The following is a 72,089-nucleotide window of genomic DNA, read 5'->3' as shown; positions in this document are numbered from 1 at the left end:
AGGGGTGTTTTAATTTTGTGGGGGCTTTTTTATTTTCATAGGGATTAGGTTTAATTTCTTTATTTTTGATGATTTGGTTTATTATTTTATATAATGTTAGATTTTTTTATTTTTTGTAATTTTAGATTAATTTCAATTTAGTTTTTATTTTTAAAGTAGGTTTTTTATTTTAATTGCAATTTAGTATTTTTTAATTTAGGTAATTGGGGTTAATTTAGGAGGTAGTTTAATAGTAATAGGTAATTTAAATAGGTTAATTGCATTGTGGGGGTTTGGCGGTTTAGGGTTTAATAGATTAATTAGGTTAATTGCGATGTGGGTTAATGGCGGTTTGGGGCTTAATAGATTTATTAGGTTAATTGCGATGTGGGTTAATGGTGGTTTAGGGGTTAATAGATTTATTAGGTTAATTGCGATGTGGGCTAATGGCGGATTAGGGGTTAATAGTTTAATTAGGTTAATTGCGATTTGGGTAAATGGCATGTTAGGGGTTAATACATATATTAGTGAGATTGCGATGTGGGTGAATGGCTGATTAGGGGTTAATAGTTTAATTCGGCATATTGCGTTTTGGGGGGTTGTCAGTTTAGGGGTTAATACTTTTATTATTATTTACGATGTGAGTAGATTGCGGAAATAGAGTTTTTTAAGTGCCGGGTTTATTTTTGAGAGGCGGGTTCGACTTTTAAGGGAGATTTAACATTTTTTATTATTTTCTTAGGCGCAGGCAGTTTCTAACGTGCCGTAAGTCACTGTCGACTCCAGAAATTTGTATTTACGCACATTTCTGGACATCGCTAGTTTATCCGACTTACGGCACTTTAAGAACTGCCGGCGCCATATATGTGATTCCCCGATGTGCGGGGGGAAATTACGGGCGACGCGGGTTTCAGCAGTTACGCTGAAGCCTGCATTGTATATGTAATCTTGCCCCATATATAAATTAGCAGGAGAATGGAGCTCTCTGTGTTTCCAGAATGAAAACAGTTACATTTCAGGTTCAGAACAGCCTTTTGCTAGCTAGTTAATTGCACTAGCTGAGAGCACCTGAAATTTAATGGTTTCATTCTCCATTCTCCTGCTAACATATATATGATCTCTGATCCTATCGCAATATATATATACATATATATAATCATTGCCCACTTTTGTTTTGCAAAAGTGGGCAATGATTATACAATAAATATAACAATAAAAAGAGCTGTATCTCTTTCTTTTGTCTCTTTAAGCTTTTAAGTCTTTGGTTAAAGGAGTATAATTTGGTAGAGAAGGTGAAGTGGGATCAGAAGTGAACAGACAAGTAGTGATGTCGCGAACATAAAAATTTGGGTTCGCGAACGGCGAACGCAAACTTCCGCAAAAGTTTGTGAACGGGCGAACCAGGCGAACCGCCATAGACTTCAATAGACAGGCAAATTTTAAAACCCACAGGGACTGTTTCTGGCCACAATAGTGATGGAAAAGTTGTTTCAAGGGGACTAACACCTGGACTGTGGCATGCCGGAGGGGGATCCATGGCAAAACTCCCATGAAAAATTACATAGTTGATGCAGAGTCTGGTTTTTAACCAAAAAGGGCATAAATCACCTAACATTCCTAAATTGTTTGGAATAACGTGCTTTAAAACATCAGGTATGATGTTGTATCGATCAGGTAGTGTAAGGGTTACGCCCGCTTCACAGTGACAGACCAAACTCCCAGTTTAACGCACCGCAAACAACTGCAAACAGTCCATTTGCACAACCGCAAACTCCCCATTTGCACAAGGTTGGATACCAAGCTAGCCATGTCCCGTTCCTTGTCCTCACTGATGTCATTGAAGGTCTCTTCCTCCACCCAATCACGTACAACACCAAGGGTCCCTGAAAGGTGACAACAAGCCCCCTGGGACGCCTGCTGTGTTTGGTTTTCCACCTCCTCAAAGCCACCTTCCTCTGACTCCTCTTCTTCAGACTCCTCTCTCTGCATTGCCTCTCTCTGCGTTATTATAAGGTGTGTTAAGTAGTACTATTCCTATCAGTTTAATCCCTGTTACGTCCCCTATCAGGGGATGTGTATAAGGCATCAATTTTAGGAACCGGGAGATGGAAAAAGATGCTTGGTCGGTCCTCCTACTTCAAATTTGGCGCACTGTGCGTGCAATCTAATGTGCCACCAGATAGAAGTGGTGTGTTAAATAGTACTGTTCTTATCAGTTTAATCCCTGTTACGTCCCCTATCAGGGCACGTGTATATGGCATCGATTTTAGGAACCGGGAGATGGAAAAAGATGCTTGGTCGGTCCTCCTACTTCAAATTTGGGGCACTGCGCGTGCAATCTAATGTGCCACCAGATAGGAGTGGTGTGTTAAGTAGTACTATTCTTATCAGTTCAATCCCTGTTACGTCCCCTATCAGGGGACGTGTATAATGCATCGATTTTAGGAACCGGGAGATAGAAAAAGATGCTTGGTCGGTCCTCCTACTTCAAATTTGGGGCACTGCGCATGCAATCTAATGTGCCACCAGATAGGAGTGGTGTGTTAAGTAGTACTATTCTTATCAGTTTAATCCTTGTTACGTCCCACATCAGGGGACGTGTATATGGCATCGATTTTAGGAACCGGGAGATGGAAAAAGATGCTTGGTCGGACCTCCTACTTCAAATTTGGGGCACTGCGCGTGCAATCTAATGTGCCACCAGATAGGAGTGGTGTGTTAAGTAGTACTATTCCTATCAATTTAATCCCTGTTCTGTGCATTTTTTTTGGTTTGGTTTTTGAAGCCACAGTGCAGCACCAGAGGCCAGAAAAATTAGGCATGTACACATGCCTGAAAAATTAGGTATTGTTGCAGCCACTGCTGTATCAGCGGCCAGAAAAATTGATGTTTGTTTCACAGGCAGAAAGTGCCCTAAAACATTGCGGCTTGAACTCTAGTTGGTGGCGGATAAGTCACGCAAGTCATCCGGCATTCAGAGATAAAATACAGCAGCGTGTGGACCATTTTTAGCCCAAGGCAGCTCATCTCATCAGGCCTTTTTTAGAATGTATCGCCCACTGTCAGTCCCTTCGGGATCCATCCCTCATTCATCTTAATAAAGGTGAGGTAATCTAGACTTTTTTGACCTGGCGACTTCTCTTCTCAGTGACAAAACCTCCTGCTGCACTGAAGGTGCTTTCTGACAGGACACTTGAAGCGGGGCAGGCCAGAAGTTCTACCGCAAATTGGGATAGCTCAGGCCACAGATCAAGCCTGCACACCCAGTAGTCAAGGGGTTCATCGCTCCTCAGAGTGTCAAAATCTGCAGTTAAGGTGAGGTAGTCTGCTACCTGTCGGTCGAGTCGTTCTCTGAGGGTGGACCCCGAAGGGTTGTGGCAATGCGTAGGACTTAAAAAGCTCTGCATGTCCTCCATCAACAACACGTCTGTAAAGCGTCCTGTCCTTGCCGGCGTGGTCGTGGGAGGATGAGGATTACTTTCACCTCTTCCCCTGTTAGATTCCCATTGTGCTGTGACATCACCCTTATACGCTGTGTAAAGCATACTTTTTAATAAAAAGCCTTTTTATATGAGGGTCCCTCAAAAGGCACGACAGCATGAAAGACCCCATTTGCACAAGGTTGGATGTCGAGCTACTCATGTACTGTTCCTCATCCTCAGTGATCTCACTGAAGGTATGTTCTTCCCCCCAGCCACGTACAACACCACGGGTACCAGATAGGTGACAACGAGCACCCTGGGATGCCTGTTGTGGTTGGTCTTCCTCCTCCTCAAAGCTACATTCCTCCTCTGACTCCTCTTCCTCACAATCCTCTTCCAGCATTGCCCCAGGTCCAGCAAGCGATGCTGATAAGGCTGTTTCTGGTGGTGATGGTGACCACAACTCTTCCTCTTCACGCTCATCTATGGCCTGATCCAGCACTCTTCGCAGGGAACGCTCCAGGAAGAAAACAAATGGTATGATGTCGCTGATGGTGCCTTTGATGCGACTGACTAGGTTTGTCACCTCCTCAAAAGGACGCATGAGCCTACAGGCATTGCGCATGAGCGTCCAGTAACGTGGCAAAAAAATTCCCAGCTCCGCAGAGGCTGCCCTAGCACCCCGGTCATACAAATAGTCGTTAACGACTTTTTCTTGTTGGAGCAGGCGGTCGAAGATTAGGAGTGTTGAATTCCAATGTTTCGGGCTGTCGCAAATCAAGCACCTCACTGGCATGTTGTTTCGCCGCTGGATATCTGAAAAGTGCACCATGACCGTGTAGGAACGCTTGAAATGGCCACACACCTTCCTGGGTACTTATGCACAAAGCGTTGTACGATCAGATTACACACATGTGCCATGCACGGCACATGTGTCAACTTGCCCAAATTCAATGCCGCCAACAAATTTCTTCCGTTGTCACAAACCACGTTGCCAATCTACAGTTGGTGCGGAGTCAGCCACTAATCCACCTGTGCATTCAGGGTGGACAGGAGTGCTGGTCCGGTGTGACTCTCTGCTTTCAGGCAAGTCAACCCCAAGACAGCGTGACACTGCCGTATCCGGGATGTGGAATAGTACCTGGGGAGCTGGGGGGGGTGCCGTTGATGTGGAGCAAGACGCAGCAGCAGAAGAGGACTCAGCCGAGGAGGTTATGGAAGAGGATGGAGTAGGAGGAGTAGAGGAGGTGGCAGCAGGCCTACCTGCAAGTCGTGGCGGTGTCACCAACTCCTCTGCAGAGCCACGCATTCCATGCTTGGCAGCCATCAGCAGGTTTACCCAATGCGCAGTGTAGGTGATATACCTGCCCTGACCATGCTTTGCAGACCAGGTATCAGTGGTCAGATGGACACTTGCCCCAACACTGTGTGCCAGACATGCCATTACTTCCTTTTGCACAATCGAGTACAGGTTGGGGATTGCCTTTTGTGCAAAGAAATTTCGGCCGGGTACCTTTCACTGCGGTGTCCCAATAGCTACAAATTTTTTGAACGCCTCAGACTCCACCAGCGTGTATGGTAAAAGCTGGAGGGCTAAGAGTTCAGACAAGCCAGCTGTCAGATGCCGGGCAAGGGGGTGACTTTGTGACATTGGCTTCTTACGCTCAAACATGTCCTTGACAGACACCTGACTATGGGCAGATGAGCAGGAACTGCTCAAAGCGAGAGACGGAGTGGCGGATGGTTGAGAGGGGGCAAGAAGGACAGCAGTGGTTGACGTGGCTGAATATGCTGGACCAGGAGGATGGCGGACTTAAGTTTGTGTGCTGCTTGTACTCATGTGTTGATCCCATAGGCATTTGTGATGTGCGATCATGTGCCTTCGCAAAGCAGTTGTACCGAGGTGGGTGTTGGACTTCCCACGACTCAGTTTCTTTTGGCACAGGTTGCAAATGGCATCGCTGTTGTCAGAGGCAGACACACACAAAAAATTCCACACTGCTGAGCTCTGCAATGACGGCATTCTGGTGGTGGCAACAGCATGCGTTGATTGGCGTGCTGTCTGGCTGACCCCGGGTGCCGATGCATGCTGTCTGACTGAGCCACTAGCTCCTTGCGACGACCTCCCCCTGCTTAAAACTCGTTTCCTCCTCCTGTCTCCCCATCTGAACTTTCCACCTCTCCTTCTTCTCTTCTAGCGGGCACCCACGTGACATCCACGGACGCATCGTCATCATCAACCGCTTCACTTGTATCTGACAACTCAGCAAAGGAAGCAGCAGCGGGTACAACATCATCATCATCACACCGTACGTCCATGTGTGTAATGCTACCTGACTGAGACATATCCCTGTTATCTACATCCTCTGGCAATAATGGTTGCGCATCACTATCACTAATTTCTTCCAACTGATTTGTAAATAACTCCTCTGACAGATCAAGTGAAGCGGCTGTGGTGCTAGTGTTGGTGGTGGCGGCAGGCGGGCGAGTGGTAACTTGAGAGGTGCCCGAAGCTAAGCTGAAGGAGGATGGTGCATCAAGGTTACGAGCGGAAGCTGTAGAAGATTGGGTGTCCTGTGTTAGCCAGTCAACTATGTCCTCAGAACTGTTCGAGTTCGGGGTACGTGGCCTCTGAACACTGGGCATTATTCTAGGGTCAAAGGGAATGACAGCACCACGACCACGACGGCCCCTTTTGATTAGTGGTACTATGTGTGCAAGCTACTGTGACAACAGATATGAGTGGCACTGTGCACTGGCAGAAGTTGGCAGAGTAGACGCTGTAGGCCTGACACACACGCTTGCAGACAACTAACTGCTATTCAATCTATTACAGTGAAAATTGTATTTTTTTTTTAAATGTACACTACTGTTACACCAGATATGAGTTGCACTGGGGTGACACTGTGCCCTGGCAGGCACTGAAACGCACACGTGTGAAGGAAACTGACTGCTATTATTTCACAGTCAAAAAAGTTTTTTTTTTATATATTTTATTTATTTCCAACAATGCGTACAGGCATATCAAATTACATGTCATTACGCCACGCAGGGCCGAGCATCATCCAATGTGTAAAGAGATAAGAAAAAAAAAAAGTTACATTTAGGCAGATGATAGTATTAGGCAACTTTTGCTGGTATCTCACATCTATAATATAGCTGCACGCATCGCTGGGGTTTTTATATTTTAAACACAAAACACAACAAAAACTAAACAATATTAATCTAACACAAGTTAAAACTAGTACTCTCTCCTGTTAGATTAGTTATCCTCCTGTATAGCAGTTATGGATACATATACCTATTCAAGTTTTTAAGTTTTACATTGAATTTCAGTGCCTCTGGAACCCTAGACTGGGGGAGATACTATATGGTGTACAAAATGTCTGGGATTCAGGGCCAGATTTACATCTCAGGTGCCTGTAGGCACAAAAACCTGAAGTGCCCCCCCCCACCCCCCCCCCCCCCCCCAGAAAAAAAGTGGAAAAAATGAGGACTTTTTTTTATTATTATTTAGGACAACTAAACATAAATATTAGATGTAAAATGACATTTTCCCTTTTATGGAGATACACAAATACACACACCAATTGCAATATTTGTTGTAATGGAAGCTACACCAAAAATCAATATTCACTTGACTCAAATGGCCATACAATTTCTATTATGTATAACAAAAACAAATCATGTTAAACTTTTAATGAAAAATATTCTAAAGAAAACCCTATTTAAAGGGACATAAAATGTGACAGTTTGCTGGGCATTTTATTATTGCACTAGTGCTTGCACAGAAGTGTGTTAGCCTCTTGCAAAAGAGTTAAACACATAGGGGGGTAGTTATCAACGTGTCAACTTTCCTGCCTTCGCCGGCCCAATACGCCCGCCTAAGCTCGCCTACCTTCGCCGCAGCGGACCTGAAAAAATACGCCTAAGTTATCAAATAAAGCTGTCAAAAAGCCGCGGGGCGATGAGCAGCGGACTGTGAAAGTTATCACTCATCCGATCTCGCTGCTCTTCGGCTGTTTGACAGCTTTCTTGCTAGCCTGTCACTAAGCACTCACACTAAACTACACTGTTCTACCCCCTATACCGGCGCCCCCGGAGCCCCCCGCAACTAAATAAAGTTACTAACCCCTAAACCGCCGCTCCTAGACCCTGCCGCAAGTCTTATACATGTATTAACCCCTAAACCGCGGCTCCTAGACCCCGCCGCAAGTCTTATAAATGTATTAACCCCTAAACCGCCGCTCCCGGACACCGCTGCCACCTACATTATACCTAGTAACCCCTATCCTGCCCCCCCTATACCGTCGCCCTCTATAATAAAGTTATTAACCCCTATCCTGCTGATCCCGCACCTCGCCGCAAATAAATAGTTTAACCCCAAAACCGCCGCTCCCTGAACCCGCCGCAACCTATATTACATTTATTAACCCCTATCCTGCCCCCCCTACACCGTCGCCACCTATAATAAATTTATTAACCCCTATCCTGCCCCCCACTACACCGCCGCCACTGTAATAAATTTATTAACCCCTAAACCTAAGTCTAACACTAACCCTAACACCCCCTAACTTAAATATTAATTAAATAAATCTAAATAATATTTCTATTATTAACTAAGTTAATCCTATTTAAAACTAAATACTTAATTATAAAATAAACCCTAACATAGCTACAATATAAATAATAATTATATTGTAGCTATCTTAGGATTTATTTTTATTTTACAGGTACCTTTCAATTTATTTTAACTAGGTACAATAGCTATTAAATAGTTATTAACTATTTAATAGCTTACCTAGCTAAAATAAAGAGAAATGTACCTGTAAACTAAAAACTAACCTAAGTTACAATTACACCTAACACTACACTACACTTAAATAAATTATTCCTATTTAAAACTAAATACTTACCTGTAAAATAAACCCTAACGGCTAGATTTGGAGTTTTGTCGGTAACGACCCGAAAAACTAACGCCGGCTTTTTTCTGGCCGCACCATAAAAATAACTCTGGTATTGAGAGACCACATAAAGGCTGCGTTAGGCTCTAAAAAAGGAGCGTAGAGCATTTTTAACGCAGCTTCAACTCTCGATACCAGAGTTGCTTACGGACGCGGCCAGCCTCAAAAACGTGCTCGTGCACGATTCCCCCATAGGAAACAGTGGGGCTGTTTGAGCTGAAAAAAAACCAAACACCTGCAAAAAAGCCGCGTTCAGCTCCTAACGCAGCCCCATTGTTTGCTATGCGGTAACCCTTCCTACGTCTGCACTTAACACTCTAACATGTACCCCGAGTCTAAACACCCCTAACCTTACACTTATTAACCCCTAATCTGCCGCCCCCGCTATCGCTGACCCCTGCATATTATTATTAACCCCTAATCTGCCTCTCCGTAAACCGCTGCTACTTACATTATCCTTATGTACCCCTAATCTGCTGCCCTAACATCGCCGACCCCTATATTATATTTATTAACCCCTAATCTGCCCCCCACAACGTCGCCTCCACCTGCCTACACTTATTAACCCCTAATCTGCTGACCGGACCTGAGCGCTACTATAATAAAGTTATTAACCCCTAATCCGCCTCACTAACCCTATCATAAATAGTATTAACCCCTAATCTGCCCTCCCTAACATCGCCGACACCTAACTTCAAACATTAACCCCTAATCTGCCGACTGGAGCTCACCGCTATTCTAATAAATGTATTAACCCCTAAAGCTAAGTCTAACCCTAACACTAACACCCCCCTAAGTTAAATATAATTTAAATCTAACGAAATTAATTAACTCTTATTAAATAAATTATTCCTATTTAAAGCTAAATACTTACCTGTAAAATAAATCATAATATAGCTACAATATAAATTATAATTATATTATAGCTATTTTAGGATTTATATTTATTTTACAGGTAACTTTGTATTTATTTTAACCAGGTACAATAGCTATTAAATAGTTAAGAACTATTTAATAGCTAAAATAGTTAAAATAATTACAAATTTACCTGTAAAAGAAATCCTAACCTAAGTTACAATTAAACCTAACACTAGACTATCAATAAATTAATTAAATAAACTACCTACAATTACCTACAATTAACCTAACACTACACTATCAATAAATTAATTAAATACAATTGCTACAAATAAATACAATTAAATAAACTAGCTAAAGTACAAAAAATAAAAAAGAACTAAGTTACAAAAAATAAAAAAATATTTACAAAAATAAGAAAAATATTACAACAATTTTAAACTAATTACACCTACTCTAAGCCCCCTAATAAAATAACAAAGCCCCCCCAAAATAAAAAAATGCCCTACCCTATTCTAAATTACTAAAGTTTAAAGCTCTTTTACCTTACCAGCCCTGAACAGGGCCCTTTGCGGGGCATGCCCCAAGAAATACAGCTCTTTTGCCTGTAAAAAAAAAACATACAATACCCAAGCCCCCCAACATTACAACCCACCACCCACATACCCCTAATCTAACCCAAACCCCCCTTAAATAAACCTAACACTAAGCCCCTGAAGATCATCCTACCTTGTCTTCACCTCACCGGGTATCACACCGATATGTCCAGAAGAGCTCCTCCGATGTCCTGATCCAAGCCCAAGCGGGGGGCTGAAGAGGTCCATGATCCGGCTGAAGTCTTCATCCAAGCGGGGCAGAAGAGATCTTCCATCCGATTGAAGTCCCTTAAATAAACCTAACACTAAGCCCCTGAAGATCATCCTACCTTGTCTTCACCTCACCGGGTATCACACCGATCCGTCCAGAAGAGCTCCTCCGATGTCCTGATCCAAGCCCAAGCGGGGGGCTGAAGAGGTCCATGATCCGGCTGAAGTCTTCATCCAAGCGGGGCAGAAGAGGTCTTCCATCCGATTGAAGTCTTCATCCAAGCGGCATCCATCCGGAGCGAAGCGGCAGCATCCTGAAGACCTCCACCGCGGAACATCCATCCTGGCCGACGACTGAACGACGAATGACGGTTCCTTTAAATGACGTCATCCAAGATGGCGTCCCTCGAATTCCGATTGGCTGATAGGATTCTATCAGCCAATCGGAATTAAGGTAGGAATATTCTGATTGGCTGATGGAATCAGCCAATCAGAATCAAGTTCAATCCGATTGGCTGATCCGATCAGCCAATCAGATTGAGCTCGCATTCTATTGGCTGTTCCGATCAGCCAATAGAATGCAAGCTCAATCTGATTGGCTGATTGGATCAGCCAATCAGATTGAGCTCGCATTCTATTGGCTGTTCCGATCAGCCAATAGAATGCTAGCTCAATCTGATTGGCTGATTGGATCAGCCAATCGGATTGAACTTGAATCTGATTGGCTGATTCCATCAGCCAATCAGATTTTACCTACCTTAATTCCGATTGGCTGATATAATCCTATCAGCCAATCGGAATTGAAGGGACGCCATCTTGGATGACGTCCCTTAAAGGAGCCTTCATTCGTCGGTAGTCCGTCGGGAAAGAAGGATGTTCTGCGTCGGCGGGATGAAGATTCAGGACCCGGCTTCGAAGATGACCTCGCCCGGATAGAAGACTTCTTCAGCACCTCTTGGAAGATGACCTCGCCCGGATGGAAGATTTCTTCAGCGCCGCTTGGAGGATCACTTCATCGGATGGAAGATTTCTTCAGCGCCCCTTGGATGATCACTTCTGCCGGTCCGGATGTCCTCTTCAGTTCCATCGCTGCTCGGCTGAGTGAAGACAACTAAAGGTAGGATGATCTTCAGGGGATTAGTGTTAGGTTATTTTAAGGGGGGTTTGGGTTAGATTAGGGGTATGTGGGAGGTGGGTTTTAATGTTGGGGGGGTTGTATTTTTCTTTTACAGGCAAAAGAGCTGAACTCTTTGGGGCATGCCCCCACAAAAGGCCCTTTTAAGGGCTGGTAAGGTAAAAGAGCTTTGAACTTTTTTTTTTTTTTTTTTATTATAACGATTTTTATTGAAGTCATAAACAGATACAACAAATAGGGAGACATTTACAGATAAGTATATGCACAATATAATTAGAAAAGTATGGCAGAAAAACAACCATGCAGAAAAAGCATTACGTTTCCATATATTTCAAGCAATATTATAGACTTTGGGCTGTCTACAGGGAGACTTCAGTTTTTTAATAGAATATCATAAATACAGAATAAACAAAAATGGTCCTCTCTGTGCCATATTAAAAGTAGATTAGGGTATTTATTCAGATAAGATTAGGGCCAGGGAGGAACTAGCTCTATAGTTTTGTGAGGGGAAGCAGCGGGCAAGAGCCGCTCAAAATAGAGTGTGGGGGGGGGAATGGGGGGGCGGAGCCAGTTAGCATGTCGGGTTTGTAAATGCACTGGGATCGCAGAGCTTTCAAGTGTAATACTAATGAAGTTATCCTCTAATTACGCCATGAATGGGTCTAAGCTAGGGTATGTGGAAGTAAGGGTAGCTGCCAATAAAGGATATAAACAGGGGGAGATATTTACGTATATGAAGAGTAGAGGACTGCTACATGAACCCCTCTCCTAGGGAGATGCCAGTCATAGGCCATGTGGGTAAAGGAGTAGGGATATGACCCGCAGGTAATATATGCCGGCGGGAAAGGGAGGAGAGGGGTCAGATAAAGAAGATAGATGAGTTGGTATACAAAAATAAAAATAAATAAAATAATACCACTAGAGGGGGATTTCCCTACATGTACTGGGAAGGAAATGTCCAGAGCTTTGAACTTTTTTAATGTAGAATAGGGTAGGGCATTTTTTTATTTTGGGGGGTTTGTTATTTTATTAGGGGGCTTAGATTAGGTGTAAGTAGCTTAAAATTGTTGTAATATTTTTTTAAATGTTTGTAACTTATTTTTTTTATTTTTTGTAACTTAGCTTTTTTTATTTTTTGTACTTTAGTTAGTTTATGTAATTGTATTTAATTGTAGTTATTTGTATTTAATTTATTTAATGATAGTGTAGTGTTAGGTTTAATTGTAAATTAGGTTAGGATTTATTTTACAGGTAATTTTGTATTTCTTTTAGCTAGGTAGCTATTAAATAGTTAATAACTATTTAATAACTATTCTAACTAGCTAAAATAAATACAAAGTTACCTGTAAAATAAATATAAATCCTAAGATAGCTACAATGTAATTATTAATTATATTGTAGCTATCTTAGGGTTTATTTTACAGGTAAGTATTTAGTTTTAAATAGGAATAATTTATTTAATGATAGTGTAGTGTTAGGTGTAATTGTAACTTAGGTTACTTTTTAGTTTACAGGTACATATCTCTTTGTTTTAGCTAGGTAAGCTATTAAATAGTTAATAACTATTTAATAGCTATTGTACCTAGTTAAAATAAATTGAAAGGTACCTGTAAAATAAAAATAAATCCTAAGATAGCTACAATATAATTATTATTTATATTGTAGCTATATTAGGGTTTATTTTATAGGTAAGTATTTAGTTTTAAATAGGATTAACTTAGTTAATAATAGAAATATTATTTAGATTTATTTAATTAATATTTAAGTTAGGGGGGTGTTAGGGTTAGTGTTAGACTTAGGTTTAGGGGTTAATAAATTTATTACAGTGGCGGCGGTGTAGTGGGGGGCAGGATAGGGGTTAATAAATTTAATATAGGTTGCGGCAGGGTCAGGGAGCGGCGGTTTAGGGGTTAATACACTTATTATAGTTGCGGCAGGGTCAGGGAGCGGTGGTTTAGGGGTTAATAGGTATAGAGTAGCTTGCGGTGAGCTCCGGGAGCGGCGGTTTAGGGGTTAATCATTTTATTTAGTTGCGGCGGTGTAGGGGGGGACAGATTAGAGGTGTTTAGACTCGGGGTACATGTTAGGGTGTTAGGTGTAGACAGCTCCCATAGAAATCAATGGGATGTCTGTCAGCAGCGAACTTGTACTTTCGCTATGGTCAGACTCCCATTGATTCCTATGGGATCCGCCGCCTCCAGGGGTGGCGGTTTGAAAACCAGGTACGCTGGGCCGTAAAAGTGCCGAGCGTACCTGCTAGTTTTTTGATAACTAGCGAAAGTAGTGAGATTGTGCCGTACTTGTGTGCGGAACATCTGGAGTGACGTAAGAATGCGGATCGAAGTTTACGTCACAAAATTCTACTTTTGCCGGTCTGTAGCCTTCAATAACTAAGGCGAATCAGCCTTGCCACAAATACGCTGCGGAATTCCAGCGTATTTGAGGTTGACGGCTTGATAACTACCCCCCATAGTCAATGTCAGTTCTGAGACAGCAATACACATCTGTGCAGACCCAGATGGGCTCATAGGACATGTTTATTGACAAACCATTAGTGTATTGCTTTTCTGGAGATGACTTTGACTATGTGGAGTTAAACACAGTTTTGTGTAAACAATAGCAATATTAAAACTAGCAGCATGCAAGCTCATCACCATCAACAACCTGTGCAGCCAGTGGAAGAAAATATAAAATGTAGGTATTTTTTCCACTACATGAAAAAAATCTTGTAAACTCTGATATTTTTGGTACAAATACACACAGATGTTACATTTATTTTGTTCTGAAATATAAATATCATATGATGTTGCTCTCAAAGGAAAACATGGAATGTTGTAGATTATATGTAATCCAGGGGTCAACAAATGTGTTTAAAATTAGAACTTAGAAATTCAATTTACCACAATACAAAAATACCACACTTACTTGATAAAACAGATTAACAATTTTTAATGTGATGTGTGTATATATATATATATATATACACATACATATACATACATACAAACAAATATGCCATGTGAGTGGTTTACACACATACACATTTTACAGCCTTACAGTCTACAAACTTTGTTGTCAAAGTGCCCTAAAGGCTGTAAATCACAATTGGCATGTTGTAATAAAGAGCAGAGCAGCTAGTCCCACATAACCTCCACACCTCCAAGGCCTTTATAGAACAAAAACATTCATCCTGAAGCAGAATTTAAACTCCTGGCTATAAAAAAGGAATACAGCACATAACAAGTGAATACACTGCAACCCTCTCTGGAAGCCAAGGGGTTAAAGTGCTCTGCTTGTTATGTTTTCATTCTAGGCAGCATTAGAAGCCTTGTACAGTCCTAACCTGTTCTGAAGCTTTCATTCCTCAACAAAAAATTTCTGCACCACATCAGCATGGAGATTGGCTGTGTGAGGCAACAGAAGTACATAAAATAAAAGTGAAACTAAACATGCCTGGCGAAAATGGGAGGGGTTTAGTTTTAATCTTTACCCCTCTCTCCTTCATGGCTCCCTTAACTGCTGTAACATATTCCCAATGAAACACTCGACTTTGTAGGCACCTGGCAGCACAATTCTTACTAAAATAAATGCCCTCATAATTTTTTATTTTTTTTAAATTACTGACAGGTAGGCGCCCATCACCGCAAGGCGCCTGTAGGCACATGCCTACTGTGCCTAATGGGAAATCCGCCCCTGCTGGGATTAAATAAACAATTACAGAGGGTGGCAAAACTGGATATCCCTGCATACTACACAAGAAGCCTGCAAGTTGTCACCAAATCTCCAGAAATAATCCCAAGAGTAGGCACAGGCCCTTTATATAAAAGATATTATGTAGTGGATGACTGAGGGTTATTTCTAGTGAGATACACTAGTGTTAATATGTACCATCCCTTCACCACAGGATATCCCACACCCCATTTCCAAAACAGAGTACTGTTTCTGTCCATTAATTCCCACAGAGCTGAGAAGTTATGGAAGTATTTCCAGATCTGGTACTTTATGGTCTATTGTATATTGAAATGAAGATTACCAAATATGCAATAAAGGGGTAGAGTCAGTCATGTGGACGTACACATAGTCAGAGAACTAGGTTGGGTTATTTAGTTATGTCCCAGGAGAGTTATAGTGCAAAAAAATAATTTTCCCCGCACATATGTAACATGGGAAACCCAGGCTTGAGTTAAAAGTAATTAAGAGTGCAAGCATGCCACAATTATTATAAGGGAACCCCAGTGCTATGCCGTATATATCCAATCTCTAATAATGTATAAAGGCTTCATAGGACTGGATAATTCAGTGAGTTTAAATATGTTCGTGGGGTTGCATCTTGTCTTTTAAATCTTCAATGTTAAAAGGTTACCGCATCTAAGGTGGAGTTGTAAATGCGATGCGCAGGTGGATCTTTTCTGTTGTAATAAGCTGCATAAAATCTAGCACATTAAAACACTGCTTATACTAGATATAAATATATATCATTACATCAGGAGAGCAAGTACTGAAAAAGGAAAAAAAAAACACACACAGTAATACAAGAGACCCTCAAACTACAAACTTGGTCAATTAATCCTGCACAGTTCTACAGCAGTTTAGGGGGGGGGGGGGGTCGCCCTGCCATTTTATTAGAAAATGTGCTGGTGCTTTGCTGAATTAAGTTTCACTTGGGAGATAGCAAGCTGACCCAATATCCAGAAAGGACTTGAATACCTCTAATAGACGGCATCAGCCACAAGAAAAAGTCCCACCATCACTGAGGGTGAGTTATTCTGACTGTGAAGTTTATCCAACTCCTGCACAGGTTGTCGTTAGCTGTAGTACATGTGCTAGCAGATAAAAATGTGGTGTAATGGGGCCAACAACAAACACAAGAACATCAACAACGACAGGAAGGGGTAGACAAACAAAATGTGTCCGGCTGCATTAGAGAGGGGTCATATATGTCTCTGAGGAAGGCATCTAGAGACACTTCCATACGTGTGCCTCTCAGCCGACCCCCGTCACGGTACGGAGCCTCAGCCTTCTCTTCCTTAGGGTCGTCCCCCAGATCCGTTGACCTGGACATGTAGAGAGACAATCCAGGGTGATGGGCAAAAAAATCCAGGTTGTTGGTAAACAGTGAGCTGGCAGGTCCGTAAACGGCTCTGTTTCAGATATGAGCTGCAGCTGAGTCACCAATAGCGGCAAGTCTCCGGGTGGTACTTTGCTGTGTGACTGATATACAGCTCGGGAGATTGTGGTATCTAGTGGCTGGTAGTGTGGAGAATAATTGCCAGAGTCACGCTGCAATTCAGACCCAGCCATTGTGACACCTACCACCCCTTCCTCAATAACTGTGCGGGGTCCTTCTTCTTCCCTAGTTTTATTGGTGGAGCCGTGAACCACGAACGTTAGGTTCCATAACTGTGTCCACAGCAGGTGTCCCCTCGGTCTTTCCTTATGCTCTACCTGATGTGTCTTAGGAGTCTCAGGAGTCATGCGAGCATAATTGCAGAAGGACTCTGCTGGGCGGCGCCATTTTGAGACCGAGCGTGGGGGATACTCGAGCCAAGTTTCGGCTAGTAAGTTTTGCAGGGTAGATTCTAGCTTGTTTAATGCCGGTAAAAGTAAGTCCTGTAGGTAAATTAGAATGTCTCTGTTTCGAGGTTCTGCTTCAGCAGGGGAGGTCTCCATGTTTGTATCTATTTCCAGCTATGCCACGTACTACGCGTGTCACAGCTCTCTCCTTCTCTATACTTTTCCGTCGTTCCGGGGACCAAGAGCTTGATCCTTGTAAATGCCCGAACAGCTGAAACTGTTAAGGGCTAGCAGGATGGCGAAGAATTGATCCTGGGTTTTGAAAAAAAATTGGTCTTAAGCAGAGCCATGAGTTGCACTGGGGTGACACTGTGCCCTGGCAGGCACTGAAACGCACACGTGTGAAGGAAACTGACTGCTATTATTTCACAGTCAAAAAAGTGTTGTTTTTTTTAAATGTACACTACTGTTACACCAGATATGAGTTGCACTGGGGTGACACTGTGCCCTGGCAGGCTGGTACTGAAACGCACACATGTGAAGGAAACTGACTGCTATTATTTCACAGTCAAAAAAGTGTTTGTTTTTTTAAATGTACACTACTGTTACACCAGATATGAGTGGTGGCACTGGGCAAGTGGGCACAGTATATGCTGTGAGCCTGACACACACGCTGGCAGGCAGGCAACTGCAATTAGATTACACAGGAAAAAAAAAAAAAAAAAGCAGACTGATATTCTAGCCCAAAAAAGGGCTTTCTGGGGTGCTGTCCTTACAGCAGAGATCAGATGAGTCCTTAGGACTGTAGTGGACACTGAATACACTAGCCTAGCTATCGATTTCCCTATTAAATCAGCAGCAGCTACACTGTCCCTCCTCTCACTAAGAATGCAGCTTCCGAATGAATCTAAAATGGATGTTGTCCAGGAGGTGGGAGGGTCTGGGAGGGAGGGTCTGCTGCTGATTGGCTGGAATGTGTCTGCTGACTGTGAGTGACAGGGTCAAAGTTTACTCAATGATGACGAATAGGGGGCGGACCGAACATCGCATATGTTCGTCTGCCGCGGCGAATGCGAACATGCTATGTTTGCTGGGAACTATTCGCCGGCGAACTATTCGCGACATCACTACAGACAAGTATGACAGGTATGTCATCTGTGTACAGCTAGTCTACAGATCTGAAAAATGAGTAAACCAAAACCACAAGAAGAAGAATTAGTATTTTTTTAAGTTTTCTTTACTGGTCTAGAAGATCCCATTAGAACTGCAATGTATTTAATTTAAAGGGACAGTCAAACCCGATGTAACTTAAAGGGACATGAAACCCACATTTTGGCCCAGATTACGAGTTTTGCGTTAGAGGCTGTGCGGTGCTAGCAAGCAGTTTTCCCTCACCGCTTACTTGCCTACAGCGCTGGTATTACGAGTTTTCAGAAAATTGTCGTTAAAAGACAAGAAGTGAGCATTGAGCAAAATTTTGCTCATTACCGCACTCCAATACCAGCGCTGCTTAAGTCAACAGGGAGAGCCGGCTGAAAAAAAGTCTAACACCTGCAAAAAAGCAGCGTAAAACTCCTTAACGCAGCCCCATTGATTCCTATGGGGAAATAAAATTTATGTCTACACCTAACACCCTAACATGAACCCAGAGTCTAAACACCCCTAAACTTACACTTATTAACCCCTAATGTGCCGCCCCCGACATCGCAGACACCTAAATTATAATTATTAACCCCTAATCTGCCGCTCCGCACACTGCTGCCACCTACATTATGCTTATGAACCCTAATCTGCTGCCCCAACATCAGCCAACCCCTACTAAATTAAATACAATTACCTAAATTAAATTAAAGTAGCTAAATTACAAAAACAAACAAACTAAATTACAGAAAATAATAAACAAATTAGATATTTAAACTAATTACACCTAATCTAATAGCCCTATTAAAATAAAAAGTCCCCCCAAAATAAAAAAAAACCTAGCCTAAACTAAACTATCAATAGCCCTTAAAATGGCCTTTTGCGGGGCATTGCCCCAAAGTAATCAGCTCTTTTACCTGTAAAAAAATACAAACAAACCCCCCAATAGTAAAACCCACCACCCACACGACTAACCCCCCCAAATAAAATACTAGCTAAAAAAAACTAAGCTCCCCATTGCTGTGAAAAGGGCATTTGGATGGGTATTGCCCTTAAAAGGGCAGTTAGCTCTTTTGCAAGCCCAAAGTCCCTAACCTAAAAATAAAACCCACCCAATACACCCTTAAAAAAAACCTAACACTAACTCCCTAAAGATCGACTTACCGGGAGACGTCTTCATCCAAGCCGGGCGAAGTGATCCTCCAGACGGCCAGAAGTTTTCATCCAAGCCGGGCAGAAGTGGTCCTCCAGACGGGCAGAAGTCTTCATCCAGACGGCATCTTCTATCTTCATCCATCTGGCGCGGAGCGGCTCCATCTTCAAGACATCCGACGTGGAGCATCCTCTTCATCCGATGACTAACACAGAATGAAGGTACCTTTAAGTGACGTCATCCAAAATGGCATCCCTTAGATTCTGATTGGCTGATAGAATTCTATCAGCCAATCGGAATTAAGGTAGTAAAAATCCTATGCAATCAGCCAATAGTATTGAAGTTCAATCCTATTGGCTGATCCAATCAGCCAATAGTATTGAGCTCGCATTCTATTGGCTGTTCCAATCAGCCAATAGAATGCGAGCTCAATCCTATTGGATAGAATTCTATCAGCCAATCAGAATCTAAGGGACGCCATCTTGGATGACGTCACTTAAAGGTACCTTCATTCTGTGTTAGTCATAGGATGAAGAGGATGCTCCACTTCGGATGTCTTGAAGATGGACCTGCTCCGCGCCGGATGGATGCAATTTATTTAACAAAAATCTACTTCTCATTTGAAGTTCAGACTAAGTGCTATTGTATTGTTTTCTTATCATGCATTTGTTGATTATGCAAATCTACTGTATTGACTGGTCCTTTAAGGAACTGGCAGCAAGACCCTTATCCAGTCCATCCTGGATACTTTACCCTTGTGCCAGGGGTATCCACGTTCCTCACACCAAGTAGGTCCTCCACACCTTATGATAGATGCGCCGAGTGACCGGCTTCCTGGCCTAAATGAGAGCATCAATCACTCTCTCCAAGAATCCCCTCTTGGCCAAGACTAGGCATTCAATCTCCATGCAGTCAGCCTCAGAGAATCGAGATTTTGGTGTAGAAATGGACCCTGAACCAGCAGATCTCTGCGACAGGGTAACCTCCATGGAGGAGATGATGACATCCCCACCAGATCCGCAAACCACGTCCTCCATGGCCACGCTGGAGTGATCAGAATAGTCAAAGCTTGCTCCTGCTTGATACGGCCACTACACAAGGTAGAAGTGGCAACGGTGGAAAATGTAAAGAACGTTGAACTCCCAGGGCACCGCTAAGGCATCTATCAGCTCTGCCTGGGGATCCCTGGACCGTGACCCCTATCTGGGTAGCTTGAGTTAATAAATAGAGGTTGTATGTGGAACAATAATTCATGTATCAATTTACATCCCAATAGTAGAAAATGGGGAGTGTGCTCAGTGTAAGAATATATATAGGTAAATATGTAGCGTAAAGAGAAGATACACCATAAAGAGCACTCACTTGAGTAACTAATAAAAGGTGAAGGAAACAATGACACATAGGACGATGTTGGGACAATAATAAAATATAACCTTCATTAATGAAATAAATAAAAGAAGAGGGGAATACCCTTCAAACATAGAGTAACAAAAAATTGTACAAAAAATAAATTAAAAGTGCATAACGTTAATTATACCTATATAAAGGGTAGACATACCCCAGTATACACATATGGGGGGGGGGGACCGGGTTAAAATTATATCTATATTAATCTTAAATATAGAAATGGGGACACAGTCCCACCGGGCCAAGTTATATCGTACCACCTATTCGCTAAGTTATACTTATACCATAGTGATTATGCTTAATGCTAAGTCACTGTGGAGCAAATTTCACACAGCTGACATTAACTAGCCGGATCTAAATGGTATCTATATATGGAGCTGATAAAGCTAAGTATGAGGATATCTATATGTAGAACTGATATGAGTATTGGGAGTATCAGTTACGTCAGTTGTCAATTGTAATATAAGTACAGAGTGTCAAATGATCTTAAAGTCACTGTGGAACAAATTTCCCACAGCTGACTATGACATATAACATATATAGACTATAAGCGGATTGCAGAGATAGCATATAATAGAATAGAAGGGATACAATCCCCAAAATGGTAACAGAAATACCAGTCCCCACACTACGATAAACAGCATTTAAGTCATATAAATTAAATATATGTGGAACATCTTTCACACATATACTGAGTAAAGTTAACATTTAAGCACAGAGTAATGTCACCTTGATGCGCATTTCGCCTAAGCTTTTTCAAAAGGCAAACCTGGTAGTCGTCGGACCTACCCTTAAGTATACTGAATTGACCAATCAATAGGTTGTGTAATAACACGCCTACCACAGAGCCTATCAGGACATAGAAAGTTACTATTGGACAGGACAAAACATGTGACTTGTTACGTCATCATGCTTACCATATTGGTTGTAATTAAACATACCCCCCTCCAGCGATTGGCTGAGAGGTGTAGTATAAACAACAGCAGTGTGTTACTTGACACTCGTACATTGCATCTATAATGAATCCCTTGTAATACAAGTGTGTATAAATCAGGCTATTTACAGTCATGAATGCAGGTCTATTATGGGACAAAGTACTTGTTGTAGATGTATAGAAAATGGCTAATCATAACATACAATGGTCTGACAGGGATCATGAGTCTGATTTTTTTTTTAAATAGGTATATTCTCCTAGGAACTCACAAAATAAGGGTAGTTCATTAATACCCCGTCAACTAATATACCCCATTTAAACAGTTACATAAAAATGTTTGTTACTTGAAACCTATTAATGTTTCTAAGGATAGTATCATAGTAATGGTTGAAAAGGCATTTGGCATGCGAGTCACCGCATGACCGAATTTGAATGCGAGTCACCATATGACCCGAATTTGCAGTGTCGTAAGTTGATATGAGAGACTGAGAACAGTGTCCGTAATGCAGGATCAATTATAAAGTTAGAGACATTTGTAAAGTATAATACACGTAGCGTGTGTAGTCATATAAAGTGGTATAATGTGACTGCCAAATATATAGTGTATAGATAGAAGCCATAGTGCGTGTGATGACTTCTTAAGTTTAAAAAAGTGATAGTCCGTATAAATATGGATGGTTATTGTTCACCCATTGATTAAATACTAGAGCTCACAGTCTGCAGTTTGGCTGAAAATATGAATGAGGCTAATAGGAAAACACTTAAAATTTCTAAATGTACTGTATACTTAATGTGTGATTGATAGTGGATGACAATCATATGTATGTTGGACAGAATTATACTCCGATGTTGGCTAAGTTAGGCAATGGTAATTATAATTTTAGTCTAATCCATAATGATCAGAAATATGCACCAAAGCCATTGTTCTCATTCATGCCATTAGGGGTCATTGAATTAAGCATAAATATCCGTTTACTTTCTTGTTGTAATAGAATGTGTTCAATATTACCACCTCGTATGCCAGTTTTTGTAAGAATGACATTTTCATGTTTGGTTTTGATTTGTGATGTTTAAGAAAGTGTTTCGCTACTGGTGTAAGGCTTTTACCCTTTTTATCATCCTCTACACTATTTTTAATGCTATTCAAGTGTTCCCCCAAACGGGTAAGGAGTTCCCTTGTTGTTATTTCAACATAAATGTTTGGACAGTCACATTGCAGGCAATATATTACATTCTTTGTTCTTCAGTTGGCATAATCCATGAGTTTTTGTTTGTCCCTGCTGGGAATGTTCTAATTTCTCTCATGTTGAACATGTATTTACAAAAACTACATGACCCGCAGCTATAGGTACCTATAGTTGACTGTTGTCTTCTTATCTTAACAAAGTGGCTCCTGACTAATTTATTACTCAAAGTCTGTGCCCTTCTCCAGCTCACTGTAACACGTTCACCTACAGTTTCCTTTAGATCATCATCTGCTCTCAGAAATATCCAAATGTTTATTCAAGATATTCGTAATTTCACTGTGTTTCTCATTATAGTTGGTCACAAATCTCACCCTCTTATCAGTGCTGTTAGTTTTTGGTTTAGGCAGCTTTAGTCTATACGTATGTAGTGCTCAATGATATGCCTTCTTAATGAGTTTACAGGTATATCCTCTTGACTTAAGCCTCTGCTTGAGTTCTTTTGATCTCATAGAAAAAAGTTTGTAAGTCCGAACAGTTCCTCCGTAATCGAAGGAATTCCCCAACTGGTATTGTTTTTTTGGTAGGCCATGAGTGGCAGCTATTAATTTCTAAAATAGAATTAGTTGCCGTTGGTTTTCTGTATAGGTCTGTATTCAAGCATCCAGTCTCATCCTTGTAGATCTTAACATCAAGAAATTCAACTTATCAGTGCTCATACAATAAGTTAGTCTCAGATTCAAATCATTATCTTTGAGTTTTTCAATAAATTCTTTAAAGAGATTTCTTTCACCTTTCCACAGAATCAGTAGGTCATCTATATATCTTACCCATAGTAAGATATTATCCGTATATTTTGCAAAGGTATCCCCAAAGACAGTCTCCCTCTCCCACCAGCTGAGATAGATATTGGCATTGGTGGGACCACATGAGGAGCCCATGGCGGTCCCTTGTATTTGCAGATAGAAGCGATCATTGAATACGAAGAAGTTATGTTCAAGGACGAATTTCAACAACTTTAGAATGAATCTGTTTCTATCCTGTTTATCATTAGCTTGCATATTCAGAAAATATTGTGCCGCTGAGCAACCTTTATCGTGTTAAATGGATAGTATAGAGTGATTCTACATCACATGTGATAAGAAGTGTGTCATTTTCTACCACAATGCCTTCTATTTTTGATAGCACCTCCATTGTATCCCTCACATAAGAGGGTAAGGCAATTACAATATCTCTCAGGTACATATCCAAAAATGGACTTGCCGGTTTGCACAGGCTGTCTATACTAGAAACTATTGGCCTGCCCGGTGGTTTGTGTATCTTAGGGAGCAGGTAAAAGGTAGATATCTTGGGTAGTGTAATGTTTAGGAAGTCCCTTCTTTTTTCAGTAATAATGTCATCTGATTTTGCGTTGCCTATCAAGTTTTGATATTGAGAGAGATATCCCTCGAGTGGATTCGAAAAAAAAAGTTTGCAACATTGTTTTTCATTAAGTTGTCTCATCGCTTCCTTAACATATAGTTCCTTGTCCCAAATTGTGATATTACCGCCCTTATCTGAAGGCTTTATGATGACATCATCTCAACCTTGTATTTCTTGTTCTGTATGTAACCCCATCTCGTTCTGAAGAGCCCTTCTTCCTTCCCCTCCTCCTTGTCTCTCTCTTGTTTGTCTGTTTGTGATGGGTTGGTTGCCTCTCTCTAAAAAAGACGTGGAAGTGCGTTGTTGGGTCCCACTTGTTGTTCGCTTTTCACTATCACTATCTTCTATAGCAAAAGAATCATCTGATAAAGTGCTGGTTTTTGAAGGTGGTAGTATATTGGGCTGTCTCCTTCTGGGCAATCTGTCGTCCCATGTAAATAACCTACCCTTTTCAAAATCTTTTAGATCTTTTTTAATCTTAGTACACTTTGTCTGTATGATTTCCGATTCTCTTTTGTCTAATTCTTGTCTGAGTTTTTGATAAGCAGTTTTAAATTTATCTAGAGATTCAAATTTATGTAATTTCTAATTCCACTCATTTATTTGTTGGTCAAGTTCTACTATAACCTCATTCTCAAAGTCTGAGCGGATAGTTACTAATACTTCAGAACAATTGATAAGGGCTTGTTCCCATCTATCCTTATATATGTCTATATGAAATGCAAAGGATGGGAACAGTCTTACCCTTAAACCTCTTGGAACAATGTGCTTAGCCAAATATTTATCATATGTACTCTTGTTCCAAAAGGATCTAGTATGTTTGCGTATGAGATTATCCAAGGTCTCTAAACCTTTTTCCCAGTCATCTAGTTCTTCCTGATTTAAGTTAGGAGTGTCTCTAAAGGAAGCAAAGGTTTTGTCAATGTCTGATACTCATTTGTCCTGTCTTTTGCCAAAGTCATCTGATAGGCTAAAATGGGTCATATTTTAATGTGAGTTTCACACAAGAACACTGTTATAAACAGTTAATTGACAAGATAAATAGAGGTTGTGTGTGGAACAATAATTCATGTATTAATTTAGATCCCCAAACATACCTCAGTATACACATATGGGGAGGGACCGGGTCAAAATTATATCTATATTAATCTTAAAGGACCAGTCAACACATTAGATTTGCATAATCAACAAATGCAAGATAACAAGACAATACAATAGCACTTAGTCTGAACTTCAAATGAGTAGTAAAAAAAATTTCTGACAATTTTAAAAGTTATGTCTTTTTCCACTCCCCCTGTACCATGTGACAGCCATCAGCCAATAACAAATGCATACACGTACCATGTAGCAGCCATCAGCCAATCACAAATGCATACACACTTATTCTTGCACATGCTCAGTAGCAGCTGGTGATTTAAAAAGTTTAAATATAAAAAGACTGCACATTTAGTTAATGGAAGTAAATTGGAAAGTTGTTTAAAATTGCATGCTCTATCTGAATAATGAAAGTTTCATTTTGTTGATTGTCCCTTTAAATATAGAAATGGGAGGGGCGGAGCCTGACTGTGAACAGCAATGGTAGCATAGCTGAAACGTTCTGTGCAAGCAACATGGCAAAGGTGATATAAACAGGCTACAGCCAGACATACTAGCGTTAAATAGCCTAGACAGACTCTCTGGAGGACAGAGGGGCACAATACAAGGAACTCAGCACCAGCGGTGTATGAATATCTATGCTGCAGCTGGAGGGGAGCTCCAGAGGTAAATGGAGGAAGCGCCATCTTGTCTCCCCACGTGGAGCTGCGGAATCGCAGTGTAAGTAGCTAAACTGACATGAAGACAAGTGAGGGCTGGAACATTCTTCATAATAGACTGCAATGTAAATCACTTTAGCAGCTTAGAAAGGAAACTCGGGGGCTCCGGTCCAGCTATTTAACCCCATATTATAACGTTCCTACCAACTATCTGACATCTCAGTGCAGCTTTGCTAGAAAGGCCGGTCATGACAATTTTTTTCCAAAAAAACACAGTACCTGCTAGATATATAGCTACAAGTTAGCGGTCTTTAAGATATGAAAGGCTGACGGTTTCCTATGCTATAAGAAGGTAGTCATTGCTGAATGGAAAGTGCTCCTTATAGGCCCCACTATAATCTAGCAGGGAGTGTGGTATATATGTTTTGAAGATACAGCATTCTCATATCTAATATGTCTTTTGGATCCGGTAAATGCCTTTTGGATCCGGTTCCAGATATTAATCTACTAGACAACTCCAAATAATCCCCTTTTGATATAAAGAGACTAACTTGCAAATACAGGGGTAATTATGGCTGCTAGAAAGCCGAATAAAACTTCCTCAACTGGAAGATCAGCAACAGCTAGTCTGTTTACAGACCCTCTAAAGGAGAGAAATCAGCAGAGTTACAGGAGGTAGAGCAGGAAGCAGATATAGAAGTAGACCCAGATCCACAGACCAGCGCTTCAGATTTAACCCCAGTAACAAGAGAGGATATTAAAGCCCTAGTCTCAAAGCAGGATATTAACAAGAATTTTGCAAAAATGTGGGACAAAATGGACTCTTTCCTAACCACAATCACCAATAGTCTTGCAGAAATCAGGCATGATATACTAGATCTCGGCACAAGGGTGTCAGCACTAGAAGACAATGAGAATGCTGTAGAGGAAAATGTTTCAGCCTTATCTCAGAAAACCCAAGACCACCAACAAGAAATAGATATTCTCCATGACAAAATGGAGGATCTGGAAAATTGTACGCGTAGAAGCAATATACGTAATAACGGAGTTCCAGAGACCATAACACAACCAGATCTGCAAAACTACCTCAGAATGCTATTTCAAGCAATTACTGGCAGTGCAACAGAAGATAACTTCCAAATGGAAAGGGCACATAGGGCCCTTAAAGCCAAACCTAAAGGAGACTATCCACCTAGGGATATAATTGTTAAAATGTTCAGGTTTCTAGAAAAGGAGGCCATCCTCCAAGCAGTAAGGAAGAACCCCACCTTCAAGTTCCAAGGAATGGTGGTCCAGTTTTATCAAGACCTGTGTGTTCGCACCTTACAAAGGAGAGGCTCATTAAGGCCACTCACTCAGCTGCTTCGCAAAAACCAAAAAAACTATCGATGGAGATTCCCCCTTGCCTTACATATTCTCCATGAGGGCAAAACCCTGACGATAAGAGACAGGCAAGATATCCCATAAATTTGTGCTTACCTCAAACTGGATGTCCCAGAGTGGCAGTCAAGCCACGAGGCCTCTGAAAAACATACTTTATGCTTACCTGATAAATTCCTTTCTTCTGTAGTGTGATCAGTCCACGGGTCATCATTACTTCTGGGATATTACTCCTCCCCAACAGGAAGTGCAAGAGGATTCACCCAGCAGAGCTGCATATAGCTCCTCCCCTCTACGTCACTCCCAGTCATTCGACCAAGGACCAACGAGAAAGGAAAAGCCAAGGGTGAAGTGGTGACTGGAGTATAAATTAAAAAATATTTACCTGCCTTAAAAACAGGGCGGGCCGTGGACTGATCACACTACAGAAGAAAGGAATTTATCAGGTAAGCATAAATTATGTTTTCTTCTGTTAAGTGTGATCAGTCCACGGGTCATCATTACTTCTGGGATACCAATACCAAAGCAAAAGTACACGGATGACGGGAGGGATAGGCAGGCTCTTTATACAGAAGGAACCACTGCCTGAAGAACCTTTCTCCCAAAAATAGCCTCCGATGAAGCAAAAGTGTCAAATTTGTAAAATTTGGAAAAAGTATGAAGCGAAGACCAAGTTGCAGCCTTGCAAATCTGTTCAACAGAGGCCTCATTCTTGAAGGCCCAAGTGGAAGCCACAGCTCTAGTAGAATGAGCTGTAATTCTTTCAGGAGGCTGCTGTCCAGCAGTCTCATAAGCTAAACGAATTATGCTACGAAGCCAAAAAGAAAGAGAGGTAGCGGAAGCTTTTTGACCTCTCCTCTGCCCAGAGTAAATGACAAACAGAGAAGACGTTTGTCGAAATTCCTTAGTTGCCTGTAAGTAAAATTTTAGAGCACGGACTACATCCAGGTTGTGCAGTAGACGTTCCTTCTTTGAAGAAGGATTTGGGCATAAAGAAGGAACAACAATCTCTTGATTGATATTCCTGTTAGTAACAACCTTAGGTAAGAACCCAGGTTTAGTACGCAGGACTACCTTATCCGAATGAAAAATCAAATAAGGAGAATCACAATGTAAGGCTGATAATTCAGAGACTCTTCGAGCCGAGGAAATAGCCATTAAAAATAGAACTTTCCAAGATAACAACTTTATATCAATGGAATGAAGGGGTTCAAACGGAACGCCCTGTAAAACATTAAGAACAAGGTTTAAACTCCATGGTGGAGCAACAGTTTTAAACACAGGCTTAATTCTGGCCAAAGCCTGACAAAAAGCCTGGACGTCAGGAACTTCTGACAGACGTTTGTGTAACAGAATGGACAGAGCTGAGATCTGTCCCTTTAATGAACTAGCAGATAAACCCTTTTCTAAACCTTCTTGTAGAAAAGACAATATCCTAGGAATCCTAACCTTACTCCAAGAGTAACCTTTGGATTCACACCAATATAGGTATTTACGCCATATCTTATGGTAAATCTTTCTGGTAACAGGTTTCCTAGCCTGTATTAAGGTATCAATAACTGACTCAGAAAATCCACGTCTTGATAAAATCAAGCGTTCAATTTCCAAGCAGTCAGCTTCAGAGAAGTTAGATTTTGATGTTTGAAGGGACCCTGTATCAGAAGGTCCTGTTTCAGAGGTAGAGACCAAGGTGGACAGGATGACATGTCCACCAGGTCTGCATACCAAGTCCTGCGTGGCCACGCAGGTGCTATTAGAATCACTGATGCTCTCTCTTGTTTGATTCTGGCAATCAATCGAGGAAGCAACGGGAAGGGTGGAAACACGTAAGCCATCCTGAAGTCCCAAGGTGCTGTCAGAGCATCTATCAGGACTGCTCCTGGATCCCTGGATCTGGACCCGTAACGAGGAAGCTTGGCGTTCTGTCGAGACGCCATGAGATCTATCTCTGGTTTGCCCCAACGTCGAAGTATTTGGGCAAAGACCTCCGGATGAAGTTCCCACTCCCCCGGATGAAAAGTCTGACGACTTAAGAAATCCGCCTCCCAGTTCTCCACTCCCGGGATGTGGATTGCTGACAGGTGGCAAGAGTGAGACTCTGCCCAGCAAATTATCTTTGATACTTCCATCATAGCTAGGGAGCTCCTTGTCCCTCCCTGATGGTTGATGTAAGCTACAGTCGTGATGTTGTCCGACTGAAACCTGATGAACCCCCGAGTTGTCAACTGGGGCCAAGCCAGGAGGGCATTGAGAACTGCTCTCAATTCCAGAATGTTTATTGGCAGGAGACTCTCCTCCTGACTCCATTGTCCCTGAGCCTTCAGAGAATTCCAGACGGCACCCCAACCTAGAAGGCTGGCGTCTGTTGTTACAATTGTCCAGTCTGGTCTGCTGAATGGCATCCCCCTGGACAGATGTGGCCGAGAAAGCCACCATAGAAGAGAATTTCTGGTCTCTTGATCCAGATTCAGAGAAGGGGATAAGTCTGAGTAATCCCCATTCCACTGACTTAGCATGCACAGTTGCAGTGGTCTGAGGTGTAAGCGTGCAAAGGGTACTATGTCCATTGCCGCTACCATTAAGCCGATTACCTCCATGCATTGAGCCACTGACGGGTGTTGAATGGAATGAAGGGTGCGGCAAGCACTTTGAAGTCTTGTTAGCCTGTCCTCTGTCAGGTAAATCTTCATTTCTACAGAATCTATAAGAGTCCCCAGGAAGGGAACTCTTGTGAGTGGAACGAGTGAACTTTTCTTTTCGTTCACCTTCCATCCATGTGACCTTAGAAATGCCAGCACTAACTCTGTATGAGACTTGGCAGTTTGAAAGCTTGAAGCTTGTATCAGAATGTCGTCTAGGTATGGAGCTACCGAGATTCCCCGCGGTCTTAGTACCGCCAGAAGAGCACCCAGAACCTTTGTGAAGATTCTTGGAGCTGTAGCCAATCCGAATGGAAGAGCCACAAACTGGTAATGCCTGTCTAGGAAGGCAAACCTTAGGTACCGATAATGATCTTTGTGAATCGGTATGTGAAGGTAAGCATCTTTTAAATCTACAGTGGTCATGTATTGACCCTCTTGGATCATAGGTAAAATTGTCCGAATAGTCTCCATCTTGAACGATGGAACTCTTAGGAATTTGTTTAGGATCTTTAAGTCCAGGATTGGTCTGAAAGTTCCCTCTTTTTTGGGAACCACAAACAGATTTGAGTAAAACCCCTGTCCCTGTTCCGATCGTGGAACTGGATGGATTACTCCCATTAACAAGAGCTCTTGTACGCAGCGTAGAAACGCCTCTTTCTTTGTCTGGATTGTTGACAATCTTGACAGATGAAATCTCTCTCTTGGAGGAGAGTATTTGAAGTCCAGAAGGTATCCCTGAGATATTATCTCTAGCGCCCAGGGATCCTGAACATCTCTTGCCCAAGCCTGGGTGAAGAGAGAAAGTCTGCCCCCCACTAGATCCGATCCCGGATCGGGGGCCCTCAATTCATGCTATTTTAGGGGCAGCAGCAGGTTTCCTAGTCTGCTTGCCCTTGTTCCAGGACTGGTTAGGTTTCCAGCCTTGTCTGTAGCGAGCAACAGCTCCTTCCTGTTTTGGTGCAGAGGAAGTTGATGCTGCTCCTGCTTTGAAATTACGAAAGGAACGAAAATTAGACTGTCTAGTCTTGGCTTTGGCTTTGTCCTGAGGCAGGGCATGGCCTTTACCTCCTGTAATGTCAGCGATAATCTCTTTCAACCCGGGCCCGAATAAGGTCTGCCCTTTGAAAGGTATATTAAGCAATTTAGACTTAGAAGTAACATCAGCTGACCAGGATTTTAGCCACAGCGCCCTGCGTGCCTGAATGGCGAATCCTGAATTCTTCGCCGTAAGTTTAGTAAGATGTACTACGGCCTCCGAAATGAATGAATTAGCTAGTTTAAGGACTCTAAGCCTGTCCGTAATGTCGTCCAGAGTAGCTGAACCAATGTTCTCTTCCAGAGACTCAATCCAGAATGCCGCTGCAGCCGTGATCGGCGCAATGCATGCAAGGGGTTGCAATATAAAACCTTGTTGAACAAACATTTTCTTAAGGTAACCCTCTAACTTTTTATCCATTGGATCTGAAAAAGCACAGCTATCCTCCACCGGGATAGTGGTACGCTTAGCTAAGGTAGAAACTGCTCCCTCCACCTTAGGGACCGTTTGCCATAAGTCCCTTGTGGTGGCGTCTATTGGAAACATTTTTCTAAATATCGGAGGGGGTGAGAACGGCACACCGGGTCTATCCCACTCCTTAGTAACAATTTCAGTAAGTCTCTTAGGTATAGTAAAAACCTCAGTACTCGTCGGTACCGCAAAATATTTATCCAACCTACACATTTTCTCTGGTATTGCAACTGTGTTACAATCATTCAGAGCCGCTAACACCTCCCCTAGTAATACACGGAGGTTTTCCAGTTTAAATTTAAAATTTGAAATATCTGAATCCAGTCTGTTTGGATCAGAACCGTCACCCACAGAATGAAGTTCTCCGTCCTCATGTTCTGCCACCTGTGACGCAGTGTCTGACATGGCCCTAATATTATCAGCGCACTCTGTTCTCACCCCAGAGTGATCACGCTTACCTCTTAGTTCTGGTAATTTAGCCAAAACCTCAGTCATAACAGTAGCCATATCCTGTAATGTGATTTGTAATGGCCGCCCAGATGCACTCGGCGCTACAATATCACGCACCTCCCTCTGAGCGGGAGATGTAGGTACTGACACGTGAGGCGAGTTAGTCGGCATAACTCTCCCCTCGTTGTTTGGTGAAATTTGTTCAATTTGTACAGATTGACTTTTATTTAAAGTAGCATCAATACAGTTAGTACATAAATTTCTATTGGGCTCCACTTTGGCATTGCAACAAATGACACAGGTATCATCCTCTGAATCAGACATGTTTAACACACTAGCAAATAAACTTGCAACTTGGAAATACAATTCAATTAGAATAATATTAAAACGTACTGTGCCTTTAAGAAGCACAGAAGATCTATGACAGTTGAAAATTAATAAATTGAAACAGTTATAGCCTCAATCCTTGTAAACAACACAACTTTAGCAAAGGTTTAATCCCATTAGCAAAGATAACAAATTCTGAAAGCAGGAAACAAATTACAGAATAAACGTTTTTTATCTCAGGCAAACTATAATTCTCACAGCTCTGCTGAGAGAAATTACCTCCCTCAAAATAAGTTTTGAAGACCCCTGAGCTCTGTAGAGATGAACCGGATCATGCAGGGAATACAATGAGTTGCTGACTGAAATATTTGATGCATAGTAAAAGCGCCAAAAAACGGCCCCTCCCCCTCACACACAGCAGTGAGGGAGAACAGAAACTGTCAGAAAAACAGATTAAGCAACTGCCAAGTGGAAAAATAGTGCCCAAACATTTATTCACACAGTACCTCAGCAAATGAAAACGATTTTACATTCCAGCAAAAACGTTAAACATAATCTCTAGTTATTAAACAGCTTTATGTATTTCTTACAGTGTAATTCTAGTGAAGTACCATTCCCCAGAATACTGAAGTGTAAAGTATACATACATGACATTATATCGGTATGGCAGGATTTTCTCATCAATTCCATTGTCAGAAAATAAAAACTGCTACATACCTCTATGCAGATTCATCTGCCCGCTGTCCCCTGATCTGAAGTTTACCTCACTCCTCAGATGGCCGAGAACAGCAATATGATCTTAACTACTCCGGCTAAAATCATAGCAAAACTCTGGTAGATTCTTCTTCAAACTCTGCCAGAGAGGTAATAACACACTCCGGTGCTATTTTAAAATAACAAACTTTTGATTGAAGATATAAAACTAAGTATAATCACCATAGTCCTCTCACACATCCTATCTAGTCGTTGGGTGCAAGAGAATGACTGGGAGTGACGTAGAGGGGAGGAGCTATATGCAGCTCTGCTGGGTGAATCCTCTTGCACTTCCTGTTGGGGAGGAGTAATATCCCAGAAGTAATGATGACCCGTGGACTGATCACACTTAACAGAAGAAATGAAGGTAACATGCAAAAAGTGGAGGCTATCAGGAGGGCCAAATGAACAAGAGTTTCCAAGAGGAAGCCAAAATGAAATTGAAGAAACAAAGAAATCGTGGAGACATTTTTTTTTGGCCGGAGCATCACGGAAGCAAGCAACAGATGAGTATATAAAAATGTTGTTTATGGACTTCTTCTTTTCCCTTATGCAGAGACTATTAACTCTTTCAAGCTCAGGGACTATTCATTAGGGACCTCACTAATAACAGTGTAATAGACCATTCCTCACACTACGGAACTACACTGTTATTTACAAGATAAATGCAAATGTGAAGGAAGGTACGAGGTCCTTGCATAATTAAGGAGCCACATGGTAGTGATCCTTTCACATACTGAGAAGTTAGAATAATAAATGTTATAGTTGAACCGCTTGGTACAACACTAGTTGTCTTAGAAACAATTAGCCTTTGTTACTGAAGCAAATACCAAAATATGTGATCAAACTTGCACTACAATTTTATTTAGGAAATTTATGCAATGTGTAACTTATGTTCAGGGGTTTTTCCTGAAATTTTATTTCTGCTTTTATATGTTGATGTTTGTTATTTATTGTTATTTATGTGTGGTCATTAGGGTCTCTGGAAGCTATACAGTAATCAGTCAACCCAATAATGGTCAGTTCAACGCCAATGCTTACATAGTTCCAATGCTTCACAACTACAATTAATGTTGACAACACTTACAATCCTCTCACATAATGTGAGAGGCTAAAACACAAATGTAAAGCGTGAAGTGGCTCTCAATCAATATATCAAACTAAAAGCAAAAATTATATTTCTGCACAAATACTTCTGGCACAAATACTTCCCCATTCACTACCACTCAACTACAGATAAAAAAAAGAGGGGTGTCTATCCTTATTCACTCCTCTCTGCAGTTTGCAACTGAAGAGGTTATAAAAGATCCAGAGGGCAGATACCTTATCGTAAGGGGGAGAATCCAGGATACAAAAGTAACCTTATGTAATGTTTACGCTCCAAATGAGCAACAACACACATTTTTCCACCAGATCTCACATCACCTTACCCAATGGTCACAGACCAGAACAATCTTAGCTGGGGATTTTAATATTACGCTGACACCTAATAAAGGAGATGCGGAAAATAAATCCACAAATAAACAACATAGGAAAAAATCTATAGCCAAATCAATAAAAGAAGTATTCGTTACACATAATTTAGTTGACACCTGGGAGACCTTACATGGCAATACGACAGATCACACCTACTACTCACATGCACATAATAAATATACCAGACTGGACTATGTGTTGGTGAGCCAAACCCTAATCCCAAACATAACACACTCTTGTGTATGGTCGGATCATTCTGTGGTTCAGGTAGAGATGAGTGGCCTAATTAACTTCCAAAGACAGAGATCCTGGACTTACGATCCAAACATATTGAACAAAGAATTTATTTATAACGAGACTCTTAAGAATATGACAGAACAATGAGAACACTACTGATAATCCGACTTCTTCTTGGGCAGCTCATAAACCTTTTCTTAGAGGGATTCTAATTAAAGAAAAATCAAAGCTTACTAAACTAGCTAATAAAACTATTGATCAGCTTCAGGCTGAGATTCATTTACTAGAAACACAACACAAGCAAACCCAATCTGCCACCACATTTAAACTACTTCAAACAAAGAAAAACGTTCAGGCGAAAATCTTAAATGACTCAGCCACAAGAGCCATTCAAAGACTAAAGACCAATTATTTTATGTACTCAAATAAGCCAGATAAATATTTAGCCAACAAATTAAAAGAGTATTCAAAAACACACTCCATTCCCGTTATACAACACCCAGATGGGCCAAAGACATCCAACCCACAAGAGATTTCGGATATTTTTGCAACATACTATGAAAAACTATATGACGGTCAGAAAGTTCAATACTTTACTCAAACACTAGACTTATTGACATCATTTTTACAGCAAGTCAAGCTTAGGGTCATTAGCCCTTCAGATAGGGACACTTTGAATGAAGAAATGACCACTCAGGAAATAATTAATGTTATAAAAGAACTTAAAATTGGTAAAGCAGCGGGTCCAGATGGACTACCCAGCGAATATTACAAACTTTTCCGAAACACATTGATCCCACATCTGAAATTTTTTTGCAACAATGTAATGCAGGGGGTAGAGGTCCCAGTTGACATACTCAGAGCTAAAATAGTAGTGATCCCCAAACCAGGGAAAGACCCAACACTGTGTCAGAGCTACAGACCGATCTCCCTTATCAATCAAGACATAAAAATACTCACAAAAATACTGGCCAATAGACTTAAGAAGATTCTTCCAGACATTATACATCCAAATCAGGTGGGTTTCATACAGAGGAGGGAAGCCCCGGATAACATACGTAGGACAATAGATCTGACAGAATTCTTGACAACCATTGAAACGCCTTCTCTGCTCCTATCGTTGGATGCGGAGAAGGCGTTTGATTGAGTAGACTGGAAATACATGTTTGAGGTCCTCTCTACAATGGGCTTTGAGAGAGCTTTTATGCAAGCGGTTAGGGGAATATACTCTACACCTACAGCCACGATTAGTGCAGCAGGGTATCAGTCGAGATCTATAAAAATTTTGAATGGCACCAGACAGTGCTGCCCCTTGTCCCCACCCTTGTTTGCACTGTGAATTGAGCCGCTGGCCTCTCGTATTAGACGCTCAGAAGATGTTAGAGGAGTCAGTATAGGAAAATCTGAATATAAGTTGTCGCTATTCGCGGACGATATATTACTGACACAAACTAAGCCTCTAGACTCTTTAACACATCTATACCAGATCCTGCAAGAGTTCTCAAAAATATCAGGATACAAGGTCAATCTAGATAAATGCGAAGCTTTACAACTATCACTCCCTTCCCATACAAAAAAACTGATAGAGATCAATTTTAATAATACATGGGTGAAAAATTCTATTTCCTATCTGGGAACCAAAATATCAGATTCATATGACAAGTTATACAAGTTAAATTATATCCCACTATATAAGACTATAAGAAAATATATCAGGAAATGGAGGGGAGGAGGCTTCTCCTGGGACCGCCGTCTATCAACTATTAAAATGAATATATTTCCCAAGATATTATATCTATTTCGAGCCTTACCGATTAAAATACCCCCTCTGGAACTCCAGAAACTACAATCTGACCTCCACTCCTTCCTAAGAGGAGATAGGAAAGCAAGAATAGCCTCACAGATCCTTGCCCAACACAGACAGCTAGGAGGTGTAGGCCTCCCTAACCTGGCTGATTACTATGAAGCATCATGACTTGCTCAAGCGGCCCTTTTAAGTAAACAACCATGCAGTGTGATCTGGACAAAGATAGAGAAAGGTATAAATAGACAGGAACACTCGGATGACATTTTATGGGAGTCGGGAAGGGGAACGAACAACAGTATAGTCAGATTAACTACCACTCTAGACACCACCTATATATGGAAACTAGCTACCAAAAGCCTGAACCTTATGCCAACAAACACATGGGTTAAACCACTAAGGCTCCTTTTACCGAAAGAGACTCAAGGACCATTAGGGAAATGGACAAATAAGGGATTCTACAGAGTAGCGGACTTTATGCCAAAAGGACACATGATACTGTTCAATCAACTACAGGAAAATCTTCAACCATATAAATTACACTGGTACATTTATTTACAAATAACATCGGCACTACATAGATATATTGCCCATCATAAAGCACAACCTAGAACTAACCTAGAAAGAATATGCCTGTCACCGGACAGGGAGAAACACACGATTTCTAAATTATATAAAGATATCCAAGAAAGCAAATACAAAACTAAATCTAATTTAATGATCAAATGGGAAACAGATTTGGGGTTTACCCTCCCGAGAGAAGATTGGAATCAAATTTTGCATGACTCATGTAGGGGTTTAGTTAGTGCGGACCTTAGAGAAAACACCATTAAAACTTCATTTTGGTGGTACTTGACCCCGACAAGAACATCTTACTTTTCATCCAATAACTCCAGGCTCTGTTACAGGGGCTGTGGAGAACAAGGCTCATATATCCATATGTGGTGGAGTTGCCCTATAATAAAAAACACATGGAACCAGTTAAATAATTTATTAAGTCACTTACTTGATGAATACATTTAATTAACAATGTCCCAGGCACTTCTGAACAGGGGGTTCACTCAATTTATCCCAGCAATTATCAAATTCATTAAAATATTAAACACGGCAACCAGGACCTGCATAGCGAGGTATTGGAAGGTTGGAGCCCCTACATGGGGAGAGGTAATAGACAAGATTCAAGACATTTATATAATGTCAGAAGGGACAGCCCGGATACAGGGTAATTCTGATCAGTTCCAGAAAATATGGTATTACTGGATCTTGAAAAGTAATTTGAGACCAGAATGACACCAAAAGGTGAGAAAAAAGAAGTAATTTGGTATCCTAGTATATAATAAACAGGCTGATGCTTTGAATGAGATTCTAGAGACATATAGTTGCTTTCCATGAGACCCGACGGATGTAAATTATTAGATACTATAGAAGGAAAAAAGAAACCACACAGTTTAGTTTAAATAGTTAAATAAGATTATTAAGTTAAATGCATATACACAAAAGAGAGAAAATAATCCTAAAGCGGCAGTTGGAATCTATTAAAAATCATTTAATCCCAGTTGAAAGATTCAAAATTTCTGGGCAGATTGACAGTGAGACATAAATGCAGTTGGGGGTCACAATGTTAGATTGACTCTTCTGTTAAATAAGAAATACTATATTGATATTATTTACCATGATTATTAGAAAAGTGTTAAGAAAATTGGAATCAATGCTTTTGTATTGTTATACCTGTGACCTACTATGTAACTGAAAGGAAAGATTTGTCCAATGTATATGATAACTTGGGACTAATGAAGATGTTATTTTTATATGTCTTTTGGAGTACAATAAAAATATTTTTAACATAAATATAGAAATGGGGACACAGTCCCACCGGGTCAAGTTATATTGTACCACCTATTCGCTAAGTTATACTTATACCATAGTGAGAATATAATGCTAAGTCTCTGTGGAACAAATTTCCCACAGCTGACATTAACTAGCCGAATCTAAATGGTATCTATATATGGAGCTGATAAAGCTAAGTATGAGGATATCTATATGTAGAACTGATATGAGTATTGGGAGTATCTTTACTTCAGTTGTCAATTGTAACATAAGTACAGAGTGTCAAATGATCTTAAAGTCAATGTGGAACAAATTTCACACAGCTGACTATGAAGCCTTTCAAGTGTGACAGGTTAGTAACGTCGCTCTTGACATGGACTTGAGAATAGAAAGCAGGCAGCGAAACTCGTCAAAGCTGATTGCTTATGGAGCTGTTAATCTGAGTTGGGATGGTTTTGCAGAAAGACTCTCCCTGCATCTCCGGACTCTAACTTTCACCCATGCTCTCACTGAGAGGCTGACAGGACTACTTAAAACTCCAGTCCCATTGCGAAGAGTACTACCCTCCATAAGAGACTACTCCGAATATTCCGACACTTCTCTGCCAACCTCCTGTGACGAAAGGCAAAGAATGACTGGGGGATGAGGGGAGTGGGGGAGATATTTAAGCCTTTGGCTGGGGTGTCTTTGCCGTCTCCTGGTGGCCAGGTTCTTAGTTCCCACAAGTAATGAATGAAGCAGTGGATTCTCCTCCCATTAGGATAAAAATGCCTCCCTCACTTATAGTAATTTTACTCTGTCCCTCCTCTCCTAGGTCTTTTAATGTGGTCTATAATTTGAAACCTAAGTTGAGATATTATGTCCAGATTCTGTAAAATTATTTGCTACCGGTGCAGAAGCATCCTTGGTCCTAATAGTAGATTTATGTTCATTCATTCGGTCTCTAATTTTGCGGGTGGATTTTCCAATGTAAATTTTGCAGCAAGGACATTTGATTAAATAAATTTCGAAGTCAGTATTACACGTATAGTATTCCCTGATCTTAAATTCCTTTCCTGTTTGTTGGTGCATAAAGGAATTGCCTTTATTCATGTTATTGTAGTTACAGCATCCCAGACAAGGGTAGCAGCCCATCTTTGGTATATATAAGTATGTAACTTCAGATCTTTCATAGGGCCAATATCTGCCCTCACAACGGTATCCTTTATATTCTTACCTCTCTTATAAGCAGACATAGGTACTATACAGGGAGTGCAGAATTATTAGGCAAATGAGTATTTTGACCACATCATCCTCTTTATGCATGTTGTCTTACTCCAAGCTGTATAGGCTCGAAAGCCTACTACCAATTAAGCATATTTGGTGATGTGCATCTCTGTAATGAGAAGGGGTGTGGTCTAATGACATCAACACCCTATATCAGGTGTGCATAATTATTAGGCAACTTCCTTTCCTTTGGCAAAATGGGTCAAAAGAAGGACTTGACAGGCTCAGAAAAAGCAAAAATAGTGAGATATCTTGCAGAGGGATGCAGCACTCTTAAAATTGCAAAGCTTCTGAAGCGTGATCATCGAACAATCAAGCGTTTCATTCAAAATAGTCAACAGGGTTGCAAGAAGCGTGTGGAAAAACGAAGGCGCAAAATAACTGCCCATGAACTGAGAAAAGTCAAGCGTGCAGCTGCCAAGATGCCACTTGCCACCAGTTTGGCCATATTTCAGAGCTGCAACATCACTGGAGTGCCCAAAAGCACAAGGTGTGCAATACTCAGAGACATGGCCAAGGTAAGAAAGGCTGAAAGACGACCACCACTGAACAAGACACATAAGCTGAAACGTCAAGACTGGGCCAAGAAATATCTCAAGACTGATTTTTCTAAGGTTTTATGGACTGATGAAATGAGAGTGAGTCTTGATGGGCCAGATGGATGGGCCCGTGGCTGGATTGGTAAAGGGCAGAGAGCGCCAGTCCGACTCAGACGCCAGCAAGGTGGAGGTGGAGTACTGGTTTGGGCTGGTATCATCAAAGATGAGCTTGTGGGGCCTTTTTGGGTTGAGGATGGAGTCAAGCTCAACTCCCAGTCCTACTGCCAGTTTCTGGAAGACACCTTCTTCAAGCAGTGGTACAGGAAGAAGTCTGCATCCTTCAAGAAAAACATGATTTTCATGCAGGACAATGCTCCATCACACGCGTCCAAGTACTCCACAGCGTGGCTGGCAAGAAAGGGTATAAAAGAAGAAAATCTAATGACATGGCCTCCTTGTTCACCTGATCTGAACCCCATTGAGAACCTGTGGTCCATCATCAAATGTGAGATTTACAAGGAGGGAAAACAGTACACCTCTCTGAACAGTGTCTGGGACGCTGTGGTTGCTGCTGCACGCAATGTTGATGGTGAACAGATCAAAACACTGACAGAATCCATGGATGGCAGGCTTTTGAGTGTCCTTGCAAAGAAAGGTGGCTATATTGGTCACTGATTTGTTTTTGTTTTGTTTTTGAATGTCAGAAATGTATATTTGTGAATGTTGAGATGTTATATTGGTTTCACTGGTAAAAATAAATAATTGAAATGGGTATATATTTGTTTTTTGTTAAGTTGCCTAATAATTAGGCACAGTAATAGTCACCTGCACACAAAGATATCCCCCTAAAATAGCTATAACTAAAAACAAACTAAAAACTACTTCCAAAACTATTCAGCTTTGATATTAATGAGTTTTTTGGGTTCATTGAGAACAAGGTTGTTGTTCAATAATAAAATTAATCCTCAAAAATACAACTTGCCTAATAATTCTGCACTCCCTGTATATAATTCCCCTATTTGAGGATTCAAATTCTGTATTATACTCCGATGTTTGTGGATAACGTTTCTTATTTTTCTACTTAAGGGGTTATATTCTGATACAAAAACTAAATGTTTCAATTTATCATTCTTGGTATCAATCCGTTACCCTTTCAATAAAGACTCTCTAGATATTCCCTGTACTTCCTTAATTTGTTGCTCTATTAAGGACTTTGGGTAACCTCACTCAAATAATAAATTACCCATTTCCTCCATACGTGTATTGGCCAAATCCCTATTCGATACTATTTTTTAACCCTCAATAATTGGGTCTTAGGGAGGCTTTTAACCAATAAAGGTGGATGGGCACTGTCAAATTTTAAAAGATTGTTTCTCACTTTTTTTCCCTATAGACATCTATTCCTAACTCTCTACCTCTCTTAATGACTGTGGTATCAAGGAAATCAATTTTCTCCTTGCTATATGTCAACTTAAATTTAATATGTCTAGTGCTTAAATTCAAATCACCCATGAAGTCATGTAATGAGTCAATGTGGCCCCCTTACGCCAAACACATAACCTATATAGCGGTACCAACATATTCCATTCTGTAAAAACAGTTTATGAGTGTATATATACACCTCTCTTCATAGATGTTCATGAAGATGTTGGCGTATGTGGGTGCGACATTAGATCCCTTGGCACTGCAGATAAAATCTGATCTGAAAGAGAAAATAGTTGCAGTGTAGAATCAGTTGCAAAATAAATTCACTCTGGATACCTGTAAATATTTTACTGTAATACCTAGCATTTCTAATCACTCCTATACAACTAGTTTGTGTGTGATAGAGGTATAGAGACTAGTCACATCTAAAGAAAATAACACAAATTTGTAACTTTGACCAGTATCTTTCAAATTTGACTCTGACTGTGTTACTAAAGGTCTTAAAAGTCTATCCAGATACATAGAAACATTACTAAAAATTAAATCAGTACTAGCCACTATAGGGCGTCCAGGAGGTTTATTTTTATCCTTGTGGATTTTAGGAAGGGTATAAAAAACTAGTATAGAATACGGACCCCTTGCCTATCCCTGCCCATAATATCACTTCTGTTTACCATCTGTTATACCCACTTTCAGCAAGCCTAGATCAAGACTAACCTTGGTAGCTATCCCTCTGCTAACCGTACGGCATCATGAGGGAGCGATCACAGCTGCTCCACTGCTGGTAATACAAATAAATGGCGGAATGCTGGAGGAGTTCCAGAGACCTAGTGTGATTACCATCGATTACGCGACTCTACATGCCGGTAGTGCTCGCCTAGAACAGCTGAAGAACGGGTGCTGAGAATCTACGGATACCAGAGTGAGTACTTTACTGTTCGCAGCAGATTACACTGCCGCTCCTAGTGAGCCGCCAGTATCATTGCGGGCACATGTAGTATTCAGTTTTTTAATCTGGGTATCATCTTGATAATACACCATCAGATCCAGTAAAAGTGGGTTGGGGTAAGTGACTTTAGAACATCAAATGTTTAAGGACTGTGCTCCTACTCGCAATAGAGGGATCTCCCTTTCACCTATGGACATTTTCTTACACATGTAAAAAGCACTTTTGGGGCTAGTGAAACAAATGGCTTGGCCTGAATTAAGCACTTAGTTGGGCTCTTTTCTTTCTAGCAATATGCCTGTACATTAACACTGGATTGCTGTCTCCCCCAACCCTGCATACAAGCTTTTCTCACACTACAGAGCATTAACAGCTCACCCCTGCACTGGATGACTGGGAGCCCATATATATATTCAGGGACATATTATAGTTATTTTGAGTGTACCTGCTACCAACAGTAAATATTTGTTCCTTGATAGAGGCAAGAAATGAGAGTGCCTTTAACTGTACCTGCAATAACAACACAGGGAATGCCCACATAGTGTGTTTATGACTTTCAGCTGATACATAAAGATGCCCCACATTTCTTTTCTTTGTTCACCTGTATGCAGAAATATTACCCAAGTTATAGTAAATCTACAGATACGTTTTCAAAACAAAAACAACAAGACAAGCTTTAAAACACCAGGCTGAAATTCATATAACACCAGAAAGACAAGACACAGGACCGGATTCTGTACTCCCAGATACACATCCAATTGTTGCACAGCTATCTGCCCTTTTTCTACCAAAGATAGAACAGCTAGAAACAGTAGTGGATTCCCTTCCAACCAATTTTAAAGCCTTTTTCTACCAGTCTTTCACATGTTCAACACTGTACAGCTGAGTCTGAGAACATCCAAAGGTCACAATCCACCACCATTGCTAACTTACAAAAACAGAATGCATTGTTTTCTTCAAAATTGGGTGATCTAGAAATTAGATCATGCAGGAACAATCTGAGATTAGTGGGACTATTAGAATCCGTTCTCAGTTCTGAACTTTTAGAATTTTCAGAACACACTTTACCAAAGCTTCTTAAAATATCTGAAGATACCCTGCACGGTGGAATGGTATACAGAGTTGGAGGAGCAGAACGTGATTTATCTAAACAACCAAGACAAGTCACGATAAAGTACCTAAACTTTAAAGAGAAAATCAGTTTATTGAAGGCTTACAAGCCAGGTTATACACAAAGACAGGAATACAGGAACTCACAGAGAGATCAGAGACAACGCAAAGGCAATGGCAAACAGGACTGAGGCAGTTTAATAGGGAGTGATGACATCATTCTGGGACTGCAACCTGTCTTTCTCTGATAATGTTCTCTAGTTTGGCCATAAGAGGGAGGCTTGGTGTAGCGAGTAGGGTTACATACTCTGCTACAGGCAAGAGAAAAGACAGGTGAGTCAAAATGGCAGCCAAGACAAAAAGCAGCAAATAACTATTGAAGTCAGGGAGAAACCCTGACACCAGCGAAACTTTGACTTAATAAGCCAGCTGGTCCAAACTTTTTTTGATAATCCTAAGCAGCTTCAGCTATACCTAGAAAAGGACAGGAGTGGGGGAAACTCCTCTCCACGACCTAACCAGGATAGAAGTGGAGAGTGATTCGTCACCGGTCAAATTGTCTGTTCAAAATTCCGAACTGAAAGTTGTTTTTGCACATTGCCTCACTTTAGAAGATTAGATCGCTGTTAAATCCCAAAATTATATTGCAATATTAGTTGAAACACATTTAAATAGGACTGAACATCAAACACTGAAACAAGGATGGGTTTAAAAGGTTATATTCACACCCTATAGCCCCTATTTAAGTAAGTCTGGCAGACCTGATCCGCGCCAGACCTCGCTAAATACGGCGAGCAATAAGCTCGCCGTATTCAGCATTGCACCAGCAGCTCACAAGAGCTGCTGGTGCAATGCCGCCTTCTGCAGACTCGCGGCCAATGGGCCGCCAGCAGGGGGGTGTCAATCAACCCGATCGTACTCGATCGGGTTGATTTCCGGCCATGTCTGTCCGCCTGCTCAGAGTCATTGTGACTGCTGCTTCATAACTGCTGTTTCTGGTGAGCCTACAGGCTCGCCAGAAACACGGGGCATCAAGCTCAATTTGGAGCTTGATAGATAGGCCCCTATAAGTCTTGTAGAGCCAGGGGAATTGCAGCACTCTTCTGGAAACAGCTTTCTTACAGGAGCTGTTTTGGATGAAGAGGGAAGAAATGTCATTTTAAACGTAGAAGTTAATGGATTGGCATTCTTTTTATGTGGGTCATATGGCCCTTTAGAATCTAAAAAAGAATGGTTAGAATCCCTACAGGCTAAACTTCTGAACCACATTGATATCCCACTAGTGATAGAAAGGGGATTTCAATATAGCACCACAAACACCACTGGACAGATATAGGAACCCTGATCATATCCTAAACATCCCACCCCTAAAAGCTCAAAACAAAAATCGACAATGTTTAAAAACACACTACCTATCGAAAAGACATCTGGAAGGAAAAAATCCTGAAGTTAGAGGTTATACAAGTCTTTCCACCACGAAACCTACATCATGTAAAGATTAATTTTTAATTACAGATACCCTTAACTCTTGTACATTAAAGGGACAGTCAACTCAATGTTTTTTTATTGTTAAAAAAGATAGATAATTCCTTTATTACCCATTCCCCAGTTTTGCACAGAAAACATGGTTATATTAATAAACTTTTTACCTCTGTGATTACATTGTATCGAAGCCTCTTCTGACAGCCCCCTTATCACATGACTTTTTATTTATTCTCTATTGACTTACATTTAAGCTAATTAGTGCTCTGTTGTGCACAACTCATGAGCGTGAGCACAATGTTATCTCTATGGCTCACATGAACTAGCACCCCCCTTTTGTGAAAAGCTAATAAAAACCATGAAATAAGAGGCTGTCTTTACTGGCTTAGAAACAGGCAGAAATTTAGAGGTTTAAAATTTAAAACGTATATTGATATAACAATGTTGGTTGTTCAAAACTGGGGAATGGGTTCTTTTCAAATAATAACAATTTTTCGGCTAGATTACGAGTTTTTGTCGGGAATGGTGTGCGGTGCTAACGAGCCTTTTTTTCTCACCGCTCACTATGCTGGTATTACGAGTTTTCTGCAAACCAGCATTAGCCTCAGAAAAGTGAGCGTTGAGCAAAATTTAGCTCCACATCTCACCTCAATACCAGCGTTGCTTAAGTCAGCGGTGAGCTGGCTGAACGTGCTCATGCACAATTTCCCCATAGGAAACAATGGGGCTGAGTTGGCTGAAAAATAAAACGAACACCTGCAAAAAAGCAGCGTTCAGCTCCTAACGCAGCCCCATTGTTTCCTATGGGGAAATAAAAGTTATGTCTACACCTAACATCCTAACATGAACCCGAGTCTAAACACCCCTAATCTTACACTTATTAACCCCTAATCTGCCGCCCCTGACATTGTCGCCGCCTGCATTATACTATTAACCCCTAATCTGCCGCTCCGGACACCGCCACCACCTACATTATACTTATGAACCCCTAATCTGATGCCGCCAACATCGCCAAACCCTACATTATATTTATTAACCCCTAATCTGCCCCCCCAACTATATTAAATTTATTAACCCCTAATCTGCTGCCGCCAACGTCGCTGCCACTATAATAAAATTTATTAACCCCTAAACCTAAGTCTAACCCTAACACCCCCCCTAACTTAAATATAATTTAAATACATCTAAATAAATTTACTATAATTAATTAAATTATTCCTATTTAAAACTAAATACTTACCTATAAAATAAACCCTAAGCTAGCTACAATATAACTAATCATTACATTGTGGCTATCTTAGGATTTATTTTTATTTTACAGGCAACTTTGTATTTATTTTAACTAGGTAGAATAGTTATTAAATAGTTATTAACTATTTAATAACTACCTAGTTAAAATAAATACAAAAGTACCTGTAAAATAAAACCTAAACTAAGTTACAATTTCACCTAACACTACACTATAATTAAATTAATTACCTAAACTAACTACAATTAATTACAATTAAATTAAATAAACTAAATTACAACTCCCCCCCCACTAAATTACAGAAAATAAAAAAGAAATTACAAATTTTTAAACTAATTACACCTAATATAATCCCCCTAATAAAATAAAAAAGCCCCCCCAAAATAAAAAAATTCCCTACCCTCTACTAAATTACAAATAGTCCTTAAAAGGGCTTTTTGCGGGGCATTGCCCCAAAGTAATCAGCTCTTTTACCTGTAAAAAAAAAATACAATACCCCCCAACATTAAAACCCACCACCCACACACCCAACCCTACTCTAAAACCCACCCAATCCCCCCTTAATAAAACCTAACAATAACCCCTTGAAGATCACCCTACCTTGAGCCGTCTTCACCCAACTGGGCACAAGTGGACCTCCAGAGGGGCCGAAGTCTTCATCCGATCCGGCCAGAACAGGACATCCAGACCAGCAGAAGTCTTCATCCAGGCGGCATCTTCTATCTTCTTCCATCCGGAGCGGAGCTTGTCCATCTTGAAGACATCCGACACGGAGCATCCTCTTCCATCCGACGGCGACTGAAGAATGAAGGTTCCTTTAAGTGACGTCATCCAAGATGGCGTCCCTTCAATTCCGATTGGCTGATAGAATCCTATCAGCCAATGGGAATTAAGGTAGGAAAAATCCTATTGGCTGATGCAATCAGCCAATAGAATTGAGCTTGCATTCTATTGGCTGATCGGAGCAGCCAATAGAATGCGAGCTCAATCCTATTGGCTGATTCTAGGCGTTTGTGTTTACTGTTCCTTTAAAAGATAGAGATATTGGATATTACTATATCGGACCATTAGAAACATTGGAAAGTAGAGGTTCCCAAGCTGCTTATACAATCATCTGGAGTTCCACAGGTATTTGAAGGAGGAATGATATAACTATACGGTAATTAATGCACAACACTTAATTAACCCAATGCTTTTCTGGGAAATTGCTAAAGCGGTATTAAGGGGAGTGATCACAAGCTATGCTATAGGAATTAAAAAAATAAATAAAAGTCAGACATTCAATGCATATAATAAATACTTGAGATAATAAATACTTGAGAAACCGCACAATAAACTGTAGAACCAAATATTACGAAATTAAACAGATCAGTAACACCTACTTACTACAGAATTCAGTAGCTACAATTAATACATTGAGGGCTGTTTTTTACTGATTTGGTAACAAAGCTGGAAGGTATTTGACTACCCTCACAAAGCTTTCCAGACCATCTAATGTGATCTCCACTACTTCTGTAGAGAATACCCTCTTGACGTCAGACACCGATATTCAGACAGATTTTGTATTCATATAGGAGCTAAGGCCATCGATAATACGATAAAAGACCAATTTTGGTCAACTATTGATACCCTAAAAATCATCCAGATTGATTTAAATAAACTTAATAAATAGATTTCCCCTGATGAAGTTGAAACAACTATTAGAGAAATCACTTTGGGAAAAACACTGGGCCCTAATGGATTATAAAATCTTAAACAAGATATAGTCCAGGATCTGACCAATTTATTTAATGGCCTACTTGCAGGCACTTTATAAATGGCAGACAGATTCACCAAAGCTAACATTAGCCTAATTGCAAAACCTGGATGAGATCCCATACTAAGAGTCCTACAGACCAATTTCATTGCTAAACAATGATCAAAAAATATTAACAAAAATCTTGGCAAATCGTCTTTCACAACATTTACATACGTTGAACCATTAGGATTAAACTGGTTTCGTCAAAGGTCAGTCATCTGTCTCAAACATCCATAAACTACAATTGATTTTGTCTTATTTCTGGAAACATAGAGGCCAGATCTGCAGTCAGCTTGTCACAGGCATGTCTAATGGTGATTGACGCGGAGAAGGCCTTTGATAAGGACCATTTATTTTATACCCTGGACCATTTCAGTATCCAACAAAATTTTCTGATTTTAATAAAGGTCCTTTACTCTGCCCCACAGGCTGCAATAATAGTCAATGGCTCGGTATCATATAGATTTACGTTACTAAAAAGGACTAGACAGGGATGTCATTTGTCTCCCCTCCTTTTTGACCTGGTTTTAGAGCTGCTGGCAATTCAAATAAGAAAAGAGATGGAGTGCCTCCAGACGTGGATGATATGGTACTAATTGCCCCAACCCTAAAACTAACATTTCTAAACTTATGGCTTTAATTTCTAACTTTAGTAAGATTTCAGGATATTAAGTCAACCATAACAAGTTGGAAATCCTGTGGCTAAACCCTTAAAAAGGGAATTGATTCCCTCAATTACAATTTAAAGTGGTGGAATCAACGTTTAAGAAACTGGACATACAGCTCCAAAAATTGGTATAAGATTAATTTTGTCCCGCTTCTTAATTCCATTTCCGAACAGTTTAAAAATTGGATTAACCTCCCTCTTTCACACTCGGGAAGAATAAATATTGTTAAGATGATAGTGTTCCATAAACGATTGTATATGTTACAAATACATCCTCTTATTAAGAAAGGTGGACATAATTAGGCTTAACAGATCAATAACTAATTGTATAAGGAAACAAAAGAAACATAGAATTAGCATTACAAAGCTGGTTTGTTCCCTGGATAAGGGAGGCCTTGACCTGCCTAACATAGAATTTTACAATTAGGTTGCATTGGGAAAAATCATCCTGGATTGGTTTTGTGAGAAAGGCCATTTTCAATATTAGAGTTAGAAAAAGAGATGGTTTCCCCTATGTCCCTATCTATGTTACCACACTTTCTTATAGGCCAAGCAATTAAAATAGTAGAATGTCTTCCACCATTGAGCAAACCCTTGAGGTCATGGAGAAACCTTTGTAGGTCCCTGCAGGTGAATAACATGATTACTCAATGTTCCACTCTACAGGGAAACCAAGACTTCCCAGCAACTAGGTCATTCATAGTTTGGAGAGAGAAGGGACTTACAATAGATATTAACAGACAACAAGGGGGCTAAGATAATTTCAGGACATTAAAGAAAAGTATTGCATACTTACAAATAAGATATATAAGCAAATTATTTAAGTTACAAAGGCTGACAGAGGTTCATGGCCATATTGATGCTTGGGCTTGCTATTTAAAAACTGAAGCTATTTTATTTCCCTAATGTATAAAACTTTATTTCAGCTATGTGAGAGAATGTGCAGAGATTGGCTGAGAATTGGTCACGACTATTAAATTACTATTTTACTTTTAAAATCATCTCAGATAGCATACAGAGAGTCTTCTTTCTCCATGAAGTTTAGAGAATCACACATTAAACTACTATGTAGAGCTTATACTATACCTAGGATCTTACAAAAGATGCATTAGGTGATTTTGGGCTATGCTAAGTTATTGGTTAGAGATAGTAACCAAGTGGTCCGTGCCAGGTTCAGCTAGAAGACAAAGCAAATCCTGTTTTTTTTTTTACTTTTTTTAACATATAAAACTGACCAAGAAGCTCATAACAACTACAATTCTTTTAGCCAGAAAACTGTCACGGCATGACCAGGTACTTACCCGCTCCTGGGCGCCCACGAGGCAGTGCGGCAACGGTTCCTGCTCCTTGTTTGGACACAGGAGGGGAGGACAGGTGTGGGCTTAATGGGGGGAGGCAGGTCAGGGACTGTTATGCAAACCAAGATAGCACTGAGTCCCTGACCTCCTCTTATTGACCCTGCTTGCTCTGCCTGCCTATAATCAGTGCTTAGTTATTTTCCTTGCTCCCTGATTCCAGTGTCCCTTTCCAGCGTATTTTCCTGTTTCTTGATCTGACCTCCTGATCCCTTCGTAATGATTTCCTGGTTTCTGATTTCGGACACCCTCTTGACTGCTCTTGCCTGCTGCCTGACCTGACTCTGGATTGTCTGACTATGTCTCCTGTATCTTCCTTCCTTGGATCCCTCACCGGGCTCCTACCCTATTAAAAGCATCTGTGCTACCACAGACCCTTCAGGACCCTGTACCCACTTCCAGGTGCTTAGAGGGTCGTGATTGTAAGGGAGTACTGTTCCGCTGATTTTTAAATATTGGGTATCTCGGCAGACACCCTCCCTTAGAGAACTAAAGTTTAGTATGTTAAGCCAACTGACAGTAGAACAATAGGACACAATGCAAGACCCACTTAAGAGGCCTAAGCCCTTTATACAAAAAATGGGAGCCATTCATTCTCTCTCTCCCACAAGAGACTCAGAAACAAATTATAACCCCACTAATAAATACTGATTGTGTGATGGAGAGACAATTAAGAGGTCAGTGGACCTTTTCTTCATAATATGAATAGATAAAGCACAGTTGAATCTAGATTGAAGTTTGGCATTTGGAGACCCCCGGGCAGACATGTTGTTTACTGTTTTTCTTTTTACAGGTATATTAAAAGTACTGTCCCAAGAAGTAAGCCTTATCTTTAGTAAATAGTGAATATTAGAGGCTTCTATTTTAAATTCTTGTGAGATTGCATTTTATTATTCTGATATTGGAACATTGCTCTTATTATATTGTCATTACCTGTATGTTTTGGACATTGATATAAATAAAGTTTATATAAACCAGAGGAGGAAAGTGACGTTGGACATTACTTATATAAGGAAAACTTTGTCAGAAGATAAAACCTGTCTGAAATTGTGGGGTCAGTCACACCTAATTTTCTGACCTCTATGCAACCACTCTGACACTGTCACAGGAGGTGCACACTAACCTGTGTATCCTATTATAGAGGATATATAAAAGCTCTATACATCAGAGATGAATTTAGCACAGACTGCCTCATCAGCTCCCTTGCCCAAGAGAATGGTTCTGTTCATATCTTGGAGTCAGTAAAGCATAGTTTCCTCCCTTTTTTGGAAATTGGCCTGCCTGGGACAATAAGGACCAGATTATGAGTGGAGCACGAACAGTTAGGCGCAAGTGATAAGGGGTTTATTGAGGGTGTTTACTGCTCATATTACAAGTTCAAGCTAAACGCGATCAATTAAGCGCAATTTACGCTAGAATCATTACTGAGACTTCAGTGCTCTGGTTAACTGTTTCACAAAACAAAAAAGTGTCACAAAAGCATGAAAATAAATTACAAAGTACAGTTACACTAATAATAACACTATCTAATAAAAACATTTTTTTTTAAGTTATGTGATCAAAGATATGAGGTCTCAGGTATTAGAAAAAAAAAGGCTGGCGAAGGGCTTTAACACTGAGATACATACTTATACATGTCTAAATATGTGTGTATATATATATATACAGTATATACATATATATTTGTGTGCACAGATGTATGTATATGTGTAAATATGTATTTACAGACATATATACGCATATAAACACATACATATGTACAGGTGGCCCTCGTTTTACAACGGTTCAATTTAAACCGTTTCAGAATAACAACCTGTTTTTCCAGTCATGTGACTGCTATTGAAAAGCATTGAGAAGCAGTGCATTTATTAAAATAGCCTGTAGGTGGAGCTGTCTGCTTGTGTTGCAGCAAAGCCAAGCAAGGTGAAATTAATCAGTTTAACCAGACCTGAGCTATCGAGCAGATTTCAAAGGAACAAGATCTTCCTGTCTATAAATCAGTCCAGATTGGAATGCATAGAAATAACTGTTTGCAGAAAAATGCAAGTGAAGTCTGTGTTGTGTGATTATTTTATTAGGTTTATAATGCTGTTTAGCTAATTTTTTTGTTAATTTAACTTAGTTTAATTATATATTCTGTGTTGTGTGATTATTTTATTAGGTTTATAATGCTGTTTAGCATTTAAATTCTTCATTTCAAAGCTTTAAACATAATGTATTAGGTGTTATTATGACAATTTTGAGAGGGGCCTGGAACCTATCTCCCACACTTCCCATTGACTTACATTATAAACTGGGTTTCAATTTACAACGGTTTCGATTTACAACCATTCCTTCTGGAACCTAACCCCGGCGTAAACTGAGGGCTACCTACACATATATAGACATATATTTAAGTGCATTGGAGCCCTTTGCAGTTAAAGTGATGGTAAACTCTGTCAGCTAGATTTAGAGTTCTGCGGCCAAAGGGGTGCGTTAGCTACGCTGGCTTTTTCCCCCCCGGACCTTTTAAATACCGCTGGTATTTAGAGTTCACAGAATGGCTGCGTTAGGCTCCAAAAAAGGGAGCGTATAGCATATTTAACGCCACTGCAACTCTCGATACCAGCGGTGCTTACGGACGCGGCCAGCTTCATAATAGTGCTCGTGCACGATTCCCCCATAGGAAACAATGGGGCCGTTTGAGCTGAAAAAAAAAACCTAACACCTGCAAAAAAGCAGCGTTCAGCTCCTAACGCAGCCCCATTGTTTCTATGTCTGCACCTAACACCCTAACATGTACCCCGAGTCTAAACACCCCTAGCATTACACTTATTAACCCCTAATCTGCCGCCCCCGCTATCGCTGACACCTGCATATTTTTTTTAACCCCTAATCTGTCGCTCTGTACACCGCCGCAACCTACATAATCCCTATGAACCCCTAATCTGCTGCCCCTAACACCGCCGACCCCTATATTATATTTATTAACCCCTAATCTGTCCTCCCTAACATCGCCGACACCTAACTTCACTTATTAACCCTTAATCTGCCGACCGGAACTCACCGCTACTATAATAAATGTATTAACCCCTAAAGCTAAGTCTAACCCTAACACTAACACCCCCCTAAGTTAAATATAATTTAAATCTAACGAAATAAATTAACTCTTATTAAATAAATTATTCCTATTTAAAGCTAAATACTTACCTGTAAAATAAACCCTAATATAGCTACAATATAAATTATAATTATATTGTAGCTATTTTAGGATTAATATTTATTTTACAGGCAACTTTGTATTTATTTTAACCAGGTACAATAGCTATTAAATAGTTATTTACTATTTAATAGCTACCTAGTTAAAATAATTACAAAATTACCTGTAAAATAAACCCTAACCTAAGTTACAATTAAACCTAACACTACACTATCAATAAATGAATTAAATACAATACCTACAAATAAATACAATTAAATAAACTAACTAAAGTACAAAAAATAAAAAATAACTAAGTTACAAAAAATAAAAAAATATTTACAAACATTAGAAAAATATTACAACAATTTTAAACTAATTACACCTACTCTAAGCCCCCTAATAAAATAACAAAGCCCCCCAAAATAAAAAAATGCCCTACCCTATTCTAAATTAAAAAAGTTCAAAGCTCTTTTACCTTACCAGCCCTGAAAAGGGCCATTTGCGGGGCATGCCCCAAAGAATTCAGCTCTTTTGCCTGTAAAAAAAAACACATACAATACCCCCCCCCAACATTACAACCCACCACCCACATACCCCTAATCTAACCCAAACCCCCCTTAAATAAACCTAACACTAAGCCCCTGAAGATCTTCCTACCTTGTCTTCACCATGCCAGGTATCACCGATCGATCCAGAAGAGCCTCCGATGTCTTCATCCAAGCCCAAGCGGGGGCTAAAGAGTGACGTCCATCCTCCGGCTGAAGTCTTGATCCAAGCGGCAAATGAAGAAGTCCATCTTCGGGAAGAAATCTTCATCCTATCCGGGCAGAAGAGGACATCCGGACCGGCAAACATCTTCATCCAAGCCGCATCTTCTATGTTGTTCCATCCGATGACGAGCGGCTGATCTTGAAGTCCTCCGGCGCGGATCCATCCTCTTCGTTCGACGTCCAATTGAAGAATGAAGGTTCCTTTAAGGGATGTCATCCAAGATGGCGTCCCTCGAATTCCGATTGGCTGATAAGATTCTATCAGCCAATCGGAATTAAGGTAGGAAAATTCTGATTGGTTGATGGAATCAGCCAATCAGATTCAAGTTCAATCAGATTGACTGATCCAATCAGCCAATCAGATTGAGCTCGCATTCTATTGGCTGTTCCGATCAGCCAATAGAATGCAAGCTCAATCTGATTGGCTGATTGGATCAGCCAATCGGATTGAACTTGAATCTGATTGGCTGATTCAATCAGCCAATCAGATTTTTCCTACCTTAATTCCGATTGGCTGATAGAATCCTATCAGCCAATCGGAATTGAAGGGACGCCATCTTGGATGACGTCGCTTAAAGGAGCCTTCATTCGTCGGTAGTCCGTCGGTAAAGAAGGATGTTCCGCGTCGGCGGGATGAAGATTGAAGACCTCGCTTGGAAGATGACATCGCCCGGATAGAAGACTTCTTCAGCACCTCTTGGAAGATGACATCGCCCGGATGGAAGACTTCTTCAGCGCCGACTGGAGGATCACTTCATCGGATGGAAGATTTCTTCAGCGCCCCTTGGAGGATAACTTCTGCCGCTCCGGATGTCCACTTCGGTTCCATCGCTGCTCGGCTGAGTGAAGACGACTCAAGGTAGGATGATCTTCAGGGGATTAGTGTTAGGTTAATTTAAGGGGGGTTTGGGTTAGATTAGGGGTATGTGGGTGGTGGGTTTTAATGTTGGGGGGGGGTTGTATTTTTCTTTTACAGGCAAAAGAGCTGAATTCTTTGGGGCATGCCCCACAAAGGGCCCTTTTAACGGCTGGTAAGGTAAAAGAGCTTTGAACTTTTTAAATTTAGAATAGGGTAGGGCATTTTTTTATTTTGGGGGGCTTTGTTATTTTATTAGGGGGCTTAGAGTAGGTGTAATTAGTTTAAAATTGTTGTAATATTTTTCTAATGTTTGTAAATATTTTTTTATTTTTTGTAACTTAGTTATTTTTTGTACTTTAGTTAGTTTATTTAATTGTATTTATTTGTAGGTATTGTATTTAATGAATTTATTGATAGTGTAGTCTTAGGTTTAATTGTAGATAATTGTAGGTATTGTATTTAATTAATTTATTGATAGTGTAGTGTTAGGTTTAATTGTAACTTAGGTTAGGATTTATTTTACAGGTAATTTTGTAATTATTTTAACTAGGTAGCTATTAAATAGTAAATAACTATTTAATAGCTATTGTACCTGGTTAAAATAAATACCAAGTTGCCTGTAAAATAAATATTAATCCTAAAATAGCTACAATATAATTATAATTTATATTGTAGCTATATTAGGATTTATTTTACAGGTAAATATTTAGCTTTAAATAGGAATAATTTATTTAATAAGAGTTAATTTATTTCATCAGATTTAAATTATATTTAAGTTAGGGGGGGTTAGTGTTAGATTTAGCTTTAGGGGTTAATACATTTATTATAGTAGCGGTGTGGTCCGGTCGGCAGATTAGGGGTTAATTATTGTAGGTAGGTGGAGGCGACGTTGGGGGCGGCAGATTAGGGGTCAATAAATATAATATAGGGGTTGGCTGTGTTAGGGGCAGCAGATTAGGGGTACATAGGTATAATGTAGGTTGCGGCGGTGTACGGAGCGGCAGATTAGGGGTTAAAAAAAATATGCAGGTGTCAGCGATAGCGGGGGCGGCAGATTAGGGGTTAATAAATATTATGTAGGTGTCGGCGGTATTAGGGGCAGCAGATTAGGGGTACATAGGGATAACGTAGGTGGCGGCGGTGTACAGAGCAGCAGATTAGGGGTTAAAAAAATTTAATAGAGTGGCGGCGATGTGGGGGGACCTCGGTTTAGGGGTACATAGGTAGTTTATGGGTGTTAGTGTACTTTAGAGCACAGTAGTTAAGAGCTTTATAAACCGGCGTTAGCCCAGAAAGCTCTTAACTACTGACTTTTTTCTGCGGCTGGAGTTTTTTCGTTAGATTTCTAACGCTCACTTCAGCCACGACTCTAAATACCGGCGTTAGAAAGATCCCATTGAAAAGATAGGATACGCAATTGGCGTAGGGGGATCTGCGGTATGGAAAAGTCGCGGCTGCAAAGTGAGTGTTAGACCCTTTCCTGACTGACTCTAAATACCAGCGGTAGCCCAAAACCAGCGTTAGGAGCCTCTAACGCTGGTTTTGACGGCTACCGCCAAACTCTAAATCTAGCCGTGTGTTTGCAAATCCTGTTACCATGATCTTTTTGTCATATTCAACATATACTTGAATTTTCATTTAACCATTACTATCGAAAAATACTTTCAATACCAGATATTAGTTGTCGTTTTGATGCGAGCCCCCTCCAGCCCCTGAGGTCGCACAATCATCAAAATTTAACATCATCCAATTAGTAAACCTGTTGTTCGACAGCCTTACTTCAATGATAGTGCAATTCCTTAGGAATGCAACAACAGACACTGTGTGCTCCGTTAGGCATAGGGATGATTCCTTCAGCCCCTACCTAGGCTACGTCATCAAACATGGTCAAGGAAGTGAAGGTAGTCAGCAAAGAGCTTTGTTAAGCCACGGAACCTGTATACAGGCATAACAGAAGTTAGGACATTACTGCTCAAGCAAAGGGCTTGTGAAAAGTCTGATGCAGACCCTGAGCCTTAATTTTTTTCTGAATCTAAACTTCTATCTCTAGACCTTTGTCTCTTTCTTGCTTTTCTTACAGCATGTTCTCTACCTATCATCTGGAAAAGGAACTGTTCAATTTGTGGTTTTGGTGGGTAACATATCTGGTTATCACGTTCAGAGGCGTAACTACAAACCACAGGGCCCAGGTGCAAGAATCTAAGAAGGGCACCCCCCAGAAAAAAAGGTGAATTTGATACATGTATATATATATATTTTTAACATTTAACACAGAAAAAAAAATGTGTATCAGATTACATGTCTGCAAAAGGAGGTACTCTGTGCCGACAGTCTGTGAGAGATGGTCTGACCCCCTATTACTGTATATAGTGACACTGTTTAACCCACCAGTACTGTATATAGCGAGTTAGTGACACAGGCCCCTATTTAAGAAAGGTCTTGCAGACCTGATCCGACAGGCCGCCAGCAGGGGGTGTCAATCAACCCGATCGCACTTGATCGGTTGATTTCTGGTGATTCCTTTTCTTTAGACCGCAGCTCTATAATTTGTGTTTCTGAAACACGAGCCCACAAGCTCCCGACGGAGCTTGTTAAATGGGCCCCACAGTCTGTAATCTGCCAGTGAGATGACTGACCTGACCCTACCCGCCCAGTACTTTATAAAGTGACTACAGTAGTCTGTGACATGGTCCAGCACCCCGTACTGTATATAGTGGTATTGTATAGTGTCACTGTTTACCCCCCGCTGTAGTAACAAGGTCTGTAATTTTCTGGTTCCACAAACATATACATGCATAAATACACACACAGTCACATGCATACACACACATAAACACCAATGGGTGAAACACTAACCCCTGTAGTCAGAGACACTAGTGAAGCATAACATCACACTCACATGATATCAGTGCAGGCAGTGGCAGGTCAACGTTTTTTATTGAAGAAAAAAAACATTTTTGTTTTTGGATGCTGGACCGGCACAGATGCAGTTGCGACCTCAGCACCCCCTGTAGTTCTGCTCCTGATCACGTTTAATTTTGTTTGCGCTACTAGCATTCTGTGCCTCTCTCTACTTCTTACTAGTCTCAGAAACGTGAGATGCTAGAATGTTCTGGTCCAAATGTCCACTTTCCCGTTTCCATTGTCTTAAAGGTAAATGAAACCCAAAATTTTTCTTTCATGGTTCAGATAGAGAATACAATTTTAAACAACTTTCTAATTTACTTCTATTATCTAATCTGTTTCATTCTCTTGGTATCATTTGTTGAAGGAGCAGCAATGCACTACTAGTTTCTAACTGAACACATGGGTGAACCAATCACATTCAATATATATATATATATATATATGCAGCCACCAATCAACAGCTAGAACCTAGGTTCTCTGCTGCTCATGAACTTGTATAGATAAACCTTTCAGCAAATGATAACAAGAGAAGGAAGCAAATAAAATAATATAAGTAAATTGGAAAATTGTTTAAAATTGTATTCTCTATCTGAATCATGAAAGAAAAATTTTAAGTTTCATGTCCCTTTAACAATGCTTCATCCTATTGGTAAGCAACTAGTCCACTAGTGTCACAGCACGGTTTCCTCAGGCGGAGCTTGAGGAAAACATGCTGTGACAAGGAGAAACGTGTTGCTGTTGGTTTTATTTATTTTAATAAACCTTTTTAATCTTATTTGCTGCAAAATCTATCACTTGCTCCTGGACCTGCCTTGATAGCTAATCTGCTGCAATCGTTGCTGCTAACCATTGGTGCCATATCAGCAGGATCCCTGCTTTGTTGGACGAGGATCGCCCCTGTTGCTTGCTGGTTGTGAGTCTGCCTGACGACTCTTTGGATCCGGCTTACATATTGTGCACACTTAGTGCATCAGCACATGTGAGTAGGATTGTTGTATTTCACTATTCCTGCTTGGTATTATAATGGTCTGTACCATGAGGTGCATTCTATCTTTTGTATTATAAGATTAAATAAAAAAATCTAAGATTACAGAAAAAAAACAAACTACATTATCCAAAATAAAAAAAGTAATTCCTAATCCAATACCCCTATAAAACAAAAGACACCCCAAAATAAAAACACCCCCTAATCTAACAAAAAAACTACCAATAGCCTTTAAAAGGGCCTTTTGTAGGGCATTGCCCTAAAGAAATCAGCTCTTTTACCCCAAAAAAATACAATCAGCTCTCATCCTATTGGCTGATTTGAAATGTTCAGCCAATAGGTATGCAAGGTACCCCAATATAAAACGGGTACCTTGCATTCAATCTTCAGTGTGCGGCGGTTGATCGCATGAAGAGAACCCTCCACGTCAGATGACCGCGCCGCCGCCGATCCGCCTTCACTCCACTGGGATGAAGATTGAAGATGGTTCCGCGCTGGATGAAGATGGAGCCGCCTAGAAGAAGACCTTCCCCGCCGGACTTCAGGAATGGTGAGTACCTATTTTGGGGTTAGTGTTATTTTTTTGGGGTGTGTGTTTTTTTTAGATTAGGGCTTTTCATGGGCACTAAAAGAGCTGATTGCGCTTTTAAGGGCAATGCCCATACAAATGCACCTTTATGGGCATTGGGTAGATTCGTTTTTTTCTTAGTTAGGTCTTTTTTATTTTTGGGTGTTGGGTGTTGTACTGTTAGGGGGGACTTTAAAAAAGACTATTGGTAGTTTATTGTTTGATTAGGAAGTGTTTTTATTTTGGGGTGTCTTTTTTGTTTTTAAGGGGGTATTAGAATAGGAATAATTTTTTTTATTTTGGATAATTTCATTTGTTATTTTTTGTAATCTTAGCCTTTTTTTAAGTGTACTGTGTACTGTTAAGTGTACTGTAAGTTTTTGTTATTTTAAGTAAGGGTATGTTTTTTTATTTTCAGTAATGTTAGGGCTTTAAAGTATTTTTTTTTTCATGTAAATGTTTATTATTTTTTAATGTAGTTAGTATTTTGTTATTTTATGTTAGTGTATTGTAATTGGGGTTAACTTAGGGGGTGTTAGGTTAGGGGGCTTAGTTATTAGTTTAATACTTTGCGTTGTGGGGGGTTAGCGGTTTAGGGATTAATAGGTTAATTGGGTAGTTTGCGTTGTGGGGGGTTGGCGGTTTAGGGGTTAATAGGTTAATTAGGTAGTTTGCGTTGGGGTTGGTGGTTTAGGGGTTAATAGTGTAATTAAGTACTGTATGTTGTGGGGGGTGGCGGATTAGGGGTTAATAACTGTATTAGTAGATTGCGTTGTGGGGTTTGGTGGTTTAGGGATTACCACTTTTTTTTAGTAGTTGCAATGTGGGGGGATGGCAGATATAGGGGTTTTGACGTGTCAATTTAATTTTATGGAGGCGGGTTAGATTTTTATGTGCAATTTGAAGTTTTTTGTTGTTTTTTACTTAGGCACTGGCATATCATATACTGCCATAAGTCATTGGCAACGCCAGATATGTGTATTTCTGCACATTTCTGAACTTCGCCATTTTGTTCGACTTACGGTAGTATATGATCTGCCAGAGCCATATATGTGATTCACACAATGTGCACGGTGAACTTACGGGCAACGGGGGTTTCAGCAATTGCACTGAAACTTACGCCGTATATGTAATCTCCCCCCTCATCGCTTGCACGTAACTGTTAGCGTTTCACTAGTAATCTGGCCCACTATGTGATAATATATTCAAGATAAAAAAATTGCCCAAAATAATCTGAACAAAACCTCAGGGAGAATATGACATTGTGAATGGATTAATGTAATAAATTGACCAAAAAAAAATAGAAAAAACATTACAGCTATGACTATACTGCATCTTGCTATATAATTAAAAACTAATTTAGATTTCAAGATAAATAACCTTTAGATTATAATGTATTTTAAAAAGAAACTATCTTTACAAAGATGTTTCCTCAAAAAAGCATTTTATTTAAAAAATCCTATTTAAATAAAAAAAAATCTGATTTAAATAAAAAAAATCTGATTTAAATAAATATAAATATATATATATATAAATAATTGTATTTGGTTTTCATTAATAGTAAACAGAAATGCACCTCTCGGCGCTTCACAAGTCGTCTTGCAAGAAAAATACAAGTTTAACCCACACCTGGGTCAAGTCTATATAAATTTTTATCCACCCTGCTTGCTATGGATATGTCAGGGACATAGTATTTTAATAGCTACGTGGTAGGGGCAGCAATACCTTACATACTGTTGGTGTAGTTATTCTGAAGTGATGATTACAGAATTCTAGTCTGCTTAAAGTGTCAGGAAGCAAAATATATTATCACTATTAAGGAATTGGTTTAGAACAGGTAAAATAGTTAAAAACATTGCTTAACATCAAAGTCCAAACTTTTATTTTTTACAAGGGGTAAAGTTTACACAGCTGGAGTTTATGTATATTATGGAGAAGAGAAAGTAGAAAAATGCACATCAAAGAGAAAAATAATATATAGGTAAAAAGCAATGACCTCACCAGACCCGCCCATCAGAATTGATACTTATAAATTGAGGATGCTTACAAAAGATGTCAATGATAATATGGATAACTATCATTTCTTGCAGGACATTGTCATGTCATTATATTTTCAGTGCCTAGCAGCCTGTGTATACACTAATTGCAGCTGACATACATATTTCTGCATAATTGGGAAAACATGATTGCAATACTCAGAGTGTAAGATAACAATAAATGGATTGTAAATGTGCTTTACTGAATTTTCTAAACAGATTCTGTCTCTAACTAATAAAACAATGTTTTGTGAAAATGTAAAAAGATTTCCTGCTAAAAGAATGAATCACTCTCCAATGTTGGAGTACTATAGAGTAAGGTTAATTTGAGCCTTCTCGTTTACACATCTCTAAATATTCTAGCTGTACAATGTGAAATATATACACATTTGCTGTGAAACGCAAAAGTTTCATAAAATTTTTGTAAAACTAACATTCTAAAGTAAGTGATCTTGCACATAGAAAACATTATTTTTCTGTAAAGAATCATGTTTTCTATTGCCCCAGTGACAGTGGTGCGAGGACCTTCATGGATTCTTACACCAGGGCCCTTTGGTTTCTAGTTACACATTTGGATTTAAAACAAATATGGTGGCTGAGGAGGATCTCAAGTTGGTATGATAACAAGATTTTGTAGCTATGTTTCTTTTCTGCATATAAATAATTTGTATTACTAGAAGCATAGAGGGAAAAGAAAGTGCATTTTGCAGACTATTCCATGTTGACTTGATCCCATGTTTCTACTTGTCACCCTCCTAAAATTGGACAAGTTCAAATGTGAAACTCATCTACTCGGTTTGAGTTTGCCTAGGTGCACATGAACGCCAAAAGATGGGTTAAATTAATTGTTGCAGTTGTATTTTCTAAAATACGCTTTATCAAATCGACTAGTTACTCATTAATAATTTGTTTACACCTTTAGCGAACTTAAAGTTTACCTACAAATGGGTACATCTTTAGTTCTCCATGGGGCATATCTATCAAGCTCCGAATGGAGCTTGATGCCCCGTGTTTCTGGCGAGTCTTCAGACTCGCCAGAAACAGCAGTTATGAAGCAGTGGTCACAAAGACCGCTGCTCCATAACCAGCAGTTATGAAGCAGCGGTCACAAAGAACGCTGCTCCATAACCTGTCTGCCTGCTCTGAGCAGGCGGACAGACATCGCCGGAAATCAACCCAATCGAGTATGATCAGGTTGATTGACACCTCCCTGCTGGCGGTCCATTGGCCGCGAGTCTGCAGGGGGCGGCGTTGCACCAGCAGCTCTTGTGAGCTGCTGGTGCAATGCTGAATACGGAGAGCGTATTGTTCTCTGTATTCAGCGAGGTCTGGCGGACCTGATTCGCACTGTCGGGTCAGGTCCGCCAGACCTTGATAAATAGAGGCCCATAAGTACTGTGGAAAACAGCATAAGAAAACATTTCTTTTTCAGATCTTGTTGAGTGAACATAGATTTTTTTTCTGATGTTAGCCGGTATTTCTGTGGCAAGGCACCTTGAAAGGCCAGAGGAGGAAGATTTACCCCTGGAAAGACGTCAACAAGTGCCCAGGATATGCCTACCCCTATTCATACCAGATTTTTTTTTAAATAACACTTTACTAATATGCTTTGTTTTATTATGGATATTATAGTAAAAACTATTTATAAATAACCTATCTTATATGGTATCCAATAAACTTGACCTAATGCTGTAGCACTCTTTCAACAATAATAGAACTATGGGGCTGCCGGAGCGAGCAGTTGCAAAGAAGCGGTTATATGTAAAATACTACAGTAAGTTTTAAATTTTGTGTATTTTCAGCAATGAAACTTATATTGTTTTTTAAATGTTACATCGAATGGTAGAAAATAAAGGTATTGAATTTACCATCACTTTCATTACTTGAACTGGAAATTTCTTCCACTTTCACTATTGACAGAAGCCATAAAAAATTAACATACAGTACTTTATTTTTAGCGTTATTTCTGTATACAAGATTTACACATAACTAGCAATGTAGCTTGTTTCCAATGATAAATTAGGCACATATAGTAATTCTACAAGAGAAATTTATCATTACTTCAACTGAGCTCACCTTTGTGGGAAAGCACAAAAAAAAAAACGCATAGGAGAATAAAAAGGAGAATTCTGATAGCACTTTTTTTCTGCTATGATTGACAACTTCCCTTTTCCTTGGTAATAGTTTGGGTTTTAATTAATAAATGTGACCTGTCCATATGGTGCCAAATAAACTGTGTGTTACATACAATTAGATATAAGGAGGATAAGAAGAGAACTAACTGGATAATGAATATGAAGAGGTTAAAAGAAGCAGCTAGGAACAACTTATCCAATACAACTTCTACTGCTTCATGTTCCACTTCCTTCTTGGTTTTGACTCCAATCACCCTGTATTCGCTTGATCCTCTCCTTCTGAAGCTTCACTGTTTCAGTCTCACTTTTAGCCCTCCTCATGGCTACTTCTCATCATTTCCCGTTACATTCTTTCCTCTTTCTCCCATGTTTCCTCCTGCTCTTTTGCTCCCTACTCACTCAACCCTCCACATTTATCTCGCCCCAGCTTCACTGTGCATCTTTACTACATCATATCCACTGACTACTATCGCCTGTTTTAATTTTAGATGTCTTCCTCAGGTCCTGCAACAGCTTCTTTTAGCTTCTTGTCACCGTGTTTCTCTGCAAACACCTTTCAGACCCGCTCCCTTAGAAAGGCCGCCCTTATTTCTCCTTAAACCCTCCTTTTGCTTTCTGTTCCCTCCCGTCCTCTCCTAGGCCCCTCCTCACACTCATTGCTCACTCCCACCATAATATCTTTATGCTGAGCCTCTCGTTATCTGCTCCCACCCATGATCCCTGTAAACCCAACCTACTGCTATCTGCTCCCACCCATGATCCACATATACCCCTCCTCTTGCCAACTTCTCCCTCCTATATCCCGCCTAGGCTCCTCCACCGTTTCTTCTTGCTCTGTGACTGACTATCCCTCCCTGTAACGTGCTCCTCATACAATCAGCTGGTCCCTCCTCATTACCCGCCTCTAGCTAATCAGTCCCTCCCACAACCCGCCTCTCACTTGCTGTCACTCTGCCTCCTCCAGTCCCGGTACCTGGCTTACTTCCCGAGCATCTTCAGCATGGAGCGGATCGTTGAGCGGCCCGTACCCGGCCTGTGAATGTGAGTACGATGTACCGAGCGTCTCAGGTACCGGGGCAGCTTGTTAGGGAGAAATATGTAAACAAGGGTGGTGTGTGCGATATAGAAATCAGTGTGCGATATAGAAATCAGTGTGCATATGTAATTGCTGCGATATACAGGGATATATTATGTTCTAGGAGAGCTTCTGTGTGAGGGAACGCGGGACCCATGCTATAAACTGGTGTACATGAGGTATCTTCTGCACATGAAATATATACATGTGTAACTACAGTATACATATAACAGCATGTGATGTGCGAGTACTATGTGCTGGTATGGAGCATGCACATTGTGCGTCTGCTCTGCTATGTACAGGTGTATAGGATGCGGCACATATAACTCCCTCATGCTTATGTGTATCCACTATATATGTAGCGTGTAATGCTTTCTTTCACTATATACATATTCTATATACAATTTGGATAATGTATATTTGCTATATGCAAGTGAATGCCTGTGTATAGCAAGTAATGTGGGCTATCTCCTGCATACTGATATACTTTATCTAGGATCTGCTGTATACAACATGTGATTAATATTTTCTATATCCAGGAGTACAACATGCTGATTACCTGCTATATATACACAATGCAATATGCATATTTACTACTATAAAATATGCAGTGTTTGCATCTTATACAACATGCCTGGTCATACTCAGATTAGTTTTTTCTCATGAGGGAAAATAAATTATCTTAAACAAAATTATTTTAGTGTGGACAATTACAATATTTATTTATAGTTTTAGCACACCTTAATTTTAACCTTACAGAAATTAGAGAAATAATTGACATTAACTATATATATATATATTGAGAGCCATGTTACCCATCATTTAAAAAGAAAATAGACTGCTCCTTATAATCTGCAGTCTGAACTGTTTTGTTTATTTCTAGAGAGGGTAATGCAGTTTCCTCAAGCAATCCTTTTCTTTAAAAAATTCTGGAATTTAAAGGGCCATTATACACTCATTTTTTCTTTGCATAAATGTTTTGTAGATTATCTATTTATAAAGCCCATAAAGTTTGTTTTTTTTAAAAATTTAAAATTTTGCTTATTTTTAAATAACATTGCTCTGATTTTCAGACTCCTAACCAAGCCCCAAAGTTTTATTTGAATACCGTCAGCTACCTTCTCCAGCTTGCTCCTGTTTGTGTAAAGGGTCTTTTCATATGCAAAAGAATGTGGGGGGGGGGGGGGTGTCTTATTTCCCACTTGCAGTGGGCTTTCCAACTACCTTTTCAACAGAGCTAAACTGAAAGCTTCTAAGTACGTTTTTAAACCATTTTCTACTGGATTTTTATATCAGTATCTGTGCATCTTATTCTTTATAGTAGTGTCTATTACATGCAGTTATATGAAAATGAGTGTATACTGTCCCTTTAATGTGTAGTGGATTAAGTATTCTCCATTTTACTTCAACCATGTAAAATCTCGAGGGTCATGTTACCTTTCATTTTAAAGATGATTCTCTTTTCTTTCACATTAAGAATCTCATTGAAGTATACATCTACCTCTTCCTCTGACAAATAGACACAGTTTCTGTGTGTTCCTCCATTTATTGTTCTAACTTTGTTGTATAATGGGTTAAGAAATTGCACTTTTTGCACTCACCACATTCAACCTTATTAATGACCTTAAAACTGGCCTCTAACAGGTTAGAAAACTGCAATTTTCACACTGACCACCAGAGGGTTAAATGATCCCACAGTTCAAAAAGGAGGCTGTCCTTTTTCCAATAACAGGTGACATGCACCTCTAAGTTACACAGTGCTTAGGTAAGGGCTCTTATACTGGGTTTCCCAACAGCACACCCTAGACACTGTAAGGATTCCTTTTGTCTCCAACCCCTATGTTTGTCCATGACAGCATGTTGTGTGTATCACTTGAATGCAGTGTGTGTATAGAATATAAGCATTAGTATTGTGAAGAGTATGTTCATATATAATATGCAGGTATCCAAATTATAGTGTGTATTACCTGCATACATTGTGCATTTAATTTTTTTGCAAATATTTAGCTATTTGTATATATTGAACATCTGTACTGCATACATATGGCTTGCATTGTGTAAGTACATGTCAATCAATGATATTATTATGCAGCATTGGATCTGTGCGTAGTACATCAAGTGATTCTTGGTATATGCTTCTGGATCTTCTGTATTTAGATGTGCAGTGTTTATGTGTATGTTAATTACAGAAATAAATCAATGTACATATGTTTATGTTTGTCAATGGTATTTTAATTGAAATCATTTTTAATAAGTTTCTTTTGGTCACATTATAAATCATACAAAATGAATAAAGAATAACTAGGATGTACAGACATATCGGATAGACAGATAATGGCAATCACTTGTACCCCCCGTCAGAAACCAGCAATACAAAGGTACCAACCCAGTTCAGCCTTAAATGTCCATCACCTTGAGTTAACAAGTAGTAATCAATGGTATTTTAGATATATAACACTGAATGAGAATATGCAAAGCTTTTATATACAGGCATGCAGTGTACTTTGTAACTTTGTATCTACTCTCTCTCCAAGATATGTTATACACACACAGACACACATACATTACACATACACACACACGCATACACACACACATACATGCACACATATACACATACACATACATGCACACACACACACACATACATGCACACATATACACATACACATACATGCACACACATACACATACATGCACACACACATACATGCACACACATATACACACACACACATACATGCACACACATACATGCACACACACATACACACCCGCAAAGATACACATATGCACACCCATACACACAAACATACATCCACACACCCATACACATACATCCACAAACATACATAAACACACACATATACACATCCACACACACAGATATACACACACACATCACACACACAAACATACATACACATACACATATACACATCCACACACACACACATACACACCCGCAAAGATACACATATGCACACCCATACACACAAACATACATCCACACACCCATACACACAAACATACATCCACACACCCATACACATACATCCACAAACATACATAAACACACACAGATATACACACACATCACACACACAAACATACATACACATACACATATACACATCCACACACACACACACACACATATACACACACACACACATACAAACACACACACACATATATACACACACACACACAAACATACACACACAGATACACATAAGCACACCCATACACACATACACACACAAACATACATACACACACATCACACATACATACATATATATACACATATATACTATGAGCTGCATACAAAGTGTGGGTATTTTCTGTATGCAATTATTCAGAACCCTGAGTTATGTTCCCTACCAGCCTCTCCAGTCTGACCAATTTCTATTCTATTCTAAGCAACTGCTCCACAAAGGGGTCAAAGAGGAAGAAGTATTAAAGGGACACTAAACCCAATTTTTTTTCTTTCATGATTCAGATAGAGCATGCACTTTTAAGTAACTTACTAATTTACTCCTATTATCAAGTTTTCTTCGTTCTCTTGCTATCTTTATTTAAAAAGCAGGAATGTGATGCATTGGAGCTGGCCCATTTTTGGTTGAGAACCTGGGTTATGCTTGCTTATTGGTGGGTAAATGTAAGCCTCCAGTAAGCAAGCACTATCCATGGTGCTGAACCTAAAATGGTCTGGCTGCTAAGATTTACATTCCTGCTTTTAAAATAAAGATAGCAAGAGAAAAAAGAAAAATTGATAATAGGAGTAAATTAGAAAGTTGCTTTAAATTTCATGCTCTATCTGAATCATGAAAGAAAAAACTTGGGTTTAGTGTCCCTTTAAGCTTTAGAGAAATGATTCATATAATAGTATAAGATTTGCAGAGGCTGGAAAGACTGAATCTAGACCAATTGTGAATCTTAGCCCAGTGTCTATTTTTCATAAACAACATTACAAAATACTCCTCTGGGTTCACTATTGCATCAGTATGTCCAATTCCTATATCATATAATCAGCCGTTTTTACCAAAAATGCTCATATCCCTTTATTTGTTATTAATGGGCTATATAGAATAATATAGGAATTTATTTGATTGTTCCAGCCTTAGGTAACACAGGGCTTTTCCAACCTTTAATAAAAAATAAAACAATCAAGAAAAATGTTGCTTTGAGAAATCTATGCTATATAAAACAATTCTGTGAATGTTAATGGACCCATGCTATATATGCAAAGGCTTTCCCAAAAACATTTCCCATACAGCTGTCAGGTTTATGCAGTTATTTAGTAGGCTGACTGAGGGGCACTGCTCAAACATCAGCAGGGATATAGATACCAAGGTCAGAACTGGGAGCAAGAGACAGAATGCTAAAAAATGGTTAAAAAAGTGTATTGATTTATAATAAAATGATACAGAGTAGTATCTATCTATCTATCTATCTATCTATCTATCTATCTATCTATCTATCATCTATCTGTCTGTCTATCTTGTATCTAATATGCACAACTATATGCAGCATATACTTATATCACACAGTATGATTTTGTATCTGCTGCATAATATGGATCATTTTGTATGCTTGTATATCTATATTATAGGTAATTAAAAGAAAACATCCTAATAAAAAATGTCACCAATCTGTTCTGGTTACATCATAAATCAAAAGATAAAGATCAAATAGTTTTATTGAAGTCTGCTAAAAAATGGTTTTATAAGATCAGTTGTGCTTATTTTCAAATGATTTATTTTTGCATGTCAAACAAACTGATGCTATAATGAATTGACTAATTGGTTTAAAAGTATTTTTAGTTGACACTGTGTAATGAGCAATATATTAATAGTAACTGCATTAACATTAAACTAATTACTACCTGATTATCATAAATATAATTGCTATTTGATTCAATAATCATATGCCTGGATTTACCCCCCCCCCCACACACACACACATGCATTCATTTTATATTATATTGACAATCTGCAATTGTGGGAAAACATTTTAATCTGCATGATGTTAATGCACAATTAAAAAAGAAGCAGCAAGTTGTATATGATTGAATACACTAATGTAATTCTATGTTGGTTATATTTCCTGTTGCCCAGATACTACTCACTTTCTTTTATAATTGTAAAAATTCTTTAGAAAAAGATGCCATAATGCATAAAACTGTTTTCAAAGCAGATAAGCCTTGAAATACATAAATAGGAGTTAAAAATTAACTGTACTAATGCTGATATTTACTATATTTTTTTGAAGTATTTACTATAGTTATTGTAATATGTTTATCTTAGGTTTTGTAAAGTTTATGAAGTAGCTATATGGGGCAGAGCAATACTAAGCAATATTATAAAATTTTCTCGATTTTATAAATGTTAAGCTATCCAAAGCACAAGTTAATTGCATAATTTAACATACATTAACGTAAAGTCCACTGTAGTAAAATTGTGGAATTACATTTTTCATTACTCAAATATTTAAACTGAAACATTTTTTTTGTTCTTATTTTGATCTGTTTATAATAATCCTGTAGTGCTTATTTTCTCTGTCCCCAATAATTTCCCTTCTAGCGCCAAAGTGACTTGCATTGCAGTCCTACTCTCTGTACACGTCATCTCTTCTGCACGCTCCCAACAGGGTTTTCAAATAGCGCATGGGCAAGGCTTTCAATGACGTAAGCCAAGTAAACATTGAATCACGAGATTCAATGCTTACTTGGTTTTGCAGAGCAAACCTACCTGTGATCACTGCGAGCGAGCGTGCATTTGTCCCCTTATAAGAAAAAAAGCATATTATATTATAATTTTAGATTTAAATATGCAAATAAATTCTGTACTTTTAAATATAAATAATATATAATGTCTATATATATATATATATATATATATATATATATATATATATATATATATATATATATATATATATATATATATAATGTTAGTGTGCAATTAATACCTTTAGTTATACCTAATAACATAGATATGTTTTATATATATATATATATATATATATATATCAATCATATAAAGCTTATCAATATAATCGCTCATTTACATAGTTGAAGTTTTTTTTATTTTTTTTTATTAATATACAGATATAAACATTTCCATTCCGTTATAATAAACTTTCTGTCTGGCACAGATCCAAGTAAACAATTAATTGCTCTAAAATGAACGATTCAATGTTTGCTTTGGCGTGTCCAGAGTTAAGTGTTTGCAAGTCTACACACATGCGCTAAGTTCACAAGCACACACAAAAGGTATAACAAAATAAAATGATCCGAATCGGCGATATGTGCAGGAAGTAGTGTGCTGTAATGTACAGCACACATAGACATAAACCTGTCAAGCGACATTAATACTTATTGGATGAACCAGTAAGGAAAACAATTTTGACCACGGGGAGCAGGAGAGGGCTCGCAATAGAGCTAAAAATAAAATGTAAATTTCTATCAAAAATGTAATATACTTTATTAAGCGAAAATTGGTATGTGAGGTTAATGGGACAAATAATAAGCACAAGATGGGACATGGAATTTACCATCACTTTGATGTTAATTTGTGCAATATACATTGAAAAAAAACTAAAATGATCACATTTTAGCTTAATATTGGCTTAAACTTTAGTCAGGTGATCAGTTAAATCAGCTGGGTGGTGTGCCCATTAAATAGATCCTGGGGAGAACATTGTCATATCTCCCAACTGTCCAGCCTCTTGCGTGATTGTCATGGCTTGGAAGGTCTTGCTCGCTACCCGCCTGCAGTTGTTCAGTGTCCTGGTTTTAAGGGGCTGCCCTCTTGATATGGCTCCGCAAGTGACCCAGCCCCTCCCAATGTGGCCCCACCCACAAAATACCAGTGGGTCACTTGCCATAAGCTGTTTAACGTCTTACATCCAATGTCCTAATTCCTAAGTGTTACAAGCATAGAACTATTTTGTCATGTGTTATAAATAACCATAACCCCAATTTCAGTTAACATTCTGCAACTTGGTAGGCTTTAGAAGAAAATTTGCGTTTCAGAGAATGTTGCTTAGCAACTCTAACTCCGTAGTATAAAATACTTATTTTTTTTGCATGTGACCTTCACCTGTGATCGACTCAGCCATAACAGACACCAAATATATTAAAAAGAATATATAGAGAACTAATTTATTTTCATCTATGCCAGGACTACTATGATTAGCAAATATATATTTTTTCTGGTTTTAAACAATATCTTATGTAGAATTATGAATTATATAGCACCTTTTGAGCTAATAAAGAAGGGTTTTATTTAGCTGAGTATATAATATAATACTGAAAAATTAGACTTGTTGGCTTTATCAGGAAGCATTGGCTTTCAAAACATCTAATTTAATCATCAATAGTGCATTGCTGATCCTGTGCTTACCTAGTCATGCTTTTTAACAAATGATACCAAGAGAACAAAGTAAATTTGATAATAGAAGTAAATAGGAAAGTTGTTTAAAATTGCATGTTTTATCTGTAAACAGAAAACTGAAAACACCTTTTCTTTTTCCAATGTACATGGCTCGTCAACAGAAGCTGAAGAGGGGAATCAGGATTAGGGACACGGATAAAATTGTACAAATGTTATTGTTTTTATATGAAGATAAAATGCTTATTATGGTTTAAGATT

The sequence above is a fragment of the Bombina bombina genome, chromosome 1 (genome assembly GCF_027579735.1).
Source record: "Bombina bombina isolate aBomBom1 chromosome 1, aBomBom1.pri, whole genome shotgun sequence".
Taxonomy (NCBI): Eukaryota; Metazoa; Chordata; class Amphibia; order Anura; family Bombinatoridae; genus Bombina; species Bombina bombina.
Note: the sequence above shows the minus strand (reverse complement) of the source record.